Raw genomic sequence first — 71,456 nt, forward strand, 5'->3', positions numbered from 1 at the left:
GGTGATAGATTGGGAAATGTTGACATACAAATGGACCTGGGTGTCCTTGTACACCAGTCACTGAAAGCAAACATGCAGGTGCAGCAAGCAGTTAGGAAGGCAAATGGTATGTTGGCCTTCATTGCAAGATGATTTGAGTACAGGAGCAAGGATGTCTTACTACAGTTATACAGGGCCTTGGTGAGACCACACCTGGAGCATTGTGTGCAGTTTTGGTCTCTTTACCTAAGAAAGGATATACTTGCCATAGAGGGAGTGCAGCGAAGGTTCACCAGACTGATTCCTGGGATGGCAGGACTGTCGTATGAGGAGAGATTGGGTCGACTAGGCCTGTATTCACTAGAGTTTAGAAGAATGAGAGGGGATCTCATTAAAACATATAAAATTCTGACAGGGCTAGATAGACTGGATGCAGGGAGGATGTTTCCCCTGGCTGGGGGGCCTAGAACGAGGGGTCACAGTCTCAGGATACGGGGTAGGACATTTAGGACTGAGATGAGGAGAAATTTCTTCACTCAGAAGGTGTTGAACCTGTGGAATTCTCTACCACAGAAGGCTGTGGAGGCCAAGTCACTGAATTATATTTAAGAAGGAGATAGATAGATTTCTAGACACAAAAGGTATTAAGGGGTATGGGAGGAGAATGGCCTACTCCTGCTCCTATTTTTCTATGTTTCTATGTTTCAATCGTTCTTACCTTCCATGTTAGTGTGTAATTCCCTGTGTGATGTATGTGAGCATTGATATCTCATCAAGGAGAGAAGTGACTGCTTCAGGTGCTCTGCCAGCACTGACTGGAAAGTACACAGCTGACGGGAATGGGAGCAGCAACACCCCAGCTGCATATTTAATTTGCAATTTTAAGCAGCCTCCTAGTTGAAATGGGTGGGTGGGCTGCTCCTCCATTTACAGGCGAGCGTTGGGTGTTGAGCGTTGGATGGTGGGCATTGGATGGTAGACATTAGACAGTGGGCATTGGGGGTTGGACGGTTGGTGTTGGGGGATGGACATTGGGCATTGGATGGTGGGCAATGGGCATTGGACGGTGGACATTGGACAGTGGGTGGTGGACAGTGGAAGGTGGGTGTCAGTGGGCGGCTGAGGTGCTCCCTCCAATATTCAACTGCCAGTTGCCCATTTGTTGGAAAAAAGAATTGAATTGATCACTTCAAGATCAGTTCACTTCTTCAAAGGCAGGTTCAAATGTTAAAGGAGCACCCGCTGGCCCTTGCTGCACATTACTAATGCGTTGGTGTTACTTGTGTCCAGCGTTGCTGTGGCAATAACGACAAGTAATATGACTTCTGATGTCATCCCATCATTCATGCCCACTTTGACATCCTCAATCCTGACCTGCTGCCTTCCACCCGCGGCCACCAGTGGAGAACCACTGGACCTGTGGACGATGTGATCATCTCGGTCTATAGACATCCCTATAGTCTCCATCCCTTTCCTAACCAGACATTTATCCAGGACACTTTTGAATGAGAAAATCAGCGTTATTTCATTTTGCTGGGTGTCACCTTCACATCCACCACTTTATAAAGACAATTCCTTTTTCTAAGATCTCGAGTTTTGTTCATTTTAACCCCGTGCGCTCCAGTCCTTTGTTCAATGTCCTGGTTATATCTACATCAGCCTTAGCATTTTAAAAACATGGACTGGGGGGTCTGTGGGGTCCCGTGAGTAGGCTGAAGAACCGCAGGTGAGGACTGTATCCACATTTTTTGATTCCCCCCATGTATTTTAAAGTTCAATCAGGATCTTCTTCCTACCCCTTCAGTCAGGTCTTAGCCCTGTAAGTGGGCAGGCCTGTGCCAGGGCCAGGGCTGTCCCTGACTCATGTAAATTCCAGCGATCTTGGGGTTGCACAGGAGCAGTACACTTTGGGAGTAGGGAGGTAAATCCGATCTCAGATCTCCCACGGAGGCTCCGGCTGTTGCTATAAAAACGTACAATCATATTTCGAGCAGCTTGAACACACTCGGCGATTGAAGCAAGGCCACTGCCCTCACTGCTGCCCTCAGCTCTATTCCTACACCAGGGCATGGCAGGAGTGGGCACAGGAAGGTCGCAGCCTTTCAGGGTAGGCTACATCTCTCCTACCCAGCCGCCTGCTGTAGGAATTCACCACGTTCCAGAGAGTGGGCAGGAGCAGCCGGGGACCACGACCTTGGACCTGGTGCAAACAGTTGACCCAACACAAGGGGGTACAGGGTCGCCTCTACCCCAAAGGCACTGACACCCAGCAGCCAGTCATCTTGGTTAACCCACCCACTGGGGAAGCACCAAGGAGGACCGTGGACTAGGGCCTGGCCACTAGGTCTGAGGTCAGAATCATGGACTGGGGTGTGGAGCAGAATATGGGACTAGATCAGGGGTTGGAGGTATGGGCTGGAGTTGGGATTAGGGCTGGGTTCGGGTCTGGGGCTAGGCCTGGATCTAGGGGAAGAGGTGGGTCTGGGTCTGGAGGTTGGCTTGGGACTGTGTCTGTGAGCTAGGGGGTGTAAACTGGAGCTGGGACCCTGTCTGGGTCTGGCTGCTCAGCTAGTACTGGGTCCCCTGTGTGAGAGCCCACTGCCTGAACCCAAGTAGGGTGTGAGGAGCAGAGCCAGGCATGGGCAGTGTCAGTTTGCCCTCCAGTCTGGGTCATTCCTGTCCCTGGCTGTGCCCACCCCCCTTTTTTGGCTGAATCCCCCCAGTCTGGCTGAGCCCCTACCTCTCCCCCGTCCTCCCCAGTCTGGCTCAGTCCCCCCGTCTGGCTCAGTCCCCCCGTCTGGCTCAGTCCCCCAGTCTGGCTCAGTCCCCAGTCTGGCTCAGTCCCCCAGTCTGGCTCAGACCCCCAGTCTGGCTCAGTCCCCAGTCTGGCTCAGTCCCCAGTCTGGCTCAGTCTGGCTCAGACCCCCAGTCTGGCTCAGTCCCCCAGTCTGGCTCAGTCCCCAGTCTGGCTCAGTCCCCCAGTCTGGCTCAGACCCCCAGTCTGGCTCAGTCCCCAGTCTGGCTCAGTCCCCAGTCTGGCTCAGTCTGGCTCAGACCCCCAGTCTGGCTCAGTCCCCCAGTCTGGCTCAGACCCCCAGTCTGGCTCAGTCCCCCAGTCTGGCTCAGTCCCCAGTCTGGCTCAGTCTGGCTCAGTCCCCAGTCTGGCTCAGTCTGGCTCAGTCCCCAGTCTGGCTCAGTCCCCCCGTCTGGCTCAGTCCCCCAGTCTGGCTCAGTCCCCAGTCTGGCTCAGTCCCCCAGTCTGGCTCAGTCCCCCAGTCTGGCTCAGTCTGGCTCAGACCCCCAGTCTGGCTCAGTCTGGCTCAGACCCCCAGTCTGGCTCAGTCTGGCTCAGTCCCCAGTCTGGCTCAGTCTGGCTCAGTCCCCCAGTCTGGCTCAGACCCCCAGTCTGGCTCAGTCTGGCTCAGACCCCCAGTCTGGCTCAGTCCCCCAGTCTGGCTCAGTCCCCCAGTCTCTCCCCAGTGTCTGGCCCCAGGCTGCAGGAAGCGGCTGATTGACGGGCCGCCTGTCCCTCGTTGGCTGCTGAAGATCTTTATCGCAGCTTTATAAAGGGCTGCAGGCGGAGCCGAGCCTGAGAGCCGGAGCCAGGCGCACTCTGGCCGCCCGCACTTGGGCAACTTGCTGTCGCGAAGCCTGTCAGCATGCAGTGTCCCGCCGAGCCGAGGCTCGCCTTCCCCGGGCTGCACCCGCCGGGGAGCCGGCGTTACAAGACCTTCCTGATCGATGAGATTCTGGCCAAAGAGACCCGCAGCTACCTGCAGCTGGCCCTGGGCTCCCGACCCGGCATCGTCCGCCCGCAGGCGCTGCACTCCTGCCCCGGTACGAGCACTTTATCTGACTGTCTGCTTCGCTCTGTCGCGGTGTGTGCTGATGTCCCACTCCCTGTCCCACTCCCTCTCCCCTGCCCCTCTCCCTCTCCCCTGCCCCTCTCCCCCTCCCCTGCCCCTCTCCCCTGTCCCTCTCCCCCTCCCCTGCCCCTGTCCCTCTCCGCCTCCCCTGTCCCTCTCCCTCTCCCCTGCCCCTCTCCCCTGTCCCTCTCCCCCTCCCCTGCCCCTGTCCCTCTCCGCCTCCCCTGTCCCTCTCCCTCTCCCCTGCCCCTCTCCCCTGTCCCTCTCCCCCTCCCCTGCCCCTGTCCCTCTCCCTCTCCCCTGCCCCTCTCCCCTGTCTCTCTCCTCTGCCCCCTTTCCTCTCCCCACTCCCCTGTCCCAGCCGAAAGGGACAGCGCTCATGTCTCGGGGAATGAGATATTAACATTTCTCAATAGACGCATCAATGCAGAACGTTTAAATTTCATACCAGGGTGAATAGTTAGTCGCAACTTACTCGTCCTGTTCAGGAATCACGCTCCATGAAGATCCAATCGGTTCGGGACTAACACCGGCAAATGATCGTGATTTTGACAGTTGACTCGTTAATAATCTAACTGTTCCCTCAAAATATCAACAAGCTAATAGTGCCCAGCGCCAGTGAGCAGTGACTGTGCCCAGTGCCCTGCGCCAGTGGGCAGTGTGACTGTTCCGAGTGCCCAGCGCCAGTGAGCAGTGTGACTGCACCCAGTGCCAGTGAGCAATGTAACTGCACCCAGTGCCCAGCACCAGTGAGCAGTGTGACTGCACTCAGTGCCCCGCGCCAGTGAACAGTGTGACTGCACCCAGTGCCAGTGAGCAGTGTGATTGCACCCAGTGCCCAGTGCCAGTGAGCAGTGTGACTGTACCCAGTGCCCAGCACCAGTGGGCAGTGTGACTGTTCCCAGTGCCCTGCGCCATTGAGCAGTGACTGTACCCAGTGCCCAGCACCAGTGAGCAGTGTGACTGTTCCCAGTGCCAGTGAGCAGTGTGACTGTTCCCAGTGCCCAGTGCCAGTGAGCAGTGTGACTGTGCCCAGCGCCAGTGAGCAGTGCGACTGTTCCCAGTGCCAGTGAGCAATGTGACTGTACCCAGCGTCCAGCGCCAGTGACCAGTGTGATTGTTCCCAGTGCCCAGCGCCAGTGAGCGGTGTGATTGTACCCAGTGCCCAGCGCCAGTGAGTGGTGTGACAGCTCCCAGTGCCCAGTGCCAGTGAGCGGTGTGACTGTTCCCAGTGCCAGTGAGCAGTGTGACAGTTCCCAGTGCCCAGTGCCATGAGCAGTATGACTTCTGTACTCAGTGCCAACAGTCGGAGCGTGGAGTGCCCATATTCTAGCTCACCGGACAGACGAACTGCACAGAATTAGTGCAATGTGAATTAGTTTAGCTGCAAACAGTTTATAGTTTTTCGGTTTCTTCCTCCCCACACTGATGTTCCTTGTGGTCCCTCACTTTATAGAACTTAATTTTATATCTAACTTTTCAAAATAGAGTGTTTTTTCCCAAATCTTCTCGCCTCCCTTTCTGAAGACACTGGCTTTTGCTGGATTTCCACAGACACTGACTCTCACTGGGGTACAGGTTCTATAGACACTGACTCTCACTGGGGTACGGGTTCTATAGACACTGACTCTCACTGGGGTACAGTCTCCACGGACACTGACTCTCACTGGGGTACGGGTTCCACAGACACTGACTCTAAATGGGTTCAGGTTCCACAGACACTGACACTCACTGTGGTACAGTTCCACAGACACTGACTCTCATTGGGATACAGGTTCCACAGACACTGACTCTCACTGTGGTACAGTTCCACAGACACTGACTCTCATTGGGATACAGGTTCCACAGACACTGACACTCACTGGGGTACAGTTTCCACAGACACTGACTCTCACTGGGATACAGGTTCCACAGACACTGACTCTCATTGGGATACAGGTTCCACAGACACTGACTCTCACTGGGGTACAGTTTCCACAGACACTGACTCTCACTGGGGTACAGTTCCACAGACACTGACTCTCACTGGGGTACAGGTTCCACAGACACTGACTCTCACTGGGGTACAGTTCCACAGACATTGACTCTCACTGGGGTACAGGTTCCACAGACACTGACTCTCACTGAGGTACGGGTTCCACAGACACTGACTCTCACTGGGGTACGGGTTCCACACACACAGACTCTCACTGGGGTACAGTTCCACAGACACTGACTCTCACTGGGGTACGGGTTCCACAGACACTGACTCTCACTGGGGTCTAACAGTTGCTCGAGTCCTTGCCGTCTCTGTATAAATGTGCGGTGTGATTGAGCCCTGTGGGTTCAAGTGATTTTAAACCTGCCTCTTGAGGTAGACAATTATTGTAGTTTGGAAAGTTTATTTCCCGGATGGTTTGGGTGGTGGGAGGTAAAAACTCTGCCTGGCTGAGCTCTACAAACCGGGTCGGACCGAGCCGGAGAGCCGGGCAGTGCCGGGCTGGCTGTAGCCTGTCCAGCCACTGCACCTGGGAGTAGCCATGACTGTAAGAGGGCAACAACCAGCCCGAACTCCCAGCCCTGCTCACCAGGCACTGCCTGTGCACCGAGTGTGTTTCTGTGCACTGAGTGTGCGTCTGTGCACCGAGTGTGTGTCTGTGTACCGAGTGTAGGTCTGTGCACTGAGTGTAGGTCTGTGCACCGAGTGTGTGTCTGTGCACTGAGTATGCGTCTGTGCACCGAGTGTGTGTCTGTGCACTGAGTGTGCGTCTGTGCACCGAGTGTGTGTCTGTACACCTAGAACTGTACCCATGAGAGTCAGTATGTGCGCGGAGAAATGGGCTGTAAAATTGGAGGTAAAAAGAATTGTGCTAGTGTGTAAAATGCTTGGTGTGGGTATTGTAACCAACCCGTTGTATCCAATGTGGAACCTGCCAGTTCTGTGTGTGGTTCTTATATACATGCAGAGCTCAGCCACACTGGGCACTTGGCCTCTGCCTGTGGCGGCTCCTGCCCACTCCTGTCTGTGGGAAGAATATTCCCAAATGTGCGCAGTGCTGCTGAGCAGTGGCCGTCTCGAGAGTGCAGGAGCTGGGCACGCTGGGACCTGGAGTCACTGGACGTCCTTCAGGGTATGGAGGCAAAATAAGGCTCTCCCATTGGCGGGGGGGGGGGGCGGTCCCAGTGTTAGGCTCCCCCATGGGAGGGGGTCCCAGTGTCGGGGTCTCACATGGGAGGGGTCCCAGTGTCAGGGTCTCCCATGGGAGGGGGTCCCAGTGTTGGGGTCTCCCATGGGAGGGGGTCCCAGTGTCGGGTCTCCCATGGGAGGGGGTCCCAGTGTCAGGGTCTCCCATGGGAGGGGGTCCCAGTGTTGGGGTCTCCCATGGGAGGGGGTCCCAGTGTCAGGGTCTCCCATGGGAGGGGGTCCCAGTGTCAGGGTCTCCCATGGGAGGGGGTCCCAGTGTCAGGGTCTCCCATGGGAGGGGGTCCCAGTGTCAGGGTCTCCCATGGGAGGGGGTCCCAGTGTCGGGGTCTCCCATGAGAGGGTGTCCCAGTGTTGGGGTCTCCCATGGGGGGGGGTCCCAGTGTCGGGGTCTCCCATGGGAGGGTGTCCCAGTGTCGGGGTCTCCCATGGGAGGGGGTCCCAGTGTCAGGGTCTCCCATGGGAGGGGGTCCCAGTGTTGGGGTCTCCCATGGGAGGGGGTCCCAGTGTCGGGGTCTCCCATGGGAGGGGGTCCCAGTGTCAGGGTCTCCCATGGGAGGGGGTCCCAGTGCCAGGGTCTCCCATGGGAGGGGGTCCCAGTGTCAGGGTCTCCCATGGGAGGGGGTCCCAGTGTCGGGGTCTCCCATGGGAGGGTGTCCCAGTGTTGGGGTCTCCCATGGGGGGGGGTCCCAGTGTCGGGGTCTCCCATGGGAGGGGGTCCCAGTGTCAGGATCTTCCATGGGAGGGGGTCCCAGTGTCAGGGCCTCCCATGGGAGGGTGTCCCATGTCAGGGTCGCCTATGGGAGGGGGTCCCAGTGTCAGGGTCTCCCATGGGAGGGGGTCCCAGTGTTAGACTCTCCCATGGGGACAATAATTTTATAATGGGGGTGGCATCACCAACAAGCCTGATTCTGTCATCATCCAATGTACACACACACTTACATAGACAGACTCACTCACTCACTCACACTCACTCACTCACTCACACTCTCACTCACTCACTCACACTCTCACTCACTCACTCACACTTTCACTCACTCACTCACACTCTCACTCACTCACACTCTCACTCACTCACTCACACTCTCACTCACTTACTCACACTCTCACTCACTCACTCACTCACCCACTCACACTCTCACTCACTCACTCACACTCTCACTCACTCACTCACACTCACTCACTCACACTCTCACTCACTCACTCACACTCTCACTCACTCACACTCTCACTCACTCACTCACACTCTCACTCACTCACTCACACTCTCACTCACTCACACTCACTCACTCACTCACACTCTCACTCACTCACTCACACTCTCACTCACTCACTCACACTCTCACTCACTCTCACACTCTCACTCACTCACACTCTCACTCACTCACTCACTCACTCACTCACACTCTCAGTCACTCACATTTACACACACACTCTTTGTAGAAGGTTCACTTGGTAGTCACCAGGACTGCGAACCCTGGGATGATTTCCCGCTGCCAATCCCTGGACACTGAGAGCAGGTGAAGCGCCTTTGGGGTCAGTATTTAACACATGATAGGGAGTGGTGCGCCCGCCACCATTTAAAAATGTAAACGTTCCGGAATGCTGCTGGCTCTTGGCCAACAGAAACGCTGATGTTACAGGAGAAACTCATTCTAAAAATAGGTCAGAAGTGCTGATTGTGCCCAGGAGAAGTTTATGGAGATACAATGCCAGCCCCGCCCAGAGTGCCTGTAATGCCCACACCCTCTGCTCATCCACTGAGGGCGATGGGGCTCGGGAACTTTGCAGATGTTCGTGTCGAGTTGCAATTGTCAGTTTTAGCCTTTATTTGGGTGGGCGGCTTGTACCAAGTGTTGATTATACTGTAGACTATGGTGCCGGGCTGTAGAGGGGCAGGCGGTGATGCCGCGGGTAATATCAGGCCTGGTTTCACTGCTCTGGTCAGCTGCTCCGGCCCCTTGCTCTGGCCCGGAGAACCATCTTTACTTCTGTGCACCTCCAGCGCGTCCTGCCTTTGCTTAGCTTCTGTGCTGATCAGTTGGCTGGTCCTCAGACAGGCTGAGCAGCCGAGTGGAGGTGTGCAAGGCCGCACAGCATGAGGTGGAGACTGGGCAATGTCCTTACCATTGGATCACTCGTCCTTGCTGGCCAGTTTCTCAAGGGTTGTGTGGTTAGACCGGGGCTGGGATTGGGAGTCTCGACTCCAGATCACCCTGCAGGCCAAATCCCAAATGGGAAGGTGTTACTGGCTGCGCTCTCGGGTTCTCCATGCTGGTTAAACTCCAGCAGTGTCCCTCCATATACCGGGGAACGGGGAGCGGGGAGGGAGAGGGGAGGAGAGGGAGAGGGAGGGAGGGAGAGGGGGAGGAGAGGGGAGCAGAGGGAGGGAGGGGGGAGGAGAGGGGAGCAGAGGGAGAGGGGAGGGGATGGAGAGGGAGAGGAGAGGGGGAGGGAGAGGAGAGGGGAGCAGAGGGAGAGGGGAGGGGATGGAGAGGGCGAGGGGAGGGAGAGGGGGAGGGAGAGGAGAGTGGAGCAGAGGGAGAGAGGAGGGGATGGAGAGGGCGAGAGGAGGGAGAGGGAGGGAGGGGGAGGAGAGGGGAGCAGAGAGAGAGGGGATGGAGAGGGGGCGAGACGGAGGAGGAAGAGGGGAGGAGAGGGGATGGAGAGGGAGGGAGGGTGGGGAGGTAGAGGGGTCCCCAAATCTCAGCTCCTGCCAAGCTGCGGCTATACTCTCTGGATTTGGTAGGTTGGGTGTGTCCCTAGGGAGAGAGCGTGGGGAAGCGGAAACGCTCCCTTTTGGAGACTCAAACACAGACCGAAAAGAATGTGTTGCGTTACTAATTCCTTCTGCCAGCCAGTTTCTCACTCGTCCTGTGCCCATGTCTGAGATTTGCTGACGTGGTCCTGTTGTAAACCCGCCCTGAGCCCAGTGGACCAGCACCTTGGAATGATCATAAGTAAACAAGAATATCCGGCGTCAGTCTAAATTTATGTTTCCTTTCTTGGCACTCACCAGCAAATGATTTGTAATCGCAGCCCAAGCGAGCTTGCAGAGACTGTCCCCGGGGGCAGTGCCCACACCGTGACCCCAGGGGGCCGTGCCCACACCGTGACCCCAGGGGCAGTGCCCACACCGTGTCCCCAGGGGGCCGTGTCCACACCGTGTCCCCCAGGGGCAGTGCCCACACCGTGTCCCCAGGGGCAGTGCCCACACCGTGTCCCCGGGGGCAGTGCCCACACCATGTCCCCAGGGGGCCGTGTCCACACCGTGTCCCCCAGGGGCAGTGCCCACACCGTGTCCCCAGGGGCAGTGCCCACACCATGTCCCCGGGGGCAGTGCCCACACCGTGTCCCCGGGGGCAGTGCCCACACCATGTCCCCAGGGGGCCGTGTCCACACCGTGTCCCCCAGGGGCAGTGCCCACACCGTGACCCCAGGGGCAGTGCCCACACCGTGACCCCGGGGGCAGTGCCCACACCGTGACCCCAGGGGGCAGTGCCCACACCGTGTCCCCAGGGGCAGTGCCCACACCGTGTCCCCAGGGGGCCGTGTCCACACCGTGACCCCAGGGGCAGTGCCCACACCGTGTCCCCAGGGGCAGTGCCCACACCGTGTCCCCAGGGGCAGTGCCCACACTGTGTCCCCAGGGGCAGTGCCCACACTGTGTCCCCAGGGGCAGTGCCCACACCGTGTCCCCAGGGGCAGTGCCCACACCGTGTCCCCAGGGGCAGTGCCCACACTGTGTCCCCAGGGGCAGTGCCCACACTGTGTCCCCAGGGGGCCGTGTCCACACCGTGACCCCGGGGGCAGTGCCCACACCGTGTCCCCCGGGGGCAGTGCCCACACCGTGTCCCCGGGGGCAGTGCCCACACCGTGTCCCCCGGGGGCAGTGCCCACACCGTGTCCCCCGGGGGCAGTGCCCACACCGTGTCCCCAGGGGCAGTGCCCACACCGTGTCCCCAGGGGCAGTGCCCACACCGTGACCCCAGGGGGCCGTGTCCACACCGTGTCCCCCGGGGGCAGTGCCCACACCGTGTCCCCAGGGGGCCGTGTCCACACCGTGACCCCAGGGGCAGTGCCCACACTGTGTCCCCCGGGGGCAGTGCCCACACCGTGTCCCCAGGGGCAGTGCCCACACCGTGACCCCGGGGGCAGTGCCCACACCGTGACCCCAGGGGGCAGTGCCCACACCGTGTCCCCAGGGGCAGTGCCCACACCGTGTCCCCAGGGGCAGTGCCCACACCGTGTCCCCAGGGGGCCGTGTCCACACCGTGACCCCAGGGGCAGTGCCCACACCGTGTCCCCAGGGGCAGTGCCCACACTGTGTCCCCAGGGGCAGTGCCCACACTGTGTCCCCAGGGGGCCGTGTCCACACCGTGACCCCAGGGGCAGTGCCCACACCGTGTCCCCGGGGGCAGTGCCCACACCGTGACCCCGGGGGCAGTGCCCACACCATGTCCCCAGGGGCAGTGCCCACACCGTGTCCCCGGGGGCAGTGCCCACACCGTGTCCCCAGGGGCAGTGCCCACACCGTGACCCCGGGGGCAGTGCCCACACCATGTCCCCAGGGGCAGTGCCCACACCGTGTCCCCGGGGGCAGTGCCCACACCGTGTCCCCGGGGGCAGTGCCCACACCGTGTCCCCAGGGGCAGTGCCCACACCGTGTCCCCGGGGGCAGTGCCCACACCGTGTCCCCAGGGGCAGTGCCCACACCGTGTCCCCAGGGGCAGTGCCCACACCGTGACCCCAGGGGCAGTGCCCACACCGTGTCCCCCAGGGGCAGTGCCCACACCGTGACCCCGGGGGCAGTGTCCATTCACCCACACCATGTCCCCGGGGGCAGTGTCCATGTGCCCACACCGTGACCCCGGGGGCAGTGTCCATGCACCCACACCGTGACCCCGGGGGCAGTGTCCATTCACCCACACCGTGACCCCGGGGGCAGTGTCCATGCACCCACACCGTGACCCCGGGGGCAGTGTCCATGCACCCACACCGTGACCCCGGGGGCAGTGTCCATGCACCCACACCGTGACCCCGGGGGCAGTGTCCATGCACCCACACCGTGACCCCGGGGGCAGTGTCCATGTGCCCACACCGTGACCCCGGGGGCCGTGTCCATTCACCCACACCGTGACCCCGGGGGCAGTGTCCATGTGCCCACACCGTGACCCCGGGGGCCGTGTCCATTCACCCACACCGTGACCCCGGGGGCAGTGTCCATGTGCCCACACCGTGACCCCGGGGGCCGTGTCCATTCACCCACACCGTGACCCCGGGGGCAGTGTCCATGTGCCCACACCGTGACCCCGGGGGCAGTGTCCATGTGCCCACACCGTGACCCCGGGGGCAGTGTCCATGTGCCCACACCGTGACCCCGGGGGCAGTGTCCATGCACCCACACCGTGACCCCGGGGGCAGTGTCCATGTGCCCACACCGTGACCCCGGGGGCAGTGTCCATGCACCCACACCGTGACCCCGGGGGCAGTGTCCATGTGCCCACACCGTGACCCCGGGGGCAGTGTCCATGCACCCACACCGTGACCCCGGGGGCAGTGTCCATGCACCCACACCGTGACCCCGGGGGCAGTGTCCATGTGCCCACACCGTGTCCCCAGGGGTCGTGTCCATTCACCCACACCGTGACCCCGGGGGCAGTGTCCATGCACCCACACCGTGACCCCGGGGGCAGTGTCCATGTGCCCACACCGTGACCCCGGGGGCAGTGTCCATTCACCCACACCATGACCCCGGGGGCAGTGTCCATTCACCCACACCGTGTCCCCAGGGGTCGTGTCCATTCACCCACACCGTGACCCCGGGGGCAGTGTCCATGCACCCACACCGTGACCCCGGGGGCCATGTCCATGCACCCACACCGTGACCCCGGGGGCAGTGTCCATTCACCCACACCATGACCCCGGGGGCAGTGTCCATTCACCCACACCATGACCCCGGGGGCAGTGTCCATTCACCCACACCATGACCCCGGGGGCAGTGTCCATTCACCCACACCGTGACCCCGGGGGCAGTGTCCATGTGCCCACACCGTGACCCCGGGGGCGGTGTCCATGCACCCACACCGTGACCCCGGGGGCAGTGTCCATGCACCCACACCGTGACCCCGGGGGCAGTGTCCATGCACCCACACCGTGACCCCGGGGGCAGTGTCCATGTGCCCACACCATGACCCCGGGGGCAGTGTCCATTCACCCACACCGTGACCCCGGGGGCGGTGTCCATTCACCCACACCGTGACCCCGGGGGCAGTGTCCATGCACCCACACCGTGACCCCGGGGGCAGTGTCCATGCACCCACACCGTGTCCCCAGGGGTCGTGTCCATTCACCCACACCGTGACCCCGGGGGCAGTGTCCATTCACCCACACCGTGTCCCCAGGGGTCGTGTCCATTCACCCACACCGTGACCCCGGGGGCCATGTCCATTCACCCACACCGTGACCCCGGGGGCAGTGTCCATGCACCCACACCGTGACCCCGGGGGCTGTGTCCATGTGCCCACACCGTGACCCCGGGGGCAGTGTCCATGTGCCTACACCGTGTCCCCAGGGGCCGTGTCCATTCACCCACACCGTGACCCCGGGGGCGGTGTCCATGTGCCCACACCGTGACCCCGGGGGCAGTGTCCATGTGCCCACACCGTTACCCTGGGGGCGGTGTCCATGTGCCCACACCGTGACCCTGGGGGCAGTGTCCATGTGCCCACACTGTGTCCCCGGGGGCTGTGTCCATGTGCCCACACCATGACCCCGGGGGCGGTGTCCATGTGCCCACACCGTGACCCCGGGGGCAGTGTCCATGTGCCCACACCGTGACCCCGGGGGCGGTGTCCATGTGCCCATGCCGTGACCCCGGGGGCGGTGTCCATGTGCCCACACCGTGACCCCGGGGGCGGTGTCCATGTGCCCATGCCGTGACCCCGGGGGCGGTGTCCATGTGCCCATGCCGTGACCCCGGGGGCGGTGTCCATGTGCCCATGCCGTGACCCCGGGGGCGGTGTCCATGTGCCCACACCGTGACCCCGGGGGCAGTGTCCATGTGCCCACACTGTGACCCCGGGGGCGGTGTCCATGTGCCCATGCCGTGACCCCGGGGGCGGTACCATGACATCAGGTGTCTGGTTGGTCATTTAACCCTTTTCAGATTTTCTTTCTGTGCCTTGAGACGTTTTACTAAGTTAAAGGCGATAAATAAACACAAGTTGTTTTGCTCCCTCCTCTCCTGAAGGCACTGCCTGAACCGGGAAAGAGGTTTCACCCGCTGCTACCTCCTCATGTGTGGGACAATGAGTGTCAGCAGGATATTTGACTGTATAGGGAATCGCAGCTGATCCCAATCCTGTCCTCTTCCAACTCCCACACGTGCACTTTCTGGCAGGAGGCACCGGGGAGGGATCTGGACTGACATCAGGTCTCATTTTTAACCTTCCTCTAATCGCAGGAGTGCTGAGAGCTGGGATGGGCTAACCTGGCACAGACTGAGGGGCGCTCTGCTCTGTGTGGCTCAGTACAGCAGTGCGTGGTGCCTTCACTCACTTGGCCCCTGGCAGGTGCTGCACATTAGAGGTAATTAAGTCCACGGTGCAGGCGAGAAGCCTCATCACCAGCTGCCGGTGTCAACAATTCAACAACAACAACTTGTATTTGTATAGCGCCTTTAATGTAGCAAAACATCCCAAGGCGTTTCACCGGAGCGATTATCAAACAAAATTTGACACCGAGCTACATAAAGAGATATTAGGGCAGGTGACTAAAAGCTTGCTCAAAGAGGTAGGTTTTAAGGAGCGTCTTAAAGGAGAAAGAGAGGTAGAGAGGCGGAGAGGTTAAGGGGGGGAATTCCAGAGCTTAATGCAGAGCAGCTGAAGGCCCGGCCACCAATGGTGGAGCGATTATAGTCAGGGATGCGCAGGAGGCCAGAATTGGAGGAGTGCAGAGATCTCGGAGGGTTGTAGGGCTGGAGGAGGTTACAGAGATTCGGGTGGGCACGGCCCATCATTCTCCAACTATTAAAGTACACAATGGCGAGGCTTCCTGCCGGCAGCATGCACTCCAAGTTCAGGCTCACCATGCTGCCCATCACTACTGTCTGGAGATTGTGGGCAGAGCACGGGGCCCGTTGTATTTGGAAGTGCTTCTAATGCTGGATGACTCTAAGCACTAAATCGTATTCTGAAATGTGCGCTAGTCCAGTTGTGTCACTACCCAGGCTTTTGCTGTGCACGTTGTCACAGTGCTGTGCACACTGTCACGGTGCTGGCGCATTGTCACGATGCTGGCACGCTGTCACGGTGCTGGCGCATTGTCACGGTGCTGGCGCATTGTCACGGTGCTGGCATGCTGTCACGGTGCTGGCGCATTGTCACGGTGCTGGCGCATTGTCACGGTGCTGGCATGTTGTCACGGTGCTGGCGCATTGTCACGGTGCTGGCACATTGTCACGGTGCTGGCACGCTGGCACGGTGCTGTGTGCATTGTCACGGTGCTGTGTGCATTGTCACGGTGCTGGCATGTTGTCACGCTGCTGACACACTGTCACGGTGCTGGCGCGTTGTCACGCTGCTGGCACGCTGTCACGGTGCTGGCACGTTGTCATGTGCTGGCGGGTTGTCACGGTGCTGGCACGCTGTCACGGTGCTGGCACGTTGTCACGCTGCTGGCACGCTGTCACGGTGCTGGCACGTTGTCATGTGCTGGCGGGTTGTCACGGTGCTGGCACGTTGTCACGCTGCTGGCATGCTGTCACGGTGCTGGCACGTTGTCACGCTGCTGGCATGCTGTCACGGTGCTGGCACGCTGTCACGGTGCTGGCGCGCTGTCACAGTGCTGGCATGCTGTCACGGTGCTGGCGCATTGTCACGGTGCTGGCACGCTGTCACGGTGCTGGCACTTTGTCACGGTGCTGGCACGCTGTCACGGTGCAGGCGCATTATCACGGTGCTGGCACGCTGGCACGGTGCTGGCATATTGTCACGGTGCTAGCATGCTGTCACGGTGCTGGCGCATTGTCACGGTGCTGGCGCATTGTCACGGTGCTGGCACATTGTCACAGTGCTGTGCGCATTGTCACAGTGCTGGCGCTCTGTCACGGTGCTGGCACGCTGTCACGGTGCTGGCGCGTTGTCACGCTCCTGTGCACACTGCCACGGCGTTGACTACTGTGGTCATTCTGATGTGTAAGCTCAGGCAATGGACAGGCTGAATATCCACGGGGATTCCGCCACTCACCAGCTGCGGGATCACCACCCAATTTCAGCCCCCGTGTGTCAACAGGTTATTTAACTGTGGGGCCATCACAGGGGTCGAGCCTGAACTTGCCCCTACCTGATATTCACAAAACCCTGACTGATTTTTCCCATCTCTAACCCACAAACACTGAGGCCAATTGTAACATCGCAACTGCCACTTGGCTGCAACAGTTAACTCAGCGCTGACCGGAATCGAAGCTGGGACTTCCCGCTCTGTGGTTCCCCAGTACAACATTGGGTGATGCCTTTACTCACTTTGTGGTCAGGGAGCAGAGATATTGATCTGGAGAGAGATTCCCGACCATACACTGGCTCTCCCAGGAGTGAGAGTCATGTGTGACTCTGCACATGAGTGTTTCTAGTGCAAAATGTGCGCAAACATTTTGGGGGCGATTTTGCCAGCCCAGGGGAGGTGGGTTTAGAGGTGGAATTGCCAGGAAAATGGCAGAAACTGGGAGCGCATACCGAACCTGCTCCCAACCCGCCTCCATGCCATCTTCCCAGGAGGCGGGCCCCGACTCACCCAGGGACCCATCTCCTTGAGACAGGAAGGGGATTACAGCCACTTAACTGCCTGCCAGTTAAGAGGATTATCCCCATTTTATCAACAGAAGTGCGGGCTTCCCGACATCGGGAAACCCCGCCAGGATCAGCGAGGCGAGCAGTGGGTCTGCGGGGGTGAGAGGGATCGAAAAGTCCGCTGTGGAGGTGAGTGATGGGTGCAAGTGTGGAGAGGTAAGTATGGGAGGCGAGTGTAAAGTGTTAGAAAAAGTTTACTTACCTTTGTTTCTTCCTGCAGGCTTCAACCCTTGGGGATCCGGAGGTGCCTCATCCAAACGGCAGAGATGACAGAATGGCTGCTGCATTCTCTGATGCAACAACCTTCTGATTTCTGCTAAAGAAAGAGGTTTGGTGAGTCTTGAATACAAGGATTCACCAAACAACAGAGATTGTCAGTGTTTAATAGCTTCTCAAAGCTGTCAAACGATGACAATTCATCTGTCAAAACCTTTTGACAGATGAAACATCATACGCTGACGTTCTCTGTCACCGGCTTTCCCTTAATTGGCCGGCTAAGCCCGCAGGGCGGGCAGAACAAGGTCAATCAAGGGAAAATAGCGTGGGTTGGCCGGACGTCCCACCCCCAATGCGCCCCCATTGATAAAATTCCCCCCTTTGTGTTTATCAGTAAATTCGCAGTGATCACATTTGGCAATTGACCTGCACACTCGCCACATTTACTGAATAATCCTCTTGCTGCCACGTTGTGATCAAATTGGATCAGAAACTAAATGCTGCTGTTGAGTGTCAGCATAACCTAATTCTGGCCTCTTGACCATCCCCGATTTTAATCACTCCACCATTGGCGGCCATGCCTTCAGCTGCCTGGGCCCTAAGTTCTGGTCCAGCTGCCTGGGCCCTAAGTTCTGGTCTTCCCTCCGCCTCTCTACCTTTCTCTCCTCCTTTAGGATGCTCCTAAAGGGATATGGGGAGAAGGCAGGGACAGGGTACTGAATTTGGATGATCAGCCATGATCTCATTGAATGGCGGAGCAGGCTCGAGGGGCGGAATGGCCTACTCCTGCTCCTATCTTCTATGTTTCCTTAAAACCTACCTCTTTGACAAAGCTTTTGGTCATTTGTCCTAATATCTCCTTATGTGGCTCGGTGTCCATCTTTGTCCAAAAACGCTCCTGTGCAGCGCCTGGGGAGGTTTTACTACGTTAAAGGCGCTATATAAATGCAAGTTGCTGTTGTTTGCAGTACCGCCCGGTGCCAGCAGGTGTCTGTGAGCAGCCCATCCACCTGGGGCAGCAGCCCCACCGGATCCAGCAGATGGGCTGCAGAAGCAGCAGTGGCCGGTGAGCTGCAGAAACTTGTTGAAGATTCTCCTCCCCGTCTAATACTCAGCAGCGTTGTTTGGAGCTGGGGAACTAAATCAGAAAGCGGGCGGAGTTGAGGCGTTTTGCCAGAGCTGCCGATGAGAAAAATCTTGACAATCTGGTGGGGCGAGGAGATGGAGAGTTCTGTTGTTCAGGAGAAACACATCCAAGCCCATTCCCTCTTAAGGTGAGGAGATGCGGATTAATCTGACCCAGACAAGACTCCTGGGGATAAGACACAATGTGCTGAGATCCAGTGCAATGATCAAATGCATTCACACTGGTACAGACCAGCCTGGAGTAACTGTTGAGTGTGCGAATGAAAACGAATGGATGGAGAATTCTGCAGGGCCTGAGAGCTGACAGGTGTCCCGGTTTGCCAGGGACTGTGCCGGGAGCAAAACTTGTGAAATCTCCCCTTGTCTATAAATAGCCTGGATCAGGAATCATGGGGAGCGCATCACACCTGCAGATGGTGCTGAACTGGGAGGGGTTTGGTGATGAAGATTATAAAAGGCACCTAGCTAGGTTAAGCGACTGGAGAGGCAGTTTAATGTAACATTAAAATCAATGGAATGAACATCGGCCGGGTTCTAGAACCGGAGCGGGATCCGCGACACCAGATCACCAGTCGGTGCTGAAGACAGATCTCCACACGATTTACTTGGGAAATGAGGATGTTGGGGAAAAAGCAGAGGCCTGAGACTGAAAAGATGGCTCACAGAGGCAGAGCAAGTGGACGGGGCTGAAGGGCTTCCTTCAGCGAGAGTCAGCAGAGTAAGAGAGAGAAAGAGGAGAACAGCGAGAACAGACTGCAGGAAGGGAGCTTGGAGCAGTTCACAATGAGTTCATGTTATAATCCAATAGCACTGTTTATGTTGAAGGTGCTTGTCATCTCTCATCGGGCTGTTAACTCCATCTGCATTTTTACAATACGTTAATTTTTCGTTACACGTTGTTCCATGGAGTGCCACGTGGAGGTGTTACTCGGTGAAACAGCCTGAAAAAGCTGCTGAGTACCCAGAGGAGTGCCTGTCGCCCGTCAGACGGTCCTCAATGTGATGTGGCCTCTGTAAGAGTATGGGGCAGGCTGGGGCTTCTGTTGGGGTTCAGTAGGTGACACAGCTCTTTGAGAAATGCAAAATGCATAGGCTTTTCCTTGGTTCATGAGTGGAATAATGAGTTATGGACGTTTAGTTCAATAAACTCGTTTTTACACAATTGGTTTTGAAAATATTGATCCAACCAGTTTCTCTATTTCGACATTGAGAGTTGGGCTCGCTATCAGAAAGTTACCATGTCATAGCTCCTTAATAAATTCAGCAGGTGTTCTTGGCATCACTCTCAGAACCATGTTTGTGTTTATTTCAATAATTATATCATTCAGTAAAAGCCATCCACACTCAGTGCTCTCTCGGTACTGAGTGAGTCGATCCCTCAGTGCCGGGTGAGTGGCTCCCTCTCGATTTTTTTTAAATTCATTCACGGGATGTGGGTGTCGCTGGCAAGGCCAGCATTTATTGCCCCATCCCTAATTGCCCCCGAGAAGGTGGTGGTGAGCCGCCACCTTGACAACTGAGTGTCTCGCTAGGCCATTTCAGAGGGCAGTTAAGAGTTAACCACCTTGCTGTGGGTCTGGAGTCACATCTAGGCCAGACCGGGTAAGGACGGCAGATTTCCTTCCCTAAAGGACATTAGTGAACCAGATGGGTTTTTATGACAATCCGATAGTTTCATGGTCACCATTACTGATACTAGCTTTTTATGCCAGATTTATTTAATTAACTGAATTTAAATTCCCCAGTAGCTGTGGTGGGATTTGGACTCACGTCTCCGGATCATTAGTCCAGGCCTACTGGATTATAACCACCATGCCACCATCCCCGTAAGTGAGTAGATCCCTCTCGGTCCTGAGTGAATCGATCACTCAGTGCTGAGTGAGTGGATCCCTCTTGACACTGCACACGTAGATCCCTCTCAGCACCAAGTGAGTAGATCCCTCTCAATACTGAGTGAGTAGATCCCTATCAATGCTGAGTGAGTAGATCCCCTCGATACTGAGTGAGTAGATCCCTCTTGATACTGAGCGAGTAGATCACTCTCGATGCTGAGTGAGTAGATCCCTATCAATGCTGAGTGAGTAGATCCCCTCGATACTGAGTGAGTAGATCCCTCTTGATACTGAGCGAGTAGATCCCTCTCGATACTGAGTGAGTAAATCCCTCTCGATACGGATCCCTCTGCTCGACACCATCCAGGACAAAGCAGCCGCTTGATCAGCACCCCATCCACTACCTTAAACATTCACTCCCTCCACCACTGGCGTACCGTGGCTGCAGTGTGTACCATCTACAAGATGCACTGCAGCAACTCGCCAAGGCTTCTTCGGCAACACCTCCCAAACCCGCGACCTCTTCCACCTAGAAGGACAAGGGCAGCAGGCACATGGGAACACCACCACCTCCAAGTTCCCCTCCAAGTCACACACCATCCTGACTTAGAAGTATATTGCTGATCCGTCATCGTCGCTGGGTCAAAATCCCAGAACTCCCTCCCTAACAGCACTGTGGGAGCACCTTCACTACATGGACTGCAGCGGTTCAAGAAGGCGGCTCACCACCACCTTCTCAAAGGCAATTAGGGATGGGCAATAAATGCTGGCATTGCCAGCGACGCCCACATCCCATAAACAATTTTTTTTTAAAATTCTTTCTCCTTGTCTGTTATTCTCTGAGGGATCTGCCATTCCAGCAGAGGATGAGTCACTTTTAATGGCAGACAGTTTTGTTCCAAATGCCTTGGACAGAATCACTGTATCAAATAACAGCCTCTGTGGGTGCCATGCAGTGCAATTTAAAAGGAAAAAATTCACCTGGACACTTGTTTCTTATTGGACAACAATCTTTTGTGTCAGAAGGTGGACCGAGGATTTATCAGTGTAGTGCGATCACTCCGGTTCGACTGATATAATGGGTCAAATCATGCTGGAAAAATAACAGCGTGCTAACGACGCACTCTGTTGTTAATGTGTAAATCAGCCAGCAAGTTCAGGGGATTAAGAGATACGCCATGTGGCACAAAGCTCCAGAACTTGCTGGTCAATTTACGCTGCTCAGCCATTTGCTTCACACAAACAGCATCTCGCCATCAACCTCCCCATTATTTTCATAAACCTATAGGATCTTACAGCACAGAAGGAGGCCATTTGGCCCGTCGTGTCTGTGCCGGCTCTTTGAAAGAGTGATCCAAATTAGTCTCTTCAAATACATCTCCAATTGCCTTATGAAAGTTGCTATGGAATCTGATTACACCACTCCTTCAGGTAGTGCGTTCCAAATCATCATAAAATATTTTCCATAAAATATGGGAAAATATTTCTCCTCTTTTCCCCTCTAGTTCTTTTGCCAATTATTTTAAATCTATGACCTCTGGTTACTGACCCACCAGCCAGAGGAAACAGTTTCTCCCTACTTGCTCTATCAAAACCTCTCATAATTTTGAACACCTCTATAAAATCTCCCTTTCTGCCTTCTGTGCTGTAAGGAGAACAATCGCAGCTTCTGCAGTCTCCCCACATGACTGAAGACCCTCATCCCCCGTAAGCCTTCTAGTGTAAGGCTTCTCTGTGCCCTCTCCAAGGCCATGACATCCTTCCTAAACTTGTTGGATTTGCTCCTCAATTTCCCATTAAATTTGCCATGGGAAGTTAGGGCTGGAACTTACCAATGTAAGTATCTTTTTAATGATGTGATAATTGTTAATGCAATGCCAATCAAACACTCCGGCCTGGAAAAGGAACAATTTAAACTGTTGAGTCTCAAAGTTTCAGATTTCAACATTTTAATTTTTTTCTTACTTTTCCTTTCTGTCTCTTTTAATTCAATTTTTCTCCTCTCTCCTTCTGGGCGCTGGGTGATGAGCTTCCGACCACATATCCACGCCATCATTAAGACTGCCTATGTCCACCTCCGTAACATCGCCTGTCTCCGCCCTTGCCGCAGCTCATCCGCTGCTGAAACCCTCATCCATGCCTTTGTTACCTGAGACTTGACTATTCCAACGCACTCCCACCGTAAACTTGAGGTCATTCAAAACTCGGCTGCCCATGTCCTAACTCGCACCAAGTCCCGTTCACCCATCTCCCCTGTGCTCGCTGACCTACATTGGCTTCCGGTTAAGCAACGCCTCGATTTTAAAATTCTCATCCTTGTTTTCAAATCCCTCCATGGCCTCGCCCCTCCCTATCTCTGTAACCTCCTCCAGACCCACAACCCTCCGAGATACCTGCGCTCCTCTAATTCTGGCCTGTTGAGCATCCTTGATTTTAATCGCTCCACCATTGGTGGCCGTGCCTTTAGCTGCCTAGGTCCTAAGCTCTGGAATTCCCTCCCTAAACCTTTGCCTCCACCTCTCTTTCCTCCTTCAAGATGCTCCTTAAAACCTACCTCTTTGACCAAGCCTTTGGTCACCTGCCCTAATATCTCCTATGTGGTTCATTGTCACATTTCTTGTCTTTTAACGCTCCTGTGAAGCTCCTTGGGACGTTTTACTACGTTAAAGGCGCTATATAAATACACGTTGTTGTCCTGTCGTTTCCTCGGGTCCCAAATGCCCTGTTGCCCTCGCCGTGCCGTTAGCAGCTCGTACGTCTAGCATGTTACACCGCAAAAAGACATTGCTGAAGGGTGCAAGAGAAAGTCTCACCGCGAGATGCCCCGCTCCAGCAAGATTTGGCCCAATAAAGCTGCAGCCTTCAATGGCTCTGGTCTCTCACTGTCAGTGGCCGGGGGTCAGTACTGATTCTCTGCAGTGTGAGGGGGGAGTGTTATCGGACCGCCTCACACTTGGACTGTGTACGGAATGATCTTAGTGTCTTGTCTCTCTGGTTAACGTTAATCCTCGTGTGTTTCTGCAGGGTCGTCCTTGAGCCCGTACCCGCTGCTTTCAGTGACTCGCCTCTCCCCGGCTCTCGCTGCGGGGATTCCGCAGTTCCTGACCCCGGCCCCGGCCTGCAGCCGGACGGATCCAGCAGCTCTCGAGTGTATAACGACCGCCAGCGGTGAATGCGAAAGCGATCAGGCCGTTCCTCGGCTCAAGAAGCCTCGGAGATGCCGCACCATTTTCACCGAGCTGCAGCTCATGGGGCTGGAGAAGAAATTCCAGAAACAGAAATATCTCTCCACTCCCGACAGGTGAGTGATTCGACAGAGCGGCTGGGGGGGGGGGGGGTTTCCAGCAGGGGATGTGGGAGAGGGGGGTTTCCAACAGGGGGTGTGGGAGAGGGGGGATCTCCAGCAGGGGGGTGTGGGAGAGGGGTTTTCCAGCAGGGGGGTGTGGGAGAGGGGGTTTTCCAGCAGGGGCTGTGGGAGAGGGGTTTCCAGCAGGGGCTGTGGGAGAGGGGTTTCCCAGCAGGGGGTGTGGGAAAGGGGTTTCCAGCAGGGGGTGTGGGAGAGAGGGGATCTCCAGCAGGGGGGTGTGGGAGAGGGGTTTTCCAGCAGGGGGTGTGGGAGAGGGGGGTTTCCAGCAGGGGGTGTGGGAGAGGGGGGATCTCCAGCAGGGGGTGTGTGGGAGAGGGTTTTTTTCCAGCAAGGGGTGTGGGAGAGGGGGTTCTCCAGCAGGGGGTGTGGGAGAGGGGTTCCCCAGCAGGGGGTGTGGGAGAGGGATTTTCCAGCAAGTGGTGTGGGAGAGGGGGGGTTTCCAGCAGGGGGTGTGGGAGAGGGGGGGTTTCCAGCAGGGGATGAGGGAGAGGGGCTTCCCAGCAGGGGGTGTGGGAGAGGTGTTTTCCAGCAGGGGGTGTGGGAGAGGGGTTTTCCAGCAGGTGGTGTGGGAGAGGGGGGTTTCCAGCAGGGGGTGTGGGAGAGGTGTTTTCCAGCAGGGGGTGTGGGAGAGGGGGGGTTTCCAGCAGGTGGTGTGGGAGAGGGGGGGTTTCCAGCAGGTGGTGTGGGAGAGGGGCACATGCTGTAGGCCAGAGCTATGTTCACTGTATGTAAGAGGACCATTTGCAGAACCGCAGTGGGCACTGGGTCTAGTCGAGTGTTGTGTTTGAGAAAGTTGAATGGAAATGGCGATGAGAACAGAGCAGATTGTTGTAGCTGTGTGTTTGTTGCCATTGTTTCCATAGTGATGGTTGTTTGAGCAATACACCTGACATGACAGTTAATCCCGATCTGTACAGGGCAGAGAGGAACATTTTTGTGGGTTTAGCTAATGGGATAGTGATACAATGAGACTATTCACAGCATCCCCAGCGATTACATTTTCCCCGTGCTGTGAGTGACACATTTAACTCCAGGAAATCCACTCCTGAGGCATTGGTGAAACCCGTGTAAAACCACAGTTTCGAACTCCTTAGAAAGACGACAAACATTGTTTCAAACTCCCTTTCCTGCTCTTACTTGCATTAATCCGCAGTAGCAGCGACATATGTTGTTGTTGTGCTATTAGAGGGGCTGCATTGTAACATCCACCGTCTGTTGGTGTGGTTCGATGGCCCAGGATATTGTGTGTCTGCTGCTCGCTCACAAACATGCCCACACAGGAGCATTCGCACACGCACACACGTTTCTAGGAAAATGTAAAAACAGAGACAGGCCCAGGCATGTGTGCAATCACACACACAAACTTACAGTCATTGGCAGGCACACACACAGACAGCACACACAGCGTGACAGTATGGGACAGTATGGGGCGGGTTTGGGGCGGGTATTATCCCTCAATGGTACACACAGTGTAAGGAACCCGCTCCATGGTTTTCTCCTGGGGAATGCACTGTCCACTTGTGTAAAACGGGAAATAGGCTCGGACCAGTTCAGGGCAGTTGGGAAGTGACAGGGTGGACGTGATTTGGGCAGTTACCAGTCAAGGTCACCACAATCCTGAGCCCGTGCCCCTCATGCACTGCTTGCCATGGGGCTCTTCTTCCATGGAGCTCTGTCTGTTGTTGCACTGGCCACCTGGTCCTGGCCACTGGAGGGAGGTTTATTCAGTGACAGAGCCTGTAGTGGCTGGATGGGGGGTGGGGGCGGTTTTTACAAACCCCCAATCACATTGATGTCGTTGTGTGCCAGGACTCGATCAAAACTGACTGCAAATAATTTACCTACTTTTCCTTTAAATGACCGCTTGCGATCATGTTGGTGTTTTGAGTCTGAGGCTGTGGAGGGCATTGTTGTGCCGGTGCCGTTCCAAGTCAGCCAAACTATGACCCAGTCCCAATCCTTTAACCTCTGCCCCAGTCTCTATTGTCATTTGAGACATATTGGCCAATCTGAGCGACGGCACCCTCTCCTGGACCTGCCCCCCCCATGGTGCTCAGCACCCTCTCCTGGACCTGCCCCCCACCATGGTGCTCAGCACCCTCTCCTGGACCTGCCCCCGCCATGGTGCTCAGCACCCTCTCCTGGACCTGCCCCCCCTCATGGTGCTCAGCACCCTCTCCTGGACCTGCCCCCCCCATGGTGCTCAGCACCCTCTCCTGGACCTGCCCCCCCCCATGGTGCTCAGCACGCTCTCCTGGACCTGCCCCCCCCATGGTGCTCAGCACCCTCTCCTGGACCTGCCCCCCCATGGTGCTCAGCACCCTCTCCTAGACCTGCCCCCCCCCATGGTGCTCAGCACCCTCTCCTAGACCTGCCCCCCCCCATGGTGCTCAGCACCCTCTCCTGGACCTGCCCCCCCCATGGTGCTCAGCACCCTCTCCTGGACCTGCCCCCCACCATGGTGCTCAGCACCCTCTCCTGGACCTGCCCCCCCCATGGTGCTCAGCACCTTCTCCTAGACCTGCCCCCCCCATGGTGCTCAGCACGCTCTCCTGGACCTGCTCTCCCCATGGTGCTCAGCACGCTCTCCTAGACCTGCCCCCCCCATGGTGCTCAGCACCCTCTCCTGGACCTACCCCCCCACATGGTGCTCAGCACCCTCTCCTGGACCTGCCCCCCCCATGGTGCTCCGCACCCTCTCCTAGACCTGCCCCCCCCATGGTGCTCAGCACCCTCTCCTAGACCTGCCCCCGCCATGGTGCTCAGCACCCTCTCCTGGACCTGCCCCCCCCATGGTGCTCAGCACCCTCTCCTAGACCTGCCCCCGCCATGGTGCTCAGCGCCCTCTCCTGGACCTGCCCCCCCCCCATGGTGCTCAGCACCCTCTCCTGGACCTGCCCTCCCCATGGTGCTCAGCGCCCTCTCCTGGACCTGCCCCCCCCCCCCATGGTGCTCAGCACCCTCTCCTGGACCTGCCCCCCCCATGGTGCTCAGCACTCTCTCCTAGACCTGCCCCCCCCATGGTGCTCAGCGCCCTCTCCTGGACCTGCCCCCCCCCCCCCATGGTGCTCAGCACCCTCTCCTGGACCTGCCCCCCCCATGGTGCTCAGCACTCTCTCCTAGACCTGCCCCCCCCATGGTGCTCAGCGCCCTCTCCTAGACCTGCCCCCCCCATGGTGCTCAGCACTCTCTCCTAGACCTGCCCCCCCCATGGTGCTCAGCGCCCTCTCCTAGACCTGCCCCCCCCCATGGTGCTCAGCACCCTCTCCTGGACCTGCCCCCCCATGGTGCTCAGCACCCCACCTGTTTATCCAGTGCTGTGTGCATGTGGGAGCTGAGCTCTGGCCATCAGTAGGGCAGTGACATCCTGTGAAATGCTCTTTAATCCAAACCTCCGGCGGGTTGAATCCGAAGAAGGCAGCCTCTTGGTGATGGGAGGCTTAGGCAGCTGTGTGATTGGAGCACTGTGTGAGGGCCTCTGTTACTGGGACTTTCAATGCTCATCACCTTGAACTTGCCACACACTCCATGGTGGACTGAATGTCAGGTAAAGGGTCATACATAGACTGTAGAGTTATAGGAACTGGACTCCCCACAGTCACTGCCAATCTGGCAGGGTGCTTGACACACTCAGTAATGACAGCAAGAAGGACAGGTACTCGGGTCACATCTTCCCTTTAAATACAGGCACCATGAGGTTGGAATCCCAGAGGTCTGGTGCTGAGGAAGGACCTGAGCTGCACTGCCATCATCCTATGCAGCCACCTTTCCTCTGCGCTCTGATTGACTGCCCTCAGACTAACCATTGGAGTCGGACGTGCCTGTATGACTGCTTGCCCTGCGTGGAATGAATGTGGCAGGGTACTGTGAGGTGTTGGCGGTAGGGAGGGTTGGTTTCGCTTGCATAAGGAGTTGTTTATGAAAACAGAAACGTATGTTGGAATGCTGGCTGCAAGCAGTGCTTACGTGGCTAGGGTATGTGCTGAGTGTACTCGAGTGGGTGAGTGAGTAAAGGGAGACAGAGTAACTGGAAAAGGATGGTACTGGCTCTCGCCTTTAGGGAGTCCTGTTGTTATCCCCTGGCCACGCTCTCGGTGTTCTCCACTGGTTCTCCTCCTGTTCGGTTGTGTTTCTGTCTCGATGTGCTGTGTTGTTCTTCAAACCAATACTGTAGTATTGAGATGTTGAAAGTTTAAAGAGCAATAAAGCGGTTCCCAAGTGACCACCGCGTACTCCGGCGTGTGTGTGAGTAGATGGACATGCACCATACAGCTCGGATTTGTTATACATGTGGTTCACCTTTCCAAATCCGGATGAAGTTGTAGTTGCAGATTGCAGAGGCAGTGATAAAGTCTAGCTGCAGTTGGAGTGTGTGTGTGAAGCCACAAGAGGACTGTCTTTCCTAGGCTGAGTGTGCAGCCTCTGTAATTGTGTAGCAGGGACAGACCAGCAGGCTTTACTTTATAGACTTTGTGTGGACATCAAACCTAGTCCCTTATCCTTTGGGTGTTGGACACAGTATTAGCCCGTTTTAGCCTCCTTCTTCCAAATGTGGAGACACAAACCGGGGCAGCCCTACTTTGCTGCACTTTCTGCCAAAGCATTCCAATCATCATCATCATCACATCTGTAAAGTGAAGGGTTCTCCAGTGAGTTCCTCATTGGAAATACAGCTCCTATAAGAGCTTGCACTTATATAGAAGCTTATCGCAGCCTTGGGTCTTCCCAAAGCACTTCACAACCAATTAATTGCTTTCAAAGTACAAATTATGAGGGGATGAGAATGGAACTAGGGAAGGTAAACTGGAAAAAGAGCTAGAACGGCAGTGGGAAATATTAAAAAAGGTGATCAACAATGCTCCCATTAAGCTGCGCGGCTGCTCAGGGGTCTGGAGGTCACTCACAGGGGTCTGGAGGTCCCACGCAGGGGTCTGGAGGTCCCGCGCAGGGGTCTGGTGGTCCCGCGCAGGGGTCTGGAGGTCCCGCGCAGGGGTCTGGTGGTCCCGCGCAGGGGTCTGGTGGTCCCGCGCAGGGGTCTGGTGGTCCGACGCCGGGGTCTGGTGGTCCGACGCCGGGGTCTGGTGGTCCCACGCAGGGGTCTGGTGGTCCCGCGCAGGGGTCTGGTGGTCCGACACCGGGGTCTGGTGGTCCCACGCAGGGGTCTGGTGGTCCCGCGCAGGGGTCTGGTGGTCCCACACAGGGGTCTGGTGGTCCGACGCCGGGGTCTGGAGGTCCCACGCACGGGTCTGGTGGTCTGACGCCGGGGTCTGGAGGTCCCGCGCAGGGGTCTGGAGGTCCCGCGCAGGGGTCTGGTGGCCCCGCGCAGGGGTCTGGTGGCCCCGCGCAGGGGTCTGGTGGCCCCGCGCAGGGGTCTGGTGGTCCCGCGCAGGGGTCTGGTGGTCCCGCGCAGGGGTCTGGTGGTCCCGCGCAGGGGTCTGGAGGTCCCGCGAAGGGGTCTGGAGGTCCCGCGAAGGGGTCTGGTGGCCCTGCGCAGGGATCTGGAGGTCCCGCGCAGGGGTCTGGTGGTCCCGCGCAGGGGTCTGGAGGTCCCGCGAAGGGGTCTGGAGGTCCCGCGAAGGGGTCTGGTGGCCCCACGCAGGGGTCTGGAGGTCCCGCGCCGGGGTCTGGTGGTCCCGCGCAAGGGTCTGGAGGTCCCACGCAGGGGTCTGGTGGTCCCACGCAGGGGTCTCGAGCTCCCTCGCAGGGGTCTGCAGGTCCCACGCAGGGGTCCGGAGGTCCCATTGTGTGCTCTAATTACACCCTCACTGCTCTAATTACACCCACACTGTGTGCTCTAATTACACCCTCACTGTGAGCTCTAATTACACTCTCACTGTGTGCTCTAATAACACCCTGTGTGCTCTAATAATCCCCTCACTGTGTGCTCTAATTACACCCTCACTGTCTGCTCTAATTACACCCACACTGTGTGCTCTAATTACACCCTCACTGTGTGCTCTAATTACACTCTCACTGTGTGCTCTAATAACACCCTGTGTGCTCTAATAATCCCCTCACTGTGTGCTCTAATTACACCCTCACTGTGTGCTCTAATTACACCCTCACTGTGTGCTCTAATTACACCCTCACTGTGTGCTCTAATTACACCCTCACTGTGTGCCCTAATTACACCCTCACTGTGTGCTCTAATTACACCCTCACTGTGTGCTCTAATTACACCCTCACTGTGTGCTCTAATTACACCCTCACTGTGTGCTCTAATTACACCTGCAGTGTGCTCTAATTACACTCTCACTGTGTGCTCTAATTACACCCTCACTGTGTGCTCTAATTACACCCTCACTGTGTGCTCTAATTACACCCTCACTGTGTGCTCTAATTACACCCTCACTGTGTGCTCTAATTACACCCTCACTGTGTGCTCTAATTACACCTGCAGTGTGCTCTAATTACACTCTCACTGTGTGCTCTAATTACACCCTCACTGTGTGCTCTAATAACACCCTCACTGTGTGCTGTAATTACACTCTCACTATGTGCTCTAATTACACCCTCACTGTCTGCTCTAATTACATCCTCTGTCTGCTCTAATTACACACTCACTGTGTGCTCTAATTACACCCTCACTGTGTGCTCTAATTACACCCTCACCGTCTGCTCTAATTACACCCTCACTGTGTGCTCTAATTACACCCTCACTGTGTGCTCTAATTACACCCTCATTGTCTGCTCTAATTACACCCTCACTGTGTGCTCTAATTACACCCTCACTGTGTGCTCTAATTGCACCCTCACTGTGTGCTCTAATTGCACCCTCACTGTGTGCTCTAATTACACCCTTACTGTGTGCTCTAATTACACCCTCACTGTGTGCTCTAACACCCTCTATGTGCTCTAATTACGCCCTCACTGTGTGCTCTAATTACACCCTCACTGTCTGCTCTAATTACACCCTCACTGTGTGCTCTAATTACACCCTCACTGTCTGCTCTAATTACACCCTCATTGTCTGCTCTAATTACACCCTCACTGTGTGCTCTAATTACACCCTCACTGTCTGCTCTAATTGCACCCTCACTGTGTGCTCTAATTGCACCCTCACTGTGTGCTCTAATTACGCCCTCACTGTGTGCTCTAATTACGCCCTCACTGTGTGCTCTAATCACACCCTCACTGTGTGCTCTAATTACACCCTCACTGTGTGCTCTAATTACACCCTCACTGTGTGCTCTAATTACACCCTCACTGTGTGCTCTAATTACACCCTCACTGTCTGCTCTAATTACACCCTCACTGCTCTAACACATTTGTTTTCTGCATTTCTTCAGGTTGGACTTGGCACAGTCACTGGGATTAACTCAGCTTCAAGTGAAAACCTGGTACCAGAACCGAAGAATGAAGTGGAAGAAGATGGTGAGCTGAGTTACTCTGTTTGATGGAGCACTGCTTACAATGGGCTGTTGGGGTTAAGTGTTTAGCAGTGTTGTTTTAAAGTGATTAAAAGACTTTGAGAAAAACCATGGCACTTGAACTAGTTGCAGCAACTATCTGCAGTGCGATTGATGTGGGATAATGTGGCTCTGCGGGGAGTCTCCCCCTTCAGATAGTTACATGCCATGAATATAGAGGCTGGACTCCACAGCAACATCGGAAAGTACAGGACCAGAAAAGCATGACACCGGAACTGAGAGGTTCTACCTATCAGGGAAGAGTGAACAGGCGGGGGCTCTTTTCTCTAGAAAGAGAAGACTAAGGGGTGACCTGATGGAGAGGCCTTTAAGATTATGAAAGGGTTTGATCGGGTCGACGTAGAGAATATGTTTCCACTTGTGGGGGAGACCAGAACTAGGGGCCATAAATATAAGATAGTCACTAATAAATCCAATAGGGAATTCAGGGGAAACTTCTTTACCCAGAGAGTGGCGAGAATGTGGAACTCGCTACCACAGAGAGTGGTTGAGGCGAATAGTATCGATGCATTTAAGGGGAAGCTGGATAAACACATGAGGGAGAAAGGGATAGAAGGATATGATGATAGGGTGAGATGAAGAATGTTGGGAGGAGGCTCGTGTGGAGCAGAAACACCAGCACGGGCCAGTTGGGCTGAATGGCCTGTTTCTGTGCCGTACATTCTGTGTAATTCTATGTAAAAGACTACAGGTTATCTGGACACTCCCAAACACTAACCCGTACTCCCACCCTCTCACATCACTCAATTTCCTTTTCCCACATCATCGGCCCTCACTGCCTGTCTGAGCTGCTCACTCCACACACTCACCACTGTCGTTAATTAAATCTATTTGCCATCAGCCTGTGGCAGCAGCAGAGGATGATTCGGAATTGGCACAGGAAGTTTAAGAAACCGCACTCGCCTATCCTCTGAGGATCTGTTCATTTATCCAACCCAGCAATCGTCTCAGAACAACACTGGTCCCAGAGAGAAATATCCACCTGTACACACAGAGCACCTTCCTGTGACCTGGGCTCCCACCCACTACCATCCCCTCTCTCGTATCAATCTGACCAGCCTATAAAACACCTCTTCATTTGGAATATTGACGCATTTTTATTGAAAATAATTGATTTACAGACATAACATCTGATTAAAGAGTTGACTCCATTTTAGGGATAATCACAGTCATAGGAATATAGGAACAGGAGGAGGCCATTCAGCCCCCTGAGCCTGTTCAGCCATTCAATTAGATCATGGCTGATCTGTATGTTAACTCCATTTACCCGCCTTAGTTCCATATCCCTTAATATTCTTGCCTAACAAAAATCTGTCACTCTCAGTTTTGGAATTTTCAGTTGGCCCTCAGCCTCAGCAGCTTTATGGGGAGAGAGAGTCCAGACGTCCACTACCCTTTGTGTGAAGAAGTGCCTCCTGAGATCACCCCTGAATGGCCTGGCTCGAATTTTAAGGTTATGCCCCCTTGTTCTGGACTCCCCTCAGCAGAGGAAATAGTTTCTCTCTATCAACCCGATCAAACCCTTTAATCATCTTTAACACCTCAATTAGATCACCCCTTAATCGTCTATACTCAAGAGAATACAATGCAATCTGTCCTCATAATTTAACTCTTTTAGCCCCATCAAAGCATTTCCCCATAATGTATGTAAACCTCTGAGTCAATGAAGGTTGCATTTAACCCACCTTGTTCGAAGACATGTCTACTGTCACGGACATAGACAGACTGGTGAAATGTGCGGACACATGGCAGATGAAATTTAATGCAGAGAAATGTGAAGTGATGCATTTTGGAAGAAAAATGAGAAGAGACAATATAAACTAAATGGTATAATTTTAATGGGGTGCAGGAATAGAGAGACCCGGGGGTTCACATACACTAATCTTGAAAGGCAGCAGGACAAGTTGATAAGGCTGTTAAAAAAATCCTGGGCTTTATAAATAGAGGCAAAGAGTACAAGAGCGAGGAAGTTTTGCTAAACCTTTATAAAACTCCTCAGACTGCTTGAGGAAGAGGGGAAGGCATGACCTTTTGTATTTAAAATCTCCCAGACACAAACCCCTTTCCAAAATTAAATGTTAATGTCCAGTTAAGAAGGGGGTAACTGGGTCACGTGACTCCCTTCCAATGTGTCAATCAATTTTGAGAGGCGTATGCCAGAAGATTTTGATGGTCAGGGTTTGCCTGTTTGGTGGAAACCCGACCATTTGGTCTATGGTTAAAATTCCATAGCAACTGGCCACACCTAGAGACCATTTCAATGACTTGATGTCTCCGTAAAAGGTCCTTTTTTAAATCGCATGACCAGGTTCCCCATCACTCTGCCTCGAAGATTGGTAATTCAGTGGGTTTATGATATTTGTGGTTCCAGTATAAATTTGCCGGTGGTCTGGTTGAGTGTTGGGGTCCCTTTATCTTGGGTTTCCTGAAGACCTTAGCTTCCCAGAATTCCAGTATTACCCCTTTATGTTTCCCAGTATTCAGTAGCCTGGTTCAGAGGCTCACTATCCTACAAGAAGGTGATGTAATGACTGGTCGACACCACATTTGGATATTATAGACTATATCATACAGGTCTGTGCCTGCTATCCGGGCATCAGTCATGACTCTTTCATCCTGGGCCGGTCCTCTGTGCCGCCTTTATTCCAACCAGGCCACCTAATGGGTGACAAGGGCTAACCCCTCCGGTCATGGCTCATGACTCCTATTAGGCTGCAAAGCTGGCCTGCAGCAAGAGCCATGCTGCCACAGCAAACACTCGGCTTGCTCAAGCAACGCTTCCGCTGTACCGTTCGGAAAGAACTTTGCAGTACAACCCTGAGCGGGTATCCAGATTTCTCATCGTCTGCTGAATGCTGCACAACTTCACCATCAGGAGGGACCAGCTCTTTCCACCACCTGGGCAACTGGAGCAAGAGCAGGAGAAGGAAGAGGAGGAGAGGCAGTGACCACGAGAGCCCCTACCTGCCCAAGCTCTCGGAGCCCAGTTGATCAAGGAGAGCTTCAACTCAATCAGCCCTCTCATTCCCCATTCAGCAACAGTCCCACAAGCCAAGCCTCTCTTCTTACAACCACCATCTGATTGCAGTGAGGTGAGGGCCAGACCAATGTGTGGAGTGAAGGAAGGCAAAGATAAACACCAGCACCAAATCCAGAACAAAAATCAAATGCATGTCAGCATTCACAAAAAAAAATCACAACTCGCCCTTGTGTAAGCCCTTAGTGTCTGTTTTGTGTGATCCTTTCCCTATCCTAGTGCTCCTTTGAAGTATTTCCCTAGTGTCTACAGTTTGGGAGCTGGGAGGCTGCTGAATTTCCATTGAGGACACTTCAGATGGCCGTGGTGGGCGGCTTTGAGCAGCTCTGGGCCTTGAGGGCCCGGCTACAGACTGCAGCATCTGGGCCTGGGCAGTCTGGCCCATCTGGCTGTGTGGCACTAACAAGGGCACTGGCAGAATGGGTGGAAATGGGAGCAGGCATGCTGTCCTCCTGCGAGAGGACAGCATGTGCGTCTCCCATGAAGCCAAGGCCACACCCCTGGAAGTGAGCCTTAGCACTCCGAGGGCTCTGCATGAGAATAGCGCGCAGGAGTGATGTGCGCAAGCTCACTGGCGGGCTGACCAGTGCACCTATCATTTCCCATCAGCCTTATTCGGTAGCCTGGGCCCTCAAAGACTGCACCTGACTCCTTTGCAGCAGAGCTCCTGTGTGATCTCTCCCTCTGGTGAGCTGGCACCTGTGATGTCCTGTCCTCATGTCCTGGCTCCTGTGCATTTGTATCCGGTGAGACACCAGGCCTAGATCCCTCCTCTAACCTAGCCTCTAAAGTGGTGCCAGTATCTGAATTGGTGCTTGCGAGGGTGAGATCGAGTGACGCTACATCTTCAGGAAGGCTGGGCTCCTCTTCCTGAAGTGGCACAGGGGGTTCCACATTCTCAGCAGCTGAAAGGGAGGGACAAGGGTTAGCTTGCGGTGTGAAAGGAGAGCAGAGAGAAAGAAGTGGATGTTGAAAGCACCTGCAGCTTGTCACGCAGAGTGTGTGGGTGAGGATTAAGGTGTGAAGAATGTCTGTTCGGTATCTGCTCCAGCGTCACCAGTGACCACAGCCTCCACTCTGCCCCTGCCCACAATGGCCAGCATGCTCTCTTCGAAGGGGGAGCGAGTGTGCAGACGAGATCTTCCACTTCCGGTGGCAGCCTGTTGCCTGCAAGAAGGGAGTGTGTTAGTGAGTGGTGTTGGGAGAATGTAGCTGTCCTGGTGGGATAGGTGAGATGTGTTGTGGGTAAGAGAGGGCTGTAATAGTGGTGTGTGAGTTTGAGGAGAAGGCGGTGTAGTGAAGTGTGGTGGGAAGTGACGGGAAGTCTTGTGAATGCTGTCAGTGTTGTTATTAATGAGGCTGTAAGTGGTGCAGCGGAGAGCAGCGAGTAAGAGAGCAGTCTTCTTACCTTAACAACACTAGTTAAATCATTACATTTCTTGTGTCATTGCAGCCATGTCCTGGATGCTGTGCTTCTGGCATTGAGATACTCTATAATTTCTTCCCACTGTTGGCAGAGTAGATGCCTGGAGGGCTCTCTCCTCCTCTCAACTGCCCACCAGGGTCTCCAAGGCAGCATTGGAGATCCTTGGTGCCTGCTCTTCACACAAGTTCTTGCTTGGTGTCTGCAGCAAGAGATGCTGGCTACCTTTTAAGTGGCATCATAGACGCGCAACATCCCTCCCCCCCATCCCCGACAGGTGTTCAGCCAATGAGTAGTGCGGGTAGGGCTGGTTGCACCCCTGCGACATTAGAAGGTAGCCTGAGTCAATACTAACAGAGGTGTACAATGTGCCTCCCACCCTCTGCCTGCCCATTTCTGAGTGCGATTAAATTTCTAGCCCGCAGTGTGTTTAAATGGGTTTAGGATCTTCCCGCTCTCCTTTCTATCACAACTATCACTCGGCAGTTTGCCCAGATGTTGACGTCCGTGTTTAAACCCATTTCTTTAATACAGGTCCTAAAAGGAGGGCAAGAGGCGCCAACAAAACCCAAAGGGCGGCCAAAGAAAAACTCCATCCCCACAACGGAGGAAATCGAGGCCGAGGAGAAAGAGGCCAAATCGGCACACGAGCAGGAACCATGTCCTTCCTGAGAAAATGGATCCAGCCCAAAAAACTCTTTCATTCTTCACGGTGCACTGGTGCCATGGGACACTGCCGGTATTCCTAGTGGAGACCCGAGAACGCAATGTACAGCCAGACTGCTGCACCTTATGGCAGCTGCGTGTAAATATTGACTTTAATTTAATGGGAGCTGGGAGCTGCTGTGTGTATAAGGGGACTATGAATAAAGTATTGTATATGATTCTGCTGTAGTCTCTGTTTCAGTCGGCCTAGCTTCACCACAGTTCAACTCCTTCAGGAGTGACGGCTTTTTCATTTATGACCAATCTTCTGCCATATTTATCTTCAATATGTTACACTGTGAACTGGATATAACGGAACACCAGGGAAAGTCATGGTTAATGGGAAACCCCAGCCTAAAGGATACTGACGCACGCCAAAGTGAACGTTCACAGAGTGCTGGTGACATGACATGTGACAACACTCAAACTGTGACATCACTCGACCCGTGACATCACTCGACCTGTGACTCCACTCGACCTGTGACTCCACTCGACCTGTGATACCACTCGAACTGTGGCACCACTCGAACGGTGACATCACTCGACCTATGACACCACTCGAACTGTGACACCACTCGAAGTGTGACATCACTCGACGTGGGACTGTATTCAATGGGTGACACAAAGCATGACACTATTTGATGGTAATGCTATTCTGCGTGTGACAGTATTCTAAGTGCGACACAACTCTGTGTTACATAGTTACATAGAGTCTACAGCACAGAAACTGGCCATTCAGCCCAACTGGTCTATGGCGCTGCTTATGCTCCACACGAGCCTCCTCCCACCTCTCTTCATCTCACCCTATCAATGTATCCTTCTATTCCTTTCTCCCTCATGTGTTTATCTAGCTTCCCCTTAAATATATCCGTGCTATTCGTCTCAACCGCTCCCTGTGTCAGTGAGTTCCACATTCTCACCACTCTCTGGGCAAGGAGGCTTCTCCTGAATTCCCTATTGGATTTATTAGTGAATATCTTATATTTATGACCTCTAGTTTTGGACTCCCCAAAAGTGGAACCATTTTCTCTTCATCTACCCCATCAAACCCCTTCATAATCTTAAAGGCCTCGATCAGGTCACCCCTCAGCCTTCTCTTTTCTAGAGAAAAGAGCCCCCGCCTGTTCAGCCTTTCCTGATAAGTATATCCTCTTAGTTTTTGTAACATCCTCATGAATCTTTTTTTCACCTACTCCAGTACCTCTACATCCTTTTTATAATATGGAGACCAGAACTGTGCACAGTTTCCGAGTGTGAAATCCCAGTGCTTGGTTGGCTTTTTTTTTATGGCCTTAGTAACCTGCGTCACTACTTTTAGTGACTTGTGTATCTGTACCTCTAGTTCCTTTTGCTCCTCTACCCCATTTAGACTTTTTTTGCCCAAGGAGTGTGTGACCTCCTTATTCTTCCTACCAAAATGCACCACCTCACGCTTACCTATATTGAAATTCATTTGCCAATTGCACGCCCATTCTGCAAATTCATTGTGACATCATTCTAGATCCAATTCCCGTCCTTTTAACTCAGGGCGAGAATCGGATGGCTGGGGGCCCGAGCAAGTGGCAAACTCCCCTGCCCTCACAATCCTTACCGCTTTCCTTACAGTCACCATCCGATTGCCTTCCTTCAGTCCAAATTTGCGGGTCTTGCCCTCACTTCACTACAACTATAAACACCAAATCCAGAACTAACAACAAATTTATCAATCAACGCAATTCCATCTCTATCTAATAGTTAGCAGCAATAATTAAGAATCAGCCATTAGTGTCTATCCTGCATGCTTCTTTCCCTTACGTGCTCATATGAAGTGTTTCCCCAGTGTCTACAGTTTGGGAGGTGGAAGGCTGCTGAGCTCAAGCAGCTCTGAGCCTTGACGGCCCGGCTACAGACTGAAGTGTCTGGGCCTGGGCCTGGGCCTGGGCAGTCTGACCCAGCTGGCTGTGTGGCACTAACAAGGGCACTGGTGGAGTGGGTGGCGGGGGAGGTATGCTTTTGTCCTGAGAGAGGACAGGAGCTGCTCTCCCATGGAACCAAGGCCACTCTCCTGGAACTGAGCCTCAGCACTCGGAGGGCTCTGCACCAGGACAGAGTGCTGGAGTACTGCGATGCTTTGCGGGCCCCTGTTGACATCGCCAAGGTGGCAGACATCTGAGATTTCATGTCTGTGAGTCTGTGAATTACACAGAATACACAGAAACATACAAAATATATAAATGCACATCTCGGGGTGGGGGGGCAGTGAGGGCAGTCAAAAACAAATCCACAGCACCATGGAAGTCTTGGCTGCACAGAGGGGCACAAGAAAGTGTTGAAATGCTGTTGTTATAGGGAATTCAATAGGCGGGGGGATAGACAGATGTTACTGCAGATGTGAGTCCCGAAATGTGTGTTGCCTCCCTGGTGCCAGGGTGAAGGAGATTACTGAACTGGTGCAGGACATTCTGCGAGGAGTAGGGAAACGATATACTAGATGGTTCAAAGACTGAGGGCTAGATTTTGTTAATGGGGACGTGATGGAGGCGGGAGTCCCACTTTTTGGGTTGTAGTCCTGCCTCCAGCGGGCTCAGCAGGCCAATTAAGGAACACCTGGTTACAGGTGATGTCAGGGATTGGCATTTCATCTGTCAAGAGCTTTTGACAGATGAAATATCAGCGTTTGACAGCTCTGTGAAGCTGTCAAACACTGACAATCTGACTTCGAACTTGACTTCTGACTTCTCCACAGACTCAGTTAGAAATCTCTCCAGAACAGAAAGCTGAATGCTGCAACTTTTGACAGCTCGCGGCCATTCTGCTTTCTGTGCCGGTGAGATGAGGGACTCCCGAGACCTGAAGGAAGGAAGCCTGCATTAGTAAGTAAAGGTAAGTAAAACTTATTTAAACACTTTATACACACCAAACACACTTACCTCTGCACCCATCACTCTCCTGAACACCGGACATCTCGAACCCTCCAAGTCCTTCAGCCCGACGGTCCGCCACGCTAACTTGGCGTGGTTTGGAGCTGACAGGCAGCCCACACTTCAGGGCTAAAACTAGGGATTAGGCCAAAAACTGCCTGTTATCTACCTGCTGCCAGCACAGGTCGGGTACATGCCTCCTGGGAAACGGGCATGGAGGCGGGTTGGGGACGGGAAGGGTTCGTGCCCCCCGATTCTGCAATTTTCACCCACTCCTGCATCCAAACCCGCCTCCATGGGGCTTGGAAATTCGAGCCCTGAATCTATTTAGAGTTAAGAAAGAAAGAAAGACTTGCATTTCTATAGCACCTTTCATGACCACCGGACGTCCCAAAGCGCTTTACAGCCAATGAAGTACTTTTTGAAGTGGAGTCGCTGTTGTAGGAAATGCGGCAGCCAATTTGCGCACAGCAAGCTCCCACAATGACCAGATAATCTGTTTTAGTTTTGTTGATTGAGGGATAAATATTGGCCCCAGGACACCGGGGAGAACTCCCCTGCTCTTCTTTGAAATAGTGCCATGGGATCTTTTACATCCACCCGAGAGAGCAGACAGGGCCTCGGTTTAACGTCTCAACTGAAAGACGGCACCTCTGACAGTGCAGCACTCAATACTGGACTGGAGTGTCAGCCTAGATATTGTGCTCAAGTCTCTGGAGTGGGACTTGAATGGGAGAAAAGAGGATCTGGCTCGGATCTGATGCAACTCCCTCCCCACCCAACCCCCCAGGTCAATACTTCTTGCCTAGATTCACATTGAAAGAACTACCACTTGGGTGAACTATGCACAAGCAAAGGCCAGCACCTTCAGCAGGGTGGGAAAGCAAATTGGAGAAAGAAAAGCAGCTCACAGGAAAGTGAAAGCATTGTAGGGACAACAGCAAGCGGCATCACTTGAATGTAGAAGCATTCAGTTCTTTCTCCAGACTCTGAATGAAGCAACAGTTGATAAACATCAGCTGCCCGTGTGGTACAAACATACTCGGATCGCCTCGATTCTGTCCGTCTTCAGCACAACATCGTTGCTTTCAACCAGTAGTTTGAAATGTTCCGTGAAATATTTCACCAGCAATCTTAGGGTGTTACAAAAAAGGAGCTGTTACATTGCTGGGTGTTTACTATAGACCCCCAAATAGTGAGAAGGAGATAGAGGAGCAAATCTGTCGGCAAATTTCAGAGAAATGTAAAAATAATAGAGCAGTAATAGCAGGGGACTTCAATTACCCTAACATAGATTGGCGGAAAACAGAGTAAAAGGCAAGGCGGGTGAAGAATTCCTAAACTGTGTACAGGAGAGAACTTTGTTAATCAGTATGTTTCTAGCCTAACGAGGAAGAAAGCAGTGCTGAATCTAGTTCTGGGAATGATGTAAGAGAAAGTGATGCGTGTTTCAGTGGGAGAACATCTGGGTAATAGTGATCATAATATAATTAGGTTTAAAGCAGTTACAAAAGGTACAAAGATAAATCAAAGGTGAAAATATCCAACTGGAATAGAGCTAATTTGAATGTTTTGAGAAGGGATCTAGCACAGGTGGACTGGAATCAAAGATTGGCCAGGAGAATGGCCAATGAGAAATGGTGGGCCTTCAAGGCGGAAATAGTTCAATACAAAACAAGCATATTCCCATAAGGAGGAAACATAGGGGGAGAGAAATTTGTTTTAGCCAGTAAAGTCACCAGCAACTGGAGTTAATGTCCGCTGAAAATGGCGACAACGCGAATGGAGAAAAATTAATCTGGGTGGGGGGGGGGATGAAGATTGTTGGCACAGCACTTATCTGCCGTACAGCGGCATCCTGGTAGCGTTACTGGAGGCATCTGACCTGAAGTTCATGTTCAGGAGCGGTGTTCAAGCTTCCCACAGCCCCTGGAAGCGAGGCTGTGGTGCTTGCAAGGAATTATGGGCAATGAAGAGGTCTGAGAATTAAAGGGGCCACGCACATTGAAGCAATACAAATTAAAATGAAGTGAAACAATGCAGTTTACAGCTCTTCCTGCCTTTTAAAACAATATTTAACATTAAAATGAAGTCGCAAATGTGAATATTCAGTTCTTAAAGCTGAATTCCATTCCTAACCTCAAAAAATGGGAAAAATGCCTCAGCAAATGGCTCAGCAAGTCAGGGAAGAGGCACCCAGGGTCTCGCACGCAGCACTCCAGCTTTGTGCAGGGGGGTCAACACTGCAAGAGAGCCCTTCTACCCACAGGGGCCAGGAGGCCCTTCGGGAAGAATGATGTGGGACTACATCACCGAGGCTGTCACTGCCAGCAGTGTCGCCCCCACCACCTGGCTCTAGTGCCCAAAGAAGCTTCATGACCTCAGACCACTGGCCAAGGTCAGTGAATGCATCTTCAAAAGCCGTCTCCTACCAACTGCACCACTAGCCTCACAGACTGCTCATTGCACGACCCCCAATCACTCACCTACCAACAATCTGCACCAATCACGAGGCACATCTCCCATTCCTAGCCTCACCTCACCCCCTTGGAGGAGACGGTGCAGGCCATTCTTGGCAGGGGCATGGCTGAGCCCTTGGCCAGCGGTGGGGCTGAAAGGATACAAGATGCTGCTATCCTCATATGTTATCCTCCTTCTGGCATGCACCTCATGCTTTCCCGCCCTCCCATCACCACAACTCCACCCTTGTGCCTTCCTCATTTCACACACCCAAGAAATGCAGCCTGCCCGGCCAGTGGGTGACCAAGAAGAGGGAGAGGAGAGTGAAGAAAAAGAAGATTGATTTGACTCTCCCAGCCACCAGCTCCTCAAGGTCAACCAGCAAGGCCATTTGCGGTGTCCATTTGCGGTGTCCCCCACTGAAAGTCAGCAGCCTTCCACCAGCCATGCTGCAGCCACTGGGGTAGCACTGCGTAACATCAGTAGGACAGGCAAAGGCACACACAAGACACTCACTCAGAGAATGCATACGGTTTATGAGTTGATTTCTTGATGTCACATTGGATGGATAGACATATATAGGTGGATTGAAAAGTTTGCTTTGTGGTGGCTTTTATTTCAGCATCGTGGCCAAGAGGATGCTGAGTAACAGATGGAAGGTAAGGTGTGGAACTAATGTTAAAAGGGGTATTGAGGTTGTGGTCACTGGGATTGCAGGTAGATGATTCCATCCCGGATCTCTCGGCCACAAAGGGGCTGCCTGAGATGCATCCTTCCGTCTGATTCCTCCTCTTCTGCGTCTTCCTCTTCCCTCCGCAAGCGGATGCTGTAAATGTGAAATGACAGCATAAAATTCTGGAAATACTCAGCTGGTCAGGCAGCATCTCGACCTGAGGTGTGAACGCTGTTTTTCTCTCCGCGGATGTTGCCTGACCTGCTGAGTATTTGCAGCATTTTCTATCTTCTCAAAGGCCTTCATTTACCAGCTAAGTCCTTGCAAGCGCCCAGCAGCACTCCATACACATTTAAAAAACTTTTCACATCTAATGCAGCAAGCCACCACTTCAATAACATTTTTTAAAAAGCCCGAAACCTTAAATCCAAACTTACCTGAATGATGTGTGTGCCCCTTTAAGAGGTGCAGACATCGCCACTGTCAGCCTGCTTGTACTCCAGATTAACCTGGCATGCTTAGGACCCAGCGCTGGGGTCATTGTTTGCGCTTGTGACATTAAGACGCTGTTGCATGGCGATTTACGTCACCACGCCGCCAGTTTGTTTGTGTTGACACTGCCAGTTACCGGCAACGCAAATGTATTAACAAAAATGGCAGCTGCCGCGAGACCCGCCAGCAGCTAAGGCCACGAATTTCTCGCCCAGGGAATCCAAAGGCAGAGCTCCTTGGATGACAAAGGAAAACAGGTGAAAATAAAACAGAAAATGGAGGTTTAAGACAAATGTTAGGTAGAGGTTACAGTCGATAATCAGCAGACTACAGAGAGTGCAGGGGAAAAAGGATATAAGAAAAGCAAAGAGAGAATATAGAGAATAGATTAGCGCATAACATAAAAGGGAACCCAGAAATATTTTATAAACATTGAAAAGGATAGTTAAAGGAATGGTGGGGCCGATTAGGGACAAAAAAAGGAAATCCCCTTGTGGAGGCATTAAAAAAAAAAAATCATTCAAGGGATGTGGGCATCGCTGGCAAGACCAGCATTTATTGCCCATCCCTAACTGCCCTCGAGAAGGTGGTGGTGAGCCGTCTTCTTGAACCGCTGCAGTCCGTGCGGTGAAGGTACTCCCACAGTGCTGTTAGGGAGGGAGTTCCAGGATTTTGACCCAATGACGATGAAGGATCGTCGATATACTTCTAAGTCAGGATGGTGTGTGACTTGGAGGGGAATTGGGAGGTGGTGGTGTTCCCATGCGCCTGCTGCCCTTGTCCTTCTAGGTGGTAGAAGTCGCGGGTTTGGGAGGTGCTGCCGAAGAAACCTTGGCGAGTTGCTGCAGTGCATCTTGTAGATGGTACACACTGCAGCCACGGTACGCCGGTGGTGGAGGGAGTGACTGTTTAAGGTGGTGCCAATCAAGTGGGCTGCTTTGTCCTAGATGCTGTTGAGTTTCTTCACTGTTGTTAGAGCTGCCCTCATCCAGGCAAGTGGAGAGTATTCCACCACACCCCTTACTTGTGCCTTGTAGATGGTAGAAATGCTTTGGGGAGTCAGGAGGTGAGACACTCGCTGGAGAATACTTAGCCTCTGACCGGCTCTTGTTGCCACAGTATTTACGTGGCTGGTCCTGTTAAGTTTCTGGTCAATGGTGACCCCCAGGATGTTGATGGTGGGGAAGAATTCGGCAATGGTAATGCCATTGAATGTCAAGGGGTGTTGGTTAGGCTATTGCTTGTTGGAGATAGTCATTGCCTGGCACTTCTGTGGCACGAATGTTACCTGCCACTTATAAGCCCAAGCCTAAACGTCGTCCAGGTCTTGTTGCATGCGTGTATGGACTGCTTCATTATCTGAGGAGTTGTGAATGGCACTGAACACTGTGCAGTCATCAGCGAACCATTTAGGTACTGAATGAGTACTTTGCATCTGTCTTCACAAAAGATGAGGATGAAGTTAATGTCACAGTAGAGGAGGAGGTAGTAGGGATATTTGATAGAAAATAATAGATAGAATGGAGATGCTAAATAGGTTGACATCACTCAAAGTTAACATGTCACCCGGTCCAAATGGGATACATCCTAGGTTGCTGAGGGAAGCGAGGGTGGAGAGAGCAAAAGCTCTGACCACAATCTTTCAATCCTCCTTGGATATGGGAATGATGCCAGAGCACTGGAGGATTGCAAATGTTCAATAAAGGGGAGAGGGATAAACCTGGTGCCTACAGGCCAATCAGTCTAATGTCAGTGGTGGGAAAACTACTAGAGACCATTGTCAAGGACAAAATTAATTCCCACTTGGAGAAGCACGGGTTAATAAGGGACAGCCAGCACAGATTTGTCTGACTAACCTGATTGAGTTCTTTGATGAAGTAACAGAGATGGTTGATTAAGGTACTGCATTAAATGCCTTTATGGACTTTCAAAAAGCATTTGATAAAGTACCACATAACTTATTCTTAATATTGAAGCACATGGTATTAAAGGAATGGTGGTACCTTGGGTATGTAATGGTTAAGGGATAGGAGGCAGAGACTAGTGGTGAACGGATGTGTTACTGACTGGAGAGAAGTATGTAGTGAGGTCCCCCAGGGGTCGGTATCAGGACCGTTGCTTTTCTTGTTATATATAAATGATCAGGCATTCGGTATGGGGAGTACATTTTCGAAGTTTGCGGATGATACTAAGCTTAGCGTCGTAGTAAATAGTGAGGAGGATAGTAGCAGACTTCAGGAGGACATAGACAGGCTGGTGAAATGGGCAGACACATGGCAGATGCACTTTAATGTGAATAAGTAAGAAGTGATGCACTTTGGGAGAAGCAACATGGAAAGGCAGTATAATCTAAACGGTACTATTTTGGGGGGGTGCAAGAGCAGAGGAACCTGGGAGTACACATTCACAAATCATTGAAGGCGGCAGGGCAAGTTGATAAGGTGGTTAAGAAAGTGCATGGGATACTTGGCTTTGTAAATAGGGGCATTGAATACAAAAACAAGAAAGTTTTGCTAAACCTTTACAAATCACTGGTTAGGCCTCAGCTGGAGTTTTGTGTACAATTCTGGGCACCACACTTTAGGAAGGATGTCAAGGCCTTGGAGAGCGTACAGAGGAGAATTGCCAGGATGATACCAGAGATGAGGGAGAGATTCAGTTATGTGGAAAGATTGGAGAAGCTGGGATTGTTCTCCTTAGAGCAGAGAAGGTCAAGGAGAGACCCAATAGGGGTATTCAAAATTATGAGGGGTTTTCACAGAGCAAGTAGGGAGAAATTATTTTCTCTGGTGAGTAAGTCGGTAACCAGAGATCATAGATTTAAAATAATTTGCTAAAGAACTAGAGGGGAAATAAGGATTTTTTTTAAACAGAGGGTTGTTAAGATCTGGAATGCACTGCCTGAAAGTGGCTGGGAATTAGATTCCACAGGAACTTCCAAAAGGCAATTAGGGATGTATTTGAAGAGACTAATTTGCAGGGTTATGGGAAAAAACTGGTGTGTGGGACTAATTGGAGAGCTCTTTCACAGAGCAGGCACAGGCACGATGGGCCGAGTGGCCTCCTTCTGTGCTGTAAGATTCTATGATTCGAAGAATGCGCAGAAATATGCAGAATACTCAAATATACAGAAATATAAAGAATACACATAGAAACATAGAAGATAGGAGCAGGAGTCGGCCATTCGGCCCCTCGAGCCTGCTCCGCCATTCAATGAGATTAAGGCTGATCATCCAAACTCAGTACCCTGTCCCTGCTTTCTCCCCATATCCCTTGATCCCTTTAGACTTAAGAAATACATCTAACTCCTTCTTGAATATATTTAAGATGAATTGGCCTCAACTGCCTTCTGTGGTAGAGAATTCCACAGGTTCACCACTCTCTGGGTGAAGAAATTCCTCCTCATCTCTGCCCTAAATGTCTTACCTCTTATCCTTAGACTGTGACCCCTGGTTCTGGACTCCCCCGCCATCGGGAACATCCTTCCTGCATCTAGTCTGTCTAGTCCTGTTAGAATTTTATAAGTTTCAATGAGATCCCCTCTCATTCTTCTAAACTCCAGCGAATACAAGCCCAATTGACCCAATCTCTCCTCATACGACATTCCTGCCATCCCAGGTATCAGTCTGGTGAATCTTCGCTGCACTCCCTCCATGGCAAGAACATCCTTTCTCAGATAAGGCGACCAAAACTGCACACAATACTCAAGGTGCGGTCTCACCAAGGCCCTGTACAACTGCAGCGAGACATCCTTGCTCCTGTACTCGAATCCTCTCGCTATGAAGGCCAACATACCATTTGCCTTCTTAACCGCCTGCTGCACCTGCATGCTTACCTGCAGCGACTGGTGCACAAGGACACCCAGGTCTCGTTGCACTTCCCCTTCTCCCAATCTATTGCCATTCAGATAATAATCAGCCTTCCTGTTTTTGCCACCAAAGTGGATAACCTCGCATTTATCCACATTATACTGCATCTGTATGCATCTGCCCAATCACCCAACCTGTCCAAATCATACTGGAGTTTCTCTGCATCCTCCTCACAGCACGCACTCCCACCTAGCTTTGTGTCATCTGCAAACTTGGAGATATTACATCTAGTTCCCTCGTCTAGCTCATTAATATATATTGTGAATAACTGGGGTCCTAGCACCAATCCCTGCGGTACCCCACTAGTCACTGCCTGCCACTCAGAAAAAGTCCCCTTTATTCCAACTCTATGCTTCCAGTCTGCCAACTAGTTCTCTATCCAAGTCAGTGCCTTACCCCAATCCCATTTGCTTTAACTTTGCACGCTAATCTCTTATGTGGGACCTTATTGAAAGCCTTCTGAAAGTCCTAAAAACCACATCCACCGGTTCTCCCTTATCTATTCTACCAGTTACAACCTCAAAAAATTCCAGTAGATTAGTCAAGCATGATTTCCTTTTGTAAATCCATGTTGACTTTGTCCGATCCTGTCACTGTTTTCCAAGTGCTCTGCTATTACATCTTTTATAAATGGACTCTAGCATTTTCCCCACTACCAATGTCAGGCTTACCGGTCTATAATTCCCCATTTTCTCTCTCCCATTTTTTTAAAATAGTGGGGTTACATTAGCTACCCTCCAATCCATGAGAACTGTTCCAGAGTCTATAGAATTTTGGAAGATAACTGGCAATGCATCTACTATTTCTAGGGCCTCTTCCTTAAGTACCCTAGGATGTAGATTATCAGGCCCTGGGGATTTATCGGCCTTCAATCCTGTCAATTTTCCTAACACCCTTTCTCTACAAATACTGACTTCATTCAGTTCCTCCTTCTCATTAGACCCTATGTTCCCCGACATCTCTGGGAAGTTATTTGTGTCCTCCTTTGTGAAGACAGAACCAAAGTATGTATTTAATTGGTGAGCCATTTCTTTGTTCCCCATTATAAATTCCCCTGATTCTGACTGCAAGCGATCTATGCTTGACTTCACCAATCTTTTTCTCTTCACATATCTATAGAAACTTTTACAGTCAGTTTTTTATGTTCCTGGCAAGCTTATTCTCATACTCTATTTCCCCCCCTCTTAATTAATCCCTTTGTCCTAATTTGCTGAATCCTAAACTGCTCCCAATCCTCAGGTTAGCTGCTTTTTCTGGCCAATTTATATGTCCTCTCCTTGGATCTTATGCCATCCCTAATTTCCCCTGTTAGCCACGGATGAGTCACCATTTGTTTTATTTTTATGCCAAACAGGGAATAACAAATTCAGTAGTTCATCCATGCGATCTTTAAATGTTTGCCATTGCCCATCCACCGTCAATCCATCCTAGCCACCTCGCGCCTCATACCATCGTAGTTTCCTTTATTTAAATTCAGGACTCTAGTCTACTTCACTCTCCATCTTAATGAAGAATTCTATCATATTATGATTGCTCCTCTCCAAGGGGCCTCGCACAACAAGATTGCTAATTAATCTTTTCGCATTACATAATACCCAGTCTAAGATGGCCTGATCTCTAGTTGGTTCCTCGACATATTCGTCCAGGAAACCATCCCGTATACACTCTAGAAATTCCTCCTCCACAGTATTGTTACTAATTTGGTTAGCCCAATCTATATGTAGATTTAAGTCACCCATGATAACTGATGTGCCCTTATTGCATGCGTCTCTAATTTCCCATTTAATGCCATCCCAACCTCAGCATTACTGTTTGGGGGTCTGTATACAACTCCCACTAATGTTGTCTGCCCCTTGGTATTCCTCAGCCCTACCCATACAGATTCCACATCATCAGAGCTAATATCCTTCCTTACTATTGTGTTAATCTCCTCTTTAACCAGCAATGCTACCCCACCTCCTTTTCCTTTTTGCCTGTCTTTCCTGAATATTGAATACCCCTGGATGTTGAATCCCCAGCCTTAGTCACCCTGGAGCCATGTCTCCGTAATCCCAATTATATCATATCTGTTTACATCTATTTGCACAGCTAATTCATCCACCGTATTACGAATGCTCCTTGCATTAAGACACAAAGCATTCAGGCTTGTTTTTCTAACACTCTTAGTCCTTTTAGAATTATTATTGACTGTGGCCATGTTTGATTTACACCCTTGATTTCTCTGACTGCCACTTTTGCTTTTCTCCTTCCTGTCTTTTGCTTCTATCCTTGCTTCCCTTTCCTCTGTCTCCCTGCACAGGTTCCCAACCCCCTGCCATTTTAGTTTAAACCCTCCCCAACAGCACTAGCAAATACTCCCCCTAGGACATCGGTCCCAGCCCTGCCCACGTGCAAACCGTCCAATTTGTACTGGTCCCACCTCCCCAGAACCGGTTCCAATGTCCCAGGAATTTGGAATCCCTCCCCCTTGCACCATTCCTCTAGCCAGGTATTCATCTGAAATATCCTTCTATTTCTACTCTGACTAGCACATGGCACTGGTAGAAATCCTGAGATTACTACCTTTGAGGTCCTATTTTTTAAATTTACCTCCTAACTCCCTATATTCAGCTTTTAGGACCTCATCCCGGTTTTTACCTATATCGTTGGTACCTATATGCACCACGACAACTGGCTGTTCACCCTCCCCCTCCAGAATGCCCTGCAGCCGCTCAGCGACATCCTTGACCATTGCACCAGGGAGGCAACATACCATCCTGGAGTCTCGTTTGCGGCTGCAGAAACACCTATCTATTCCCCTTAAAATAGAATCCCCTATCACTAGGAATAGGAAGATAGAACAGATGAATGCGTGGCTAAAGGGATGGTGCAGGGGGGAGGGCTTTAGTTTCCTGGATCACTGGGTCTGCTTCTGGGAAAGGTGGGACTTGTACAAGTCGGACGGTTTACACCTGAACCAGAGGGGAACCAATATCCTTGCGGGGAGGCTTGCTAGCACTGCTGGGGGGGGTTTAAACTAACTTGGCAGGGGGATGGGGTACAGAGTGGAGCTATAGTAGGGGGTGATTTACAGCCAAATACAGAGGAAAAAACAAGTCAGCTGGGAAGGCAGAGCAAATATGTGAAGGCAAAAGGGAATATGGCAGGGCTGGAAGGCATTTATTTTAATGCAAGGAGTCTTGCAAATAAGGTGGATGAACTGAAGTTGTTGTTGAACACATGGGAGTACGATATTGTTGCTATCACGGAGACATGGTTGAGGGAGGGTCAGGACTGGCAGCTCAATATTCCGGGGTATAGAATCTTCAGGCGAGACAGAGGGGGGTGTAAAAGGGGAGGGGGTGTTGCAATATTAATTAAGGAGTCAATTACTGCTGTAAGGAGGGATGATATATTAGCGGGTTCCTCTAATGAGGCCATATGGGTAGAACGTAAAAACAAAAAGGGGGCAAGCACTTTGCTGGGAGTGTACAATAGGCCCCCAAACAGTCAGGGGGAGATAGAGGAACAGATATGTAGGCAAATCTCAGAGAAGTGCGAAAATAATAGGGTAATAATAGTGGGGGATTTCAACTTCCCCAATATAAATTGGGATAGTCAGAGTGTGAAAGGCATAGAGGGTGTAGAATTCTTAAAGTGCATCCAGGAGAGCTTTTTGAGCCAACATGTAGAAAGTCCTACAAGAGAGGGGGCGGTACTGGACCTAATTCTGGGGAATGTAGCCGGGCAAGTGGTGGAAGTATCAGTAGGAGAGCATTTTGGCGACAGTGACCATAATTCGGTGAGATTTAAGGTGGTCATGGAAAAAGACAAAGACGGCCCGGAAATAAGGGTTCTAAATTGGGGGAAGGCCGATTTTAATATGATAAGGCAGGATCTGGCCAAAGTGGACTGGGAGCAGCTACTTATAGGAAAATCCACATCAAAACAGTGGGGTCAAGGGTGGGACCAACAAGCAAAGGAAACCTTGGATGACAAGGGATATACAAAAATGCATTAGAAATAAAAGGGGGGCTTTTGGCAGTTACAAAAGACTAAAGACGGAAGAAGCCCTAGAGGAGTATAAAAAGTGCAGGGGCATACTTAAAAAAGAAATTAGGAGGGCGAGGAGGGGCCATGAAATAACACTGGCGAGCAAAATAAAGGAAAATCCTAAGATGTTTTATAAGTATATTAAGGGCAAGAGGATAACCAGGGAAAGGGTAGGGCCCATTAGGGACCAAAGTGGCAATCTGTGTGTAGAGCCAGATGATGTAGGCGGGGTTTTAAATGAATTTTTTGCATCTGTGTTCACTATGGAGAAAGACGATGCAGACATAGAAATCGGGCAAGGGGACTGTGACATACTTGAACATATTAGCATCGAGAGGGAGGAGGTGCTAGCGGTTTTAGCAGGCCAAAAAGTGGATAAATCCCCAGGCCCGGACGAGATGTATCCCAGGCTGCTGTGGGAGGCAAAGGAGGAGATTGCAGGGGCTCTGACACAAATTTTCAGAACCTCTCTGGACACAGGGGATGTACCAGAGGACTGGAGAACAGCTAATGTAGTACCATTATACAAGAAGGGTAGCAGGGATAAACCAGGGAATTACAGGCCAATGAGCCTAACATCTGTGGTAGGGAAATTATTGGAAAAAATTCTGAGCGACAAAATTAGTCTCCACTTGGAGAGGCAAGGATTAATCAGGGATAGTCAGCATGGCTTTGTCAAGGGTAAATCATGTCTGACAAATCTGATTGAATTTTTCGAGGGGGTGACTAGGGGGGCGGATGAGGGAAATGCTGTGGATATGGTTTACATGGACTTCAGTAAAGCTTTTGACAGAGTCCCGCATAGGAGACTGGTCAAGAAGGTAAGAGCCCATGGGATCCAGGGTGCCTTGGCGCGTTGGATCCTAAACTGGCTGAGTGGCAGGAGGCAGAGGGTGATGGTCGAAGGTTGCTTTTGTGACTGGAAGCCTGTGTCCAGTGGGGTACCTCAGGGATTGGTGCTGGGTCCCTTGTTGTTTGTGATCTACATAAATGACTTGGATGAGAATGTAAAAGGTATGATCGGTAAGTTCGCAGATGACACGAAAATTGGTGGGGTGGTAAATTGCGAGGAGGAAAGCCTCAGGCTACAGGACGATATAAACGGGTTGGTCAGATGGGCGGAAAAGTGGCAAATGGAATTTAACCCTGAAAAGTGCGAGGTGATGCATTTTGGACGGACAAATAAGGCAAGGGAATACACAATGAGTGGTAGGACCCTAGGAAGTACAGAGGGTCAGAGGGACCTTGGTGTACATGTACATAGATCCCTGAAGGCAGCGGAACAGGTAGATAAGGTGGTTAAAAAGGCATATGGGATACTTGCCTTCATTAGCCGAGGCATAGAATATAAGAGCAGGGAGGTTATGATGGAGCTGTACAAAACGCTGGTGAGGCCACAGCTGGAGTACTGTGTGCAGTTCTGGTCGCCTCACTATAGGAAGGATGTGATTGCTTTGGAGAGGGTGCAGAGAAGATTCACCAGGATGTTACCTGGGATGGAGCGCCTCAGCTATGAAGAAAGACTAAACAGGCTGGGGTTGTTTTCCTTGGAGCAAAGAAGGCTGAGGGGGGACCTGATTGAGGTGTACAAAATGATGAGGGGCATAGATACGGTAGACAAAGAGGAACTTTTCCCCTTAGTAGGGGGGTCAATAACAAGGGGGCATAGATTCAGGGTAAGGGGCAGGAGATTTAGAGGGGATTTGAGGAGGAACCTTTTCACCCAGAGGGTGGTTGGAATGTGGAACTCAATGCCTAAAAGGGTGGTAGAGGCAGGAACCCTCACAACATTCAAGAAGCATTTGGATGAGCACTTGAAATGCCATTGCATACAAGGCTATCGACCAAATGCTGGAAAATGGGATTAGACTGGACAGGGATGGATGGGCGGCGCAGACACGATGGGCCGAAGGGCCTCTTTCTGTGCTGTAAAACTCTATGACTCTATGACTATAGCTCTCCCGCTCTTTTTCCTCCCGTCCTGTGCAGCAAGGCCACCCATGGTGCCAGGAAGTTGGCTGCTGCTGCCTTCCTCCTATAAGCCATCTCCCTCAACAATATCCAAAGCAGTATATCTGTTTGGGGGATGGCCACAGGGGACCCCTGCACTGCCTGCCTGCGTCTACTACTCTGCCTGGCAGTCACCCATTCCCTTCCTGCCTGTGCAGCCTTTACCTGCGGTGTGACCAACTGATCAAACGTGCTATCCATGATGTCCTCAGCATCACGAATGCTCCTGTATGTATCCATTTGCAGCTCCAGCACCGCAATATGGTCTGCCAGTAGCTGCAGCGGGATCCACTTCCCGCACGCATGGTTGTCAAGGACACAGGAACCAGCTTAATCTAGTTTCCCTAATTAACTGCCTTCAGCTGCTCTGAATTGTAGGCCTTGTATATCCCTTTATAACCCTGCTTAAAGCTGGGAAATTTAGATTTAAAGAGTAGACAGTCACAGTAAATGTGGAGAGAGACACATAGGCTGCAAGATTCTCAGCAGCTCAGCTCTGCTCGGTGCTGTGTGAACGGGCTGCTCCACACCCCGGCTGCTCGCGGGGAATGCCAGTGTGGAGGGCCCAGTGCAGAAGGCCCAGGGTGGAAGGCCCAGAGGAGAGTGTCCTAGGCAGGAGGCCCAGCACGGAGGACCCCAGGCGGGGGGCCCAACACGGAGGACCCCAGGCGGGGTCCCAGGGCAGAGCGGCTGGTCGGCAGAAGCAGAGTTGGGTGATGCTGTGGGTGCGCATGCTGTACGGTTTCTAAGGTTGAAGAACGTTCTCGGGCCCGAATGAGTTCCAGCGGCCCCGTCTATGCTCCGTCTGGTGGCAGCTGTGAGGCTTTGTTTCGGTGATGGGATCAGGTTTGTGCGCCGCCATTTTGGTGGAGGAAAGGCAGACTGCTTCCATCTGTAGCATGGCGCATGAGCGGCCATAAGATGGGAAAAGAGAACGGAATAAAAGTGGGAAAATAAAAGGAAGGTAAAAGACAGAACAAAGTAATATCGGCAAGGAATACTGAGTATTTTGATGGTTGGGTCCTGTGAGCGATAACAGCAAGTAGAAGAAAATTTGAGTATTCAGTCTTTTTACGGGATTTGAGAAAGTGATTGGCTTCTTTTCCGTGGAAAAGCTGAGGACCGTGGACAAGGATTGTGACATTACATGGTTAGACGGCATCAAGTGAAAACGAGGAGTTATTAGATTGCCAATAGGACTGGCGTAGAACTGGTATTCACTTGTCTTGTTGAAGAAGTTTCTGGTTTTCTGGTTGAAAGCAGTCTACTTGAAGCTTTAATTGATTTCTGATAAGGCTATGGGACTTTGTACATTGTGAGGTTAATTAGTGTTTATGTGGAATTTACTTTGAGATTATTGCCAAGTAAATGATATGTTTTACAAAAGGGAGAAAAATAAGTTAACAGGGGAAAGTTAAAAGGAAGGGGAAAAAATAGATAAAATAAATTATATTGGTAAGAAATCTGAGTACTTCGACGGCTGGGTTCTGGATCGAACGAACGCTCGAGTGAACGCACGCCACAGACACAAATGACATGCACGCACGCACAATGGAGCTTACGCTTGAGCGAACGAACGAACGAGCGAATGAACGAACAGATGATTGATCAATTGAATGGGTAAACGATGCCAGTAGGACTGGCGTGATACAGGTTTTTTTTCTTGGTTTATTGAAATAGTGGTAGTTTGTACTGTAAATATTATTGATTTATTTGTAACAATTTATCATTGCATTTATATTGTTAACCATAAAGTTGTTTTTTTAAGGCTTTATTCTTTTCTTATTGTGGTCAATGGATGTAATGGATTTACTTTGTAATTGATGAATTGTATAAGTACTGTTGTACTTGAATAAAGAATAAAAAAAACAGTCAATGTGCAACAAGAGACAGTCAGGAATCTTGTGCTGCTGCTGTTGTGCCAGAGGAGAGGAGAAGAAAGGAGAGGTCTCTCTCTCTCGGTGTGCTCAGGAGAAGGAGGAGAGACAGAGGGGAGACCTCATCTGCTGCTGCTGCTGAAGAGAGAGGGAGGGAGAGAGTGTGTCTCGCTCTCTGAGAGGAGGAGGTGCCAGCGTCTGCGCCTGCGAGTGCTACAGAGGTGCCTGGAGGGGGGACAGAGAGAGGAGAGAAACATCAGAGGGGAGCATTAACCCACCACTCCTGGGAGCCCCCCCATTGCCTGGCCCGGGATAGCCGGAGCTGCCTGGGTGAAGTCCTCATTTAAACACATCCTTAAGACCTGGTGGGGGAATGTACCTGGGCATCTCCAGCTATCCCCAGGTGAAGACATCTTCTCTCCCCACCAGAAGGGGAGACCGCCATCAAAGACTTTGTTTTTTTTTCCACCAGTAGAGTGCACCCCCTGCCATCACCCACCCACCCACCATCGGAGGGTAACGACCCCGCTGCTGCGGCCTCCCCCCCCCGCCCCCCGCTGTTCCTCTCCCTGCCTCTTGAAAAGCCACCTCACCTCTCCAATTATCTATTGCTCATTTGAGCAGACAGGAGAAGGCCCCTCTCCAATCAAGACAACTAGGGGAGGGGCGCACTGCATAATACTGTACCCTCTGCTCATAGAGCACACATACCAAGGCCATTTAACACCACTAGGCCTGTGACTGGGGGTGGGTGTCGTCCCTCAAAAATTTAACCCGGAGGTGACGACCCCATCTTCGCTGGTGATGGGGCCAGCAAGGTCGTACGCAGGTGTGGCAGCCACAGCCACAGCTAATCCCGCTGCTTCTGCTGCCCCATCACCGTTCCGTCTTCTAACCAAAAAACTCGGGGTGAGGGCCGACACCCACCCCGACATGTCTATCGAGGCCTGTGTGAAAGCCATGGCCGGGGTTGTCGGCCCCTCGGCCATCATAGCGGCCTCCAAGCTGTACGACAAGGCTGTGTTCTTCCTGCGGTCAGAGCGGGCGGTGACCCTGGCCGTATCAAAGGGGCTCGCCGTGGGTGGGACTTTCCTGCCAGTGGACCCCCTTGAGGCCACCGCGCAGAGGATTGTCCTCTCCAACGTCCCGCCCTTTGTTTTGGGTGAGCTCCTCCTCCCCCACCTGCGTCAACTGGGGGAGGTGAGGTCGGGGATCATGCCGATCCTGTTCAGCTGCAGGGAGGCCAGCCTCCGGCACGTCTTCTCCTTCAGCTGGTGCGGGAGGAGGAAATTGAGGGCTTGTTCATCGTCTGCCATGAGGGGACTGCCTACCGCGTCTATTGAACGTCGGATGAGGTGCGGTGCCACGCCTGTAAGGAGGTGAGGCACATAAGGAGGAACAGCCCTGCCTCCAAGGCCGCCAGAACATCTGAGGCGGCCGAGGCTGGCACCGTCGCCGCTCGTCCCCCCGATTCTGCCCGCGCATCAACGGCAACAGAGAGGCGCGACATAGATTTAATAACTTCTCGGACCTCCGGGACGGGAGATATGCAGTGTGCTTCCTGCAAGAAACCCACACCGTTCCGGGAGACGAGGCCACGTGGCTCCTGGAGTGGCAAGGAGGGGTCAGCATGAGTCACCTCTCCAACAATTCCAGCGGGGTGGCTATCTTGGTGGCCCCACAATTTCAGCCCGAGATCTTGGGGGTCAAGGAGCAGGTGCCGAGCCGTTTGCTCCAGGTCACTGTTCGCCTGGGGGCGTGCCGCTCCATCTAGTGAACGTGTACGCCCCCCAGGATGGTGCGCAGCGAGTGCGCTTCTTTGATGAAGTGTTTGCTCTTCTGGGTTCCATCGACGTCAGCGAGTGCGTCATCCTTGGGGGGGGATTTTAATTGCACCCTCGAGGCGAGGGACCGTTCGGGTCGCCAGCGTGGCCTGGTAGCGGTGGAGAAGTTGAGGGACCTGATCGGGTCCTTCGACTTGGTGGACATCTGGCGAAATCTCCATCCCAACTCCAGCACCTTCACTTACGTGGGGTCTGGAGGAGGAAGGTCCAGAATCGACCGCCTCTACATTTCCCGGGCGTACGTCTCCTGCGTTCCGGCGGCTTCCATGCAGCCGGTGCCGTGCCCGGACCACCACCTGGTGTGGGCGGAGCTCGCTCCGTTGCGCGCGTGGGGGGGGGTCTGCGTACTGGCATTTTAACAACCTGCTGCTGGAGGATGAGCACTTCCCGGATTCGTTTCGTCGGTTCTGGGCCGATGGAGAAGGAAGCTGGGGGGCTTCTCCTCCTTGAGGCTATGGTGGGACGTGGGCAAGGCTCATGTCCGTCTCTTCTGTCAGGAGTACGCAAGGGGGTTGACCAAGAGGCGGGGGGCCCAGGTCGGGCGATTGGAGAGGGAGGTGCTTGACCTGGAGTCCCGTCTCGGTCAGGTCGTCGAGGGCCCAGCCCTGCGGAAGGTGTACGAAGAGAAGAAGGGCGCGCTGAAGGACCTGCAGCTCGTCGGGTCCCGAGGCACGTACGTGAGGTCGCGGATCCAGATCCTTCAGGACCTGGACCACGGCTCCCCCTTCTTCTACTCGCTGGAAAAAAGACGGGGGGTCCGTAAGCAGTTCTTGGGCCTATTACGGGGCTCTGTTCTCTCCGGATCCATGCAGTGAGGTTGCGCGCAGAGTTTTGTAGGAGGACCTGCTGAAGGTCAGCCTGGAGGGTGCCGAAAATTTGGACGCTCTGTTAAGCTTGGCGGAGCTGACCGGCGCCCTCGGCCAGCTCTCGAGGGGAAAGTCCCCGGGGCTGGACGGGCTGACCGTGGAGTTCCACAGGGCATTCTGAGACATCTTGGGGGGGCGACTACGCGTGGGTCCTGGGGGAAAGTCTGGCAACCGGGGAGATGCACAGGGCGGTCATTGTCCTGCTGCCTAAGAAGGGCGATCTCCACCTTCTTAAGAACTGGCGCCCGGTCTCCCGCCTCAGTACGGACTACAACATTTTTGCCAGGGCTATGTCTGCTCGCCTTGGCACCGTGCTGGCCCACATGGTCCACCCCGACCAGTCCTACACGGTCCTGGGCCGGGCCATCCATGATAATATCCATCTGGTCCGGGACCTGGTCCACCATTCCCAAAGGGCTGGCCTGTCGGTCGCCTTCCTTTCCCTGGATCAGGAGAAGGCATTCGACAGGGTGGATCACGAGTATCTTTTTGGAACTCTGCGCGCATTCGGGTTCGGGACGCATTTCGTCGCCCGGATCCAACTTCTGTACGCCGCCGCGGACCGGTGGGTGCCACGGGGACTGGAGTGCATCGTCACCCCGGCCGAGGTGATTTTAATTAAATTTGATAAGTTTTAAAAATTAATCTAGGGTTTTTTAAGTTTCTTTACTTGTTCGGTCAGGAGAGCGAGAGGCTCCGCTCGGCGATGCAGGGGGCCCTGCAGATGGAGAAGAATGTCAACCAGAGTCTGCCGGATCTGCACAAACCCTCCACTGGGAGCGCCGACCCTCATCTGTGTGAATTCCTGGAGACCCGCTATCTGGATGAACAACTGAAGATGACCAAGAAGCTTGTAGAGACTGGGACCCCTGCCTTATACGCATGCGAGCTTGTGACTTTGTACAAAGAGCTGAGACTTGAGCTCTGTAAATGTTATTTACTGTAAAATGTTCAAATTTTAAATGAAAAAAAAAGTAAATGTGAAACAAACAATAGTTTGATTTTAGCAACCAGTTAAGCCTCCCTGACTCACCCAACTCGCAGCACTCTGTTGAAGCTGTAGTGTCCGCGTATCAATAATACGCGGACTGCAGGAGAACAATAATAACAGGTATTTACTGAACAGAGGGTAAGCTTAAACTGAAAGTACAGAAGCCTGCTATGGTTTTATATACAGGTGTGGTCACTGCCGGTACTACAGTATAGAATCAGTTCTCTCTTAAAGGCACATACACAACAATTCCTCCCCTTTTAGATAAACAGTACATAACGTTCATTTAACAATTAAATAATAACTAATTACAATTACAATTTTCTCTGTACTATATACATCAACTGAAATAATCATTTATAAGTTCAGTCTTTGAGGAGGCTTCCTGATCCTGACTGGATAGCACCTTTCTCGAGTATCCTGTTCTTGCGGCGGAGTCGATTCTGGCTCATTGTCATTGGTTGGTTCCTCAGCTTCCAATACCACTGATTCTGAGGTAGACGCAATCTGTACTTCGGGTTCATTACCAGGTGCACATGCTCGTGGTATGGGTTAGGCTTGTTCCTGTGACTCTAGAATCTGGTCAGCATGGCATCTCACGATGCTCTCTCCAACGTCCACTGTGTACATTAGTGGTCCCTGCTGTGTGCATATCGTTCCTGGCTACCATTTTTCTGTTCGGTAGTCGCGGGCCAAGACTGGTTGCCCTATCTTGAAGCTCCTGGTTGGCTTCTCATTGATGTGCTGGAATTGCTTATCCTCAACATCTCGTCTTATGTTTGGTTTGAGCAAATCCAGGCGACATCTTAGCCTTCGGTTGAAGAACATTATGGCTGGAGCTTGGTTGGTGACTGCATGTGTCGCATTCCGGTAAGCAAACAAGAAATTATCTACCTTGTGTTGTAGTGGTATGTCATCGTTATACATCACCTTTATTGCCTTTTTAAAGGTCTGAACAAACCTCTCAGCCAATCCATTTGTGGCTGGATGATATAGGGCAGATGTGTAATGTTTCATCCCATTATTCCTCAGAAACCTCCGGAAATCCTCGGACACAAACTGTGGTTCATTGTCAGAGCAAATCTGTTCTGGCAAGCCATTCCTGGCGAAGATGGTCCGTAGGACTGCAATAGTTTTCTCCGTGGTGGTGGAGGACATTTTGATGACCTCTGGCCATTTCGAATGGGCATCCACGGCGATTAAAAACATTGAGTCCATAAATGGACCAGCAAAATCAATGTGTACCCGTTGCCATGGAGATGAGGGCCACTCCCATGGGTGTAGCGGGGCCTGTGGTGGAGCGTTTTGGACCTTCTGGCATCCTGTGCATCTCTTGGTCATATCCTCGATTTCTTTTTCGATTCCCGGCCACCACACAAACGCCCTGGCTAGGCTTTTCATTTTTGCCCCTCCCAGGTGACCCTCATGAAGCTCATTGAGCACTCTATCTCTCAACTTGGGTGGAATTACCACTCGGGATCCACACATCAAGATCCCCCGGCACACTGACAGCTGTTCTCTCCTTGGCGAGAATGCTGGCAACAGTGAGTCGCCATGTGCTGGCCATCCCTTCACCGTCAAATCATAGACCCGAGAGAGTGTCGGGTCATTTCGGGTTTCCTTCTCTATACTTGAGTTTGTAACAGGTAGACATTCGACTATGGTCGAATGGAATATCTCAACAGGGTCCACTGCAGGTGCTTCCTCCACCATAGGCAACGGTAGGCGCGACAGCCCATCAGCGTTTCCATGCTGTTTCGTACCCTTGTACTCTATGTCGTACTGATGTGCCCCTAGAAAAAGTGACCATCTTTGCAGCCGTTGCGCCGTCATCACCGGAACGCCCTTCTTTGGGTTAAAAATGGAGACCCTGATGACTACGTGTGCAGGAAATGCATCCATCTGCAGCTTTTAACAGACCGCGTTGAGGAGCTGGAGCTGCGGGTGGATGGGTTGTGGAGCATTCACGAGGCTGAGAAGTTGGTGGATAGCACGTTTAGTGAGTTGGTCACACCGCAGGGAAGGGCTACACAGGAAGAAAGGAAAGGGGTGACCATCAGGCGGAGCAATAGAAGTAGGCAGGTAATGCAGAAAACCCCTGTGGCCATTCCCCTCTCAAACAGGTATACCATTTTGGATACTGTTGGGGGGGATGACCCACCAGGGGTAGGCAGCAGCAGCCAGCTTCCTGGCACTGGGGGCGCTCCTGCTGCCCAGGAGGGGAGGGAAAAGAGTGGGAGAGCAATAGTGGTAGGGGATTCTATAGTAAGGGGAACGGATAGGCGTTTCTGTGGCCGTAGACGTGAATCCAGGATGGTTTGTTGCCTCCCTGGTGCCAGGGTCAAGGATGTCACTGAGCGGCTGCAGGGCATTCTGGAGGGGGAGGGTGAACAGCCGGAGGTCGTGGTCCACATTGGTACCAACGACATAGGTAAAAAGAGGGATGAGGTCCTGCAGCAAGAATTTAGGGAGCTAGGGGCAGGGTTAAGGAGCAGGACCTCAAAGGTTGTAATCTCTGGATTACTCCCGGTGCCACGTGCTAGTGAGTATAGGAATAGGAGGATAGAACAGATGAATGCGTGGCTGAAGGGATGGTGCAGGAGGGAGGGCTTTAGTTTCCTGGATCACTGGGACTGCTTCTGGGGCAGGTGGGACTTGTACAAGTCGGACGGTTTACACCTGAACCAGAGGGGAACCAATATCCTTGCGGGGAGGTTTGCTAGCACTGCTGGGGGGGGTTTAAACTAACTCGGCAGGGGGATGGGATACAGAGTGGAGCTATAGTAGGGGGTGAGGTACAGCCAAATACGGAGGAAAAAACAAGTCAGCAGGGAAGGCAGAGCAAAGATGTGAAGGCAAAAGGGAATATGGCAGGGCTGGAATGCATTTATTTTAATGCAAGGAGTCTTGCAAATAAGGTGGATGAACTGAAGTTGTTGATGAACACATGGGAGTACGATATTGTGGCTATCACGGAGACATGGTTGAGGGAGGGTCAGGACTGGCAGCTGAATATTCCGGGGTATAGAATCTTCAGGCGAGACAGAGGGGGGGGTAAAAGGGGAGGGGGTGTTGCAATATTAATTAAGGAGTCTATTACTGCTGTAAGGAGGGATGATATATTAGCGGGTTCCTCTAATGAGGCCATATGGGTAGAACTTAAAAACAAAAAGGGGGCAAGCACCTTGCTGGGAGTGTACTATAGGCCCCCAAACAGCCAGGGGGAGATAGAGGAACAGATATGCAGGCAAATCTCAGAGAAGTGCGAAAATAATAGGGTAATAATAGTGGGGGATTTCAACTTCCCCAATATAAATTGGGATAGTCAGAGTGTGAAAGGCTTGGAGGGTGAAAAATTCTTAAAGTGCATTCAGGAAAGCTTTTTGAGCCAACATGTAGAAGGTCCTACAAGAGAGGGAGCGGTGCTGGACCTAATTCTAGGGAATGGAGACGGGCAGGTGGTGGACGTGTCTGTAGGAGAGCATTTTGGCGATAGTGACCACAATTCGGTGAGATTTAAGGTGGTCATGGAAAAAGACAAAGACGGCCCGGAAATAAGGGTTCTAAATTGGGGGAAGGCAGATTTTAATATGATAAGACAGGATCTGGCCAAAGTGGACTGGGAGCAGCTACTTATAGGAAAATCCACATCAAAACAGTGGGAGGCTTTCAGAAGGGAAATAGAGAGAGTACAACACCAACATGTTCCTGTAAGGGTCAAGGGTGGGACCAACAAGCAAAGGGAACCTTGGATGACAAAGGACATACAAAAATGCATTAGGAAAAAAAGGGGGGCTTTTGGCAGTTACAAAAGACAAAAGACGGTGGAAGCCCTAGAGGAGTATAAGAGGTGCAGGGGCATACTTAAAAAGGAAATTAGGAGGGCGAGGAGGGGCCATGAAATAACACTGGCGAGCAAGATAAAGGAAAATCCTAAGATGTTTTATAAGTATATTAAGGGCAAGAGGATAACCAGGGAAAGGGTAGGGCCCATTAGGGACCAAAGTGGCAAGCTGTGTATAGAGCCAGAAGAAGTAGGTGGGGTTTTAAATGAATTTTTTGCCTCCGTGTTCACTGTGGAGAAAGATGATGTAGGCATAGAAATCGGGCAAGGGGACTGTGACATACTTGAACATATTAGCATCGAGAGGGAGGAGGTACTAGCGGTTTTAGCAGGCCAAAAAGTGGATAAATCCCCAGGCCCGGACGAGATGTATCCCAGGCTGTTGTGTGAGGCAAGGGAGGAGATTGCGGGGGCTCTGACACAAATTTTCAGAACCTCTCTGGCCACAGGGGATGTACCAGAGGACTGGAGAACAGCTAACGTAGTACCATTATTCAAGAAGGGTAGCAGGGATAAACCAGGGAATTACAGGCCAGTGAGCCTAACATCTGTGGTAGGGAAATTATTGGAAAAAATTCTGAGGGACAGAATTAGTCTCCACTTGGAGAGGCAAGGATTAATCGGGGATAGTCAGCATGGCTTTGTCAAGGGTAAATCATGTCTGACCAATCTGATTGAATTTTTCGAGGGGGTGACTAGCTGTGTAGATGAGGGAAATGCTGTGGATGTGGTTTACATGGACTTCAGTAAAGCTTTTGACAAAGTCCCGCATAGGAGACTGGTCAAGAAGGTAAGAGCCCATGGGATCCAGGGGGCCTTGGCGCGTTGGATCCTAAACTGGCTGAGTGGCAGGAGGCAGAGGGTGATGGTCGAAGGTTGCTTTTGTGACTGGAAGCCTGTGTCCAGTGGGGTACCTCAGGGATCGGTGCTGGGTCCCTTGCTGTTTGTGATCTACATTAACGATTTGGATGAGAATGTAAAGGGTATGATCAGTAAGTTCGCGGATGACACGAAAATTGGTGGGGTGGTAAATTGCGAGGAGGAAAGTCTCAGGCTACAGGACGATATTAACGGGTTGGTCAGATGGGCGGAAAAGTGGCAAATGGAATTTAACCCGGAAAAATGCGAGGTGATGCATTTTGGACGGTCAAATAAGGCAAGGGAATACACAATGGGTGGTAGGGCCCTAGGAAGTACAGAGGGTCAGAGGGACCTTGGTGTACATGTACATAGATCCCTGAAGGCAGCGGAGCAGGTAGATAAGGTGGTTAAAAAGGCATATGGGATACTTGCCTTCATTAGCAGAGGCATAGAATATAAGAGTAGGGAGGTTATGATGGAGCTGTACAAAACGCTGGTGAGGCCACAGCTGGAGTACTGTGTGCAGTTCTGGTCGCCTCACTATAGGAAGGATGTGATTGCTCTGGAGAGGGTGCAGAGAAGATTCACCAGGATGTTACCTGGGATGGAGCGCCTTAGCTATGAAGAGAGACTCTACAGGCTGGGGTTGTTTTCCTTGGAGCAAAGGAGGCTGAGGGGGGACCTGATTGAGGTGTACAAAATGATGAGGGGCATAGATAGGGTAGATAAAGAGGAACTTTTCCCCTTAGTAGGGGGGTCAATAACAAGGGGGCACAGATTCAGGGTAAGGGGCAGGAGATTTAGGGGGGATTTGAGGAGGAACTTTTTCACCCAGAGGGTGGTTGGAAGCTGGAACTCACTGCCTGAAAGGGTGGTAGAGGCAGGAACCCTCACAACATTCAAGAAGCATTTGGATGAGCACTTGAAATGCCATTGCATACAAGGCTATGGACCAAATGCTGGAAAATGGGATTAGACTGGACAGGGATGGATGGGCGGCGCAGACACGATGGGCCGAAGGGCCTCTTTCTGTGCTGTAAAACTCTATGACTCTATGACTCTATGACCAGAGGCTGATGATCAGTCAGTAGGGTGAATTTCTGCCCGTGCAGATAGTGATTGAACTTCTTCACCCCCCACACCAGGCTGAGGGCCTCCCTGTCAATCTGGGCGTAATTACGCTCGGCTGAGGTTAACGAGCACGACGCAAAGGCTATTGGCCTCTCCGAACCGTCAAGGAATTTGTGTGACAGCACCGCTCCAATGCCGTAGGGAGATGCATCACATGCCAACCGAATCGGTAGTGTTGGATTGTAGTGGGCCAATACTTCTTTTGAAGTGATTAGGCATTTACATTTCTGAAAGGCACGCTTACACTCATCACTCCATTTCCATGTTACTCCAGTTTGCAGCAGGGCGTTCAGTGGGTGCAGAATTGTAGAAAAATTCGGCAAGAACTTATGGTAGTAGTTCACCAACCCGAGGAACGACCTCAGTTGCGACACATTTTCCGGTGCTGGAGCCTTGACTACTGCTTCAATCTTGTCTGGGGACTTATGCAACCCTTCCTCATCAATCATGTGGCCACAATACGAGATTTGTCTCCTGAAGAACTCGCATTTGGGGCGGTTGGCTCTTAGCCCATATTCTTGTAATCTAGTGAGCACCTGCTCCAGGTTGGCAAGGTGTTCACTGTCATTTTCGCCCGTAACCAGGATGTCGTCCAAATAACACTGGGTCCCCGGGATCCCTTGCAGGACTTGTTCCATCACCCTCTGCCAAATAGCCGGGGCTGATGCTACCCCGAATACCAGTCGGTTGTACTGGTAAAGACCTTTGTGAGTGTTTATCGTGAGGTATTTCCTAGATGCTTCTTCCACCTCCATTTGTAGATACGCTTGGGCCAGATCAATCTTCGTAAAGCGCTTCCCTCCAGATAGTGAGGTGAAAATATCTTCTATCCGTGGAAGTGGATATTGTACTGTGTGCAGGACTGGGTTCACAGTTACCTTGAAGTCCCCACAGATGCAAACCTTCTTCGGCTCCCCAGGCATGCTGCTCAATGATTTCTTCATTACAGGAATGATGGGTGTGGCCCACTCGCTCCAGTCCACCTTGGACAGCACACCCGAACGCTCCATACTCTCCAGCTCTGCTTCAACGGCTGGGCGGATCGCGTACGGTACCGGTCTGGCCTTAAAAAATTTTGGGTTTGCGTTATCTTCGATTTTTAGCATTGCCGTTACTCCTTTTAGAGTCCCAAGTCCTTGTTGGAGCACCTCTTTCGCGTCAGTTAGAATTTTTGACAGTCGTCCAGGTGTGACGTCGTCATCCTTTTTGGCAGTCACAGTTAGCGCCTGAATGGAATGCCAATCCAATTGTATTTTTCGGATCCATTCACGTCCCAATAATGGTGGTCCTCCATCTTGTAGTATATATAGATACAGTTTCTGTGTTTCCTTGCCGTTGTATTTAACTGGCACCCTTATTTTTCCTCTGGGGTAGACTTTTTGCCCCGTGTATGTCTTCAATACAATGGATGTGTCCTTCAAGGGTATGTGTGAGAATAGCCGCTCATAGTCTCGTCGATTCATGACAGTTAGGGCTGATCCTGTGTCCAATTCCATCTTTACTTGGGACCCTGCTATCATGAGGGTGACCCAAATGGTTCGGTGATCCTCCTTTGCGATCACGTTGTGTAACTTTAGACAACTTAGTCTCTCGCTCCCGGAGTCATTATCACTCTCCTGATCTTCTGAACTACTGTTTGTCATTTTTTTTACTTTCTTATACTTTTCCTTAGTAGTTCTTTTAGTGTTGGTTTTCTTTCCCGACCTGCAGACTCTTGCTATGTGTCCCATTTTCCCACATTGCCTGCATACTTTGTCCTTAAACCAGCAGTCCTTCTGATCATGGGTTATTCTGCCGCAGCGATAGCACTTTTCTGCTCCATATGCCATTTCGTTAGCGCTGTATTCTTGTGGTTTCTGTTGTATTTCCGCAGCTCCCCGTGCTGCTGCTTCGTAGGATACTGCCACACTGAAAGCCTGTTCTAGCGTCAGGTCCTTTTCCGAAAGTAGTCGTTTCTGGGTTCCTTCACTCTGGAGCCCGCAGACAAACTTATCCCTTAAGGTGTCTGCCAGTCCTGCTCTGAACTGGCAGTGCTTCGATAACTTGCGTAGTTCCGTAAGATAGTCAGCATTGCTCTCATCTTTGTGCTGGTTTCTTTTATGGAACTTGAATCTTTCTGCTATCAGCAGCGGTGTAGGGTTTAGGTGTTCCTGTAAGATATTAACAATCTCTTCAAAACTTTTCTCCATTGGGTTAGCTGGGGTAATTAAATTCCGCAATAGGCCGTACGTTCTTGCGCCCATCAAATTTAATAATACCGATGCCTTCTTTCCATTGGCCACCTCATTTGCCTTGCAGTACACTTCAATTCTTTCCACATACGTGGTCCAGTCTTCTACCTCGTTGTCGAAAGCAGTGATACTGTCACTCTTCGGCATCTTGGGTGGTTTAAAATGGCGCCTCCCGCGCTTTTTCTTCTTCCCCAATGGATTAAAATGGCGCTTCCCGCGCTTTTCCTTCTTCCCCAATGGACTAAAATGGTGCCTCCCGCGCTTTTCCTTCTTCCCCTTGCTGCCATGCTGCTCCTAGCGTTCTACAGGGTAATGGCGGCGACCCGCGGCTTCGGCGCGTCTCACTTTTGCTTCCCCTCGTTTTATTTTTTTTCTGTACGCTGCCCGGTTCTTGAGCACCGACCACGCCCTGTGCGCTCCACCCTCTCTCTCTCTCTTTTCCTCCCGACGACGCTGCACGGCCCCTTTGCAGAACCGCTCGATCGAGCTCGAGCCCGCCGCAGTCCGGAAGGGTCAGCGCACTACCTGCTACCAGCACGATTTGCTGGAACACCTTGACTGGGGAGCCAAGCCCAGCTCTCCACAGCCTCCCCTGCAATCCTCCAAACTCCGATGGATCCCTGGGCGGTTGCCCGCGGTCGACGCCTGTTGCTCTGACTTCGACCTCCAAGAAGCTTCTTTTCAGGGAAAGATCCCCGTGAGGTGATGCAGTACTGCAGGTGAGTTCGAACCTGCTCGTCGCCAGTGTAGTGTCCGCGTATCAATAATACACGGACTGCAGGAGAACAATAATAACAGGTATTTACTGAACAGAGGGTAAGCTTAAAACTGAAAGTACAGAAGCCTGCTATGGCTTTATATACAGGTGTGGTCACTGCCGGTACTACAGTATAAAATCAGTTCTCTCTTAAAGGTACATACACAACAGAAGCCACACTCAGAAAGCAGAGAGTAGGGGTTAAAGGTAGTTACTCAGGCTGGAAAAGATGGGTCGTGGTGGTCCACAGGGATCACTGTTGTTTACCATTTACCGAAATGATTTGGACTTGGGAATTAGAAGTACAATTTCAAAATTTTTGGACAACACCAAATTGGGGGGTGTAGTTAATACAAAGGAGGACTGAGACAAAATACAGGAAAACATTCATAAACTTGCAGAATAGGCATGTAATTAGCAAATGGACTTCAATATAGATAAGTGTAAATGATACAATTTGGTATCAATAAAGAGTAAAGAGAATACATACTGCTTGGAAAATAATGGGGTAGAGGAGCAGAGGGAACTAGGGGTAAAGATAGATAAATCACAAAGTACCAACACAGGTGAATAAGGCCAGAAAAAAGCAAACAAAACACGGGTTCATTTCTAGAGGGATGGAATTGAAAAGCAGAGAAGGGATGTTAAATCTGTATCGAATCTTGGTTAGACCACACTTGGAGTACTGAGCACAATTCTGCTCTCCATATTCTAAAAAGGATATAGAGGCACTGCAGAAGGTGAAAAGAAGATTGACCAGGGTGATACCAGAACTGAGAGGTTATTCCTATCAGGAAAGAGTGAATAGGCCGGGGCTCTTTTCTCTAGAAAAGATAAGACTGAGGGGTGACTTGATAGAGATCTTTAAGATTATGAAAGGGTTTGATAGGGTAGACATAGAGAGGATGTTTCCACTTATGGGGGAGACCAGGACTAGAGGCCATAAATATATAATAGTCACTAATAAATCCAGTATGAACAGAAGAATTAGGAGCAGGATTGGGCCTTGGGCCCTTCGAGCCTGTTCTGCCATTTATTAAGATCATGGCTGGTCTTCGACCTCAACTCCACTGTGCCGCTTGATCCCCATATCCCTTGATTCCCCTAGAGTCAATGGACAAGAAATTGACATCCTTACTGCCACCTGGTAGCGCCAGTGATGCGTGAAAAAATGGCGGCTGCCACTCTTGCGCCAGCTGGAGGCGGTCCCGGCGACGGCCGCCATATTGGTCTCCTCCTTTGTGCTTCCAGTAACTGGCAGCGCCCTGGAAAAAAATGGTGGCGTGGTGATGTCAGTCGGCGTGCAATGCCGACTTAACGTCACCTATGTGAACTTCAACCCTAGCGCTCAAGTCAGCACTGGGTCCTAAGCACGTCAAGTTAACCTGCCATACAAGCAGGCTGACAGATGCTGACAGGGACGATATTGGCTGCTGTTAAAGGGACACACACATCAATCAGGTAAGTTTGAATGGGAGGGTTTGGTCTGGGTTTTTTTATTTTATTGAAGTGGTAGCTTGCTGCAACAGATGTGAAAAGTGTTTTGGGAGTGCTGCTGGACGCTTGCAAGGGCTCGGATGGTAAGTGAACGCCTTTGAGAAACATAGAAACATAGAGATAGGAACAGGAGTAGGCCATTCGGCCCTTCGAGCCTGCTCCGCCATTCAATGAGATCATGGCTGATCTTCGTCTGAGATCATAGCTGATCTTACCAGTTCAGTACCCCGTCCCCGCCTTTTCTCCGTAACCCTTAATCCCCTTAGCCTTCAGAAATATATCCAATTCTCTCTTGAAAATATTTATTGAATTAGCCTTCACAGCCCTCTGTGGCAGGGAATTCCACAGGCTCACCACTCTTTGAGTGAAGAAATTCTTCCTCATCTCTGTTTTAAATGATTTGCCCGCTATTTTTAGACTGTGGCCCCTGGTTCTGTGCTCCCCGGCCATTGGAAACATTCTCTCTGAATTCAGCCTGTCCAGGCCTGCCATAATTTTATATGTTTCGATGAGATCCCCTCTCAATCTTCTAAACTCCAGTGAGTACAAGCCCAAACTATTTAATCTCTCTTCGTAGGTCATTCCCGCCATTCCAGGTATCAGCCTGGTGAATCGCCGTTGCACTCTTTCCATGGCAAGAACATCCTTCCGCAGATGGGGCGACCAAAACTGTACACAATACTCCAGATGCGGTCTCACCAGCACCTTGTACAGCTGTAGTAAGGTATCCCTATTCCTATACTCGAACCCCCTTGATATGAAGGCCAACATACCATTTGCCTTCTTAATCGCCTGTTGCACCTGCATGCTCTCCTTCAGTGACTGGTGCACAAGAACACCCAGGTCCCTCTGCACTTCCCCATCTCCCAATCTATTGCCATTTAGATAATAATCTACCCTCCTGTTTTTACCCCCAAAGTGGATAACCTCGCATTTATCCACATTATAGTGCATCTGCCACGTATCCGCCCATTCCCCCAACCTGTCCAAATCGCACTGTAGCCTCCTGACATCCTCATCAGAGCCCACCCCTCCTCCTAGTTTAGTGTCGTCAGCGAATTTGGAAATATTGCATCCAATTCCCTGATCCAGATCATTTATATATATTGTGAACAGCTGGGGTCCCAGGACAGATCCTTGCGGCACCCCGCTGGTCACTGCCTGCCACTCCGAAAACGAGCCGTTTATTCCAACTCTCTGTTTTCTATCCGCCAGCCAGTTCTCTATCCACGTTAATACTTTGCCCCCAATCCCATGAGCCTTAATTTTGCATGATAATCTTTTGTGTGGAACCTTGTCGAAGGCTTTCTGGAAGTCAAGGTACACCACATCCACTGGCTCTCCCCCATCTATTTTACCAGTTACTTCCTCAAAAAATTCCAGCAGATTAGTCAAACACGATTTACCCTTTGTAAATCCATGTTGACTCTGTCCGATCCTTTCCCCATTTGTCAAGTGCTCCGCTATTTTATCCTTAATAATGGACTCTAGCATTTTGCCCACAACCGATGTAAGGCTTACTGGTCTATAATTCCCTGCTTTCTCTCTACCCCCCTTTTTAAATATTGGGGTAACATTAGCTACCCTCCAATCCACGGGTACTGTTCCCGAGTCAATGGAGTTCCGGAAGATGATCCTTAGAGCATCTGCTATCTCCAGGGCCACCTCCTTAAGTACCCTAGGATGTAGTTTATCAGGCCCCGGGGATTTGTCGGCCTTCAGTCCCCTCAACTTACCCAACACCATATCCCTAGAGATACTAATTTCTGTCAGCTCCTCCCTCTCATTAGTCCCTATGTTTGCCGATATTCCTGGGAGGTTATTTGTGTCCTCCTTTGTGAATACAGAACCAAAGTATGAGTTTAATTGGTCTGCCATTTCCTTATTCTCCATTATATATTCTCCCGAATCGGACTGCAAGGGACCGACTTGGGATTTTACCAGTCTTTTCCTCCTGATATACCGATAAAAGCTTTTGCAGTCTGTCTTTATGTTTGCTGCAAGTTTACTTTCGTATTCTATTTTCCCCTTCCTGATTAATCCCTTTGTCCTCTTTTGCTGTATCCTGTACTGCCCCCAATCTTCCGGTCTGGTGCTTTTTTTGCCAGTTGATATGCCCTTTTTTTTGATTTTATGCTGTCCCTAATTTCCCTCGTTATCCACGGTTGAGTCACCTTTTTAGGTTTATTTTTATGCCAAACCGGTATAAACATGTTCTGGAATTCTTCCATTCTATCTTTGAATGCTTGCCATTGTCTATCCACTGTCAATCCCCCCAGAAACACCACCCAATCAATCTTACCCAATTCCCGTCTCATACCCTCGTAATTCTCTTTATTTAAGTTCTGGACCTTAGTCTCTGATTCAATTTCCTCACTCTCCATCTCGACTGAGAGCTCGATCATATTATGATCGCTCTGACCCAAGGGGCCTCGTACAAGAAGATTGCTGATAAGTCCCTTCTCATTGCACAATACCCAGTCTAAAATGGCCTGATCTCGAGTCGGCTCCTCGACATATTGGTCCAGATAACAGAAGACAGAACATGCTGCGGATACTTAGCAGGTCACGCAACATCCGTGGAATTCACATCTCAGGTCAACGTGCAGCCTGACCAACTGAGTATTTGCAGCATTTTATGCTGTCATTTCACATTTACAGCATCTACTTGCACAGGGAAGAGGAAGACGCATAAGAGGAGGAATCAGATGGAAGGATGCATCCCAGACAGCCCCTTTGTGGCCGTCATATCCGGGATGGAATCATCCGCCTGTGGTCCCACTGGCCGGGCAGGCTGCATTTCTTGGGTGTGTGAAATGAGGAAGGCACAAGGGTGAAGTTGTGCTGACGGGAGGGCAGGAAAGTAAGAGGTGCATGTCAGAAGGAGGATAACGTACGAAGATACCCACACCTTGTATCCTTTCAGCCCCGCCGCTGGCCAAGGGCTCAGCCAAGAATGGCCTGCACCGTCTCCTCAAAGGGGGCGAGATGAGACTAGGAGTAGGAGGTGTGCCTCGTGATTGGTGCAGATTGTTGGTAAGTGAGTGATTGGGGGTCATGCATTGAGCAGTGTGTGTGGCTAGTGGTGCAG

General features: G+C 51.9%; 1 protein-coding gene across 2 annotated transcripts; it reads left to right on the forward strand.

The window, feature by feature from the left end:
* Window positions 1–3,561: 3,561 nt before the first annotated feature.
* barx2 (BARX homeobox 2) lies at window positions 3,562–36,214 on the forward strand. 2 transcript variants are annotated; one of them, XM_085968183.1, is made up of 4 exons: window positions 3,562–3,816; window positions 23,093–23,369; window positions 30,725–30,809; window positions 35,860–36,214. In XM_085968183.1, the coding sequence occupies exons 1-4, from the start codon at window positions 3,639–3,641 to the stop codon at window positions 35,995–35,997; spliced, it is 678 nt and encodes a 225-aa protein (XP_085824309.1). In that variant the 5' UTR covers window positions 3,562–3,638; the 3' UTR covers window positions 35,998–36,214. The 2 variants fall into 2 exon arrangements, with proteins under 2 accessions (XP_085824309.1, XP_085824310.1); XM_085968184.1 differs by lacking the exon at window positions 3,562–3,816 and adding an exon at window positions 22,647–22,966.
* Window positions 36,215–71,456: the final 35,242 nt, after the last annotated feature.

The sequence above is a fragment of the Somniosus microcephalus genome, chromosome 26 (assembly GCF_052327205.1).
Source record: "Somniosus microcephalus isolate GS21.2 chromosome 26, FLI_Smic_1.0, whole genome shotgun sequence".
Taxonomy (NCBI): domain Eukaryota; kingdom Metazoa; phylum Chordata; class Chondrichthyes; order Squaliformes; family Somniosidae; genus Somniosus; species Somniosus microcephalus.

Bases quoted from the DNA above. Each gene is read 5' to 3' on its own strand.
- barx2 (XM_085968183.1), top strand. From the start codon at position 3,639: ATGCAGTGTCCCGCCGAGCCGAGGCTCGCCTTCCCCGGGCTGCACCCG. The intron at 3,817-23,092 runs GTACGAGCACTT...GTGTTTCTGCAG, and splicing joins GGCGCTGCACTCCTGCCCCG to GGTCGTCCTTGAGCCCGTAC. The intron at 23,370-30,724 runs GTGAGTGATTCG...GCATTTCTTCAG, and splicing joins TATCTCTCCACTCCCGACAG to GTTGGACTTGGCACAGTCAC.